General features: G+C 41.3%; 3 protein-coding genes across 3 annotated transcripts; 1 reads left to right on the top strand and 2 right to left on the bottom strand.

Annotated features, from left to right (window-relative positions):
• The first annotated feature begins 30,874 nt into the window (after window positions 1-30,874).
• LOC133712726 (F-box protein FBW2-like) lies at window positions 30,875-34,417 on the top strand. Its single transcript, XM_062138827.1, has 3 exons — window positions 30,875-32,274; window positions 32,654-33,072; window positions 33,263-34,417. The coding sequence occupies exons 1-3, from the start codon at window positions 32,125-32,127 to the stop codon at window positions 33,759-33,761; spliced, it is 1,068 nt and encodes a 355-aa protein (XP_061994811.1). The 5' UTR covers window positions 30,875-32,124; the 3' UTR covers window positions 33,762-34,417.
• LOC133712725 (elongation factor 1-alpha) lies at window positions 34,174-37,121 on the bottom strand. The gene is made up of 3 exons (XM_062138826.1): window positions 36,963-37,121; window positions 35,889-36,369; window positions 34,174-35,346 (listed from the first exon to the last, which is right to left on the bottom strand). Exons 2-3 carry the CDS (start codon window positions 36,348-36,350, stop codon window positions 34,465-34,467), a joined length of 1,344 nt encoding a protein of 447 aa, XP_061994810.1. The 5' UTR covers window positions 36,351-36,369; window positions 36,963-37,121; the 3' UTR covers window positions 34,174-34,464.
• A 5,334-nt stretch (window positions 37,122-42,455) lies between these two features.
• On the bottom strand, window positions 42,456-44,036 carry LOC133712665 (lysine histidine transporter-like 5). Its single transcript, XM_062138777.1, has one exon. The coding sequence runs from the start codon at window positions 43,997-43,999 to the stop codon at window positions 42,617-42,619; it is 1,383 nt and encodes a 460-aa protein (XP_061994761.1). The 5' UTR covers window positions 44,000-44,036; the 3' UTR covers window positions 42,456-42,616.
• Window positions 44,037-72,089: the final 28,053 nt, after the last annotated feature.

Genomic DNA, 72,089 nt, shown 5'->3' on the forward strand with positions numbered 1-72,089 from the left:
ACCTATGAAAGGTGTGGTGAGATTTGGCAAGAAGGGGGAACACGCACCGAGGTATGTTGGACCTTTTGAGATTCTAGAAAGGGTCGAGACTTGGCATAGCGGCTTGCTTTACCTGTTAGCATGTCTGGCGTACACAATGTTTTCCATGTATCTATGCTCAAGAAGTACATCCGAGATGAGTCTCACTTGATTGATCATGGTACTATCGAGGTAAATACTGATGTGACCTTTGTAGTTGAACCTGTTCGTTTCTTGGATAGGTCTACGAAGAGGCTTCGAAGGAAGGAGGTGGATTTGGTCAAGGTATTGTGGAGTCACCATGATGAGGGTGATGCTTCTTGGGAGTTGGAATCTGACATGAGGGCAAGGTACCCAAAGCTGTTTGTCGATGAGAGTGTTTGAATTTCGAAACGAAATTTTTTTTAGAGGGTTAGATTGTAATAACATCAATTTTCAATCAAAGCAAAAACTTGGTGGTCCACTAGAAGTGTTGAACAAGAAGACGAAAGAATAAAGTTCGAGTGTTCAATTATGTGTGTGTGCAGCAGCATGCCGTACCAAGTGGAGAGCAAGGATTAATCAATTGCCACTTACTATAATTAAATTGTCGAATTTTTCTAGTTTTGGCACTATAGTAGTGGCGATTACTTTTAATAAAAATTGTATGGCGTGTTCCGTGTTTTGAGCGACAGTGGGAAGTAGTGCTTCTGCTTTGTTTCTTTTATATTGTATGCGAATTGGTGGAAGGTGGTAGGCAAGCACAGAAAAGTCTCTCTCTCTCTCTCTCCCTTTCGCGTGTCCGAGCCCAGAAGAAAACAAAGCAAGCTTTGTCTACCGAGATCTCCCTTCTCAGGCCACCTCACGATGTCGGACCATCTCCCTTAGCTTCACCTCGACCTTGCGCAGCTGCCAGTGGCAGCCTTGCGCCGCAACACGGCCGGCAGCGGCGGTGGAGGACCCGGCTCCATTTGAGCCGATTTCGAGTCGATCTCGATATCTCGAGCTACAGGCCACCAATTCTCTTAATCTTTGGCTCATTAGACTCGCCTCAACTTTCTGAACAAGCACCAAGAAGGACCGGACTTGGGTAGATCGATTTCACGTTCGTCGAAGCTCAACCCGTTTAGATCGAAAAACAACCTTTCGATCCGGATATCTCGAGTTACAGACCACCTTCCTTGTGATTCTAGGTCTGGTGAACTCGGCTTGAGTTTCTGAACAAGTCTCCAGAAGGGATCGAGACGAGTGGTGGAAGTTTTTACGTCGAACTGGAGCTCGCCGGTTTCTGGAAAAATTCAAGCCACCGTGACTGATTTCGGTAATTTTCGACCTCTTCTTGATGTTTTTTGATAGTATGCCTTTAGAGTTTTTGGTTAAGCTTGATGAGATGAAGAAGAGCAGCCCAGCCCCGACACCATTGGGGGTGGTCGGCGGCGGCTCTGCCACTAACTCCGGCGGCCCTTTACGGCCACCTCCGGGGGTCACAAGAGCAGTTTCTGTGCATTTTTAGATTCTATATTTCAATACGATGATTTCGATATATTATACGCAATTTTTGGATATCGTATGATTAAGTTATGAATTTTTACGTTTCGATCGATTTCGATCGTTCGATTTGTGATCTGTGAAGATAGGACCGTCCGATGGACTTGTAGTTCTGATATGATGATCGTATGACCGTCCCAGTGACTTTGTGATTCAGGAAGATCCGACCGTCGGATCTTCGTGATGATTTTTGGAGGATGATCCTAAAGGCGATCCGTGAGGATCCGACCGTTGGATCATCATTTAATTTCAATCCGACCGTTGGATTGTCGTTTGAGTATGTTTTTGAGTTATTGGCTAAGTTAAGGTCATGTTTGATTAGGTGATTGACGGTCTTACTTGGGTGAGCAAGTTCGGTTGTGAATTGTGTTAAATTGAAGACGCAGCGGGAATATCGAGGTGAGTAAATCGCACATGGTTCATTTACGAACCGAAATTCAGTGATTTATATTCAATTGTGAATTTGCAGAAATTGTTTTTAAGGAAATAAATATTTGTTTTAAATTATATGGACTTGTTCAACTACGGTCCATAGGTAAGTAAAATGCATTTAAACTATAAAATGAATTTCTTGATTTTTGTTGTTGTGAACTATAGTTGGTATTAGTGGTCATTCCTGTGAGGGTGACTACATATATATATATTTACGTGGAAAATATATTGGATGGTGTGGCATTTGGGAAGTGTGGAATTGATTTGATTGATTTACTGTTCCAAGCATTACTCTTTCAAAAATATAAATTATAGTATATATTGTTGAGTTGATTTTGATGAAGAGTAATTGAGTAAAGTGTGATAATTGAGTCGTGTGGATTGATTAAATGATAGAGTCGAGTACTCTTATCACATTGATGATTGAGGTAGTTATTATCGTAAGATTGAACCTTGGCCGAGGTGACAGGTTACGATTCAGTTAGAGCTCTAGTCTGTCTGCCATTATACTTCTTGGGGGATAACTGCGAGTTATCGCGCCCTTGGGTGCAACGTACTGCTTGGGGGATGACTTTGTGTTATTGCGCCCTTGAGTACAATATACCTCTTGGGGGATACATAGTATTATTGCACCCATGGTATATTTTTAGTGTAAAAGAAAGTGCGGGGTTGTTCTTTCTTAGTCGTTCAGTGGAACTTGAATTGATAAGAAAAGTTTTGTTGTTTTTCTTAGTGATCATTGTGAGATGTGAGTTGATTGATGCTTGAAGTGACGTTGTGCACTTCAATTACTTATGCTAAGAAATACTTGAGTTGAAATTGTTAACTTAATTTGTGCAATTCTTAAATTTACTCATACGGGCTTTTAAAAAGCTTACCGGGTTTTGTGTTGTTGCAATCCCGGTATACTATTCAAACGGTGTAGCGGATAATCCTACAGGTTAGGAGAACCAGGGCGGTGATCGTGCAGTTTAGAGTATTAGTATTTGATTTACAGCACTTGTATTTGTGAGGTGAGTTATGCTCTTTTGAGCCTTACAATTTGATTTGGTGAGAGTGTGCTGTAATAAATAACTTGAGAATTTGGTTTATGTAATATTGAGTGGTGTGAGGTATGTTTGTTTCTGAGAAAAAAATTCAGAACGTTATTTGTAATTGTTATTATTCATGTTTCGGATTTTGAATTGGTTATTCAAAATTCAGGGCGTACTGACAGCATCAGTATGTACTTGGTTTAAAAAAAGAAAAAGTTTACCAAGTATTTTGTATTGATGGTTGAACCTTCACGCATGTATAATTATGGGATTATATTCGATTTTTAATTTTGTTTAAAAATCGGGACGTGACATTAATAGAAGAGCTGTAAATTAATAAAAGCAAATCAAAGAACTCAAATAAATTGAAATACATAACCAATTAGATGAATATAGCAAGGATTTTGAAAAAGAAGGAACTTATATTGCAGCAAACGTAATTTACATACAATACAAAACTTTCTTGATACTTCCTTATTCTCATTGAAGTAAAACAAAAGGTTGAAACTATTATTTCAAAAGTAACGATACATACTAGCAGCATTTCATCTTACTAAAAATAAAATTAAAAATAAAAACAAACAAACAAACTTTGAAAGCCACATACTTCCTTCACATCATTCACAAAGCTCTTCAAAAATGAAAGTTAAACTTCATGTTCAATACCTGCAATATTTGAGTAGAGGTGAGCAACAATAGCTTAGTAGAAGGCTAAGCCTCTTTAAACAACGCAAACTAGTAATAATAATGCATGTATGCAATGATAGTTTCACCTATATACTTGTTAACTTACATGCTAAAACGCAAAGAGTCTACATGTCCCATACCATTAATTTACCCTTTTGAGGTGATTTTAGATGAAATAACATATGAACTAACCTCATAACCAATCCATGATTTCCTTTTTGCTAGTCATCTTGCTTAATCTCGATCCCCAAAATCGTACAATCCAATTAGCCCATCTGAAATTTGGTCCTTATGGATTAAGCTCAACTACAGAAAAGAATACTCCCATAGATTTCATTCCTAATTCTATCAAAACCACCCCTCCTTATTTTATGAGAATTTATGAACATGATGATTAACTAAGATAATGAATACAAATAACACTCATTCACTAATTCACTAATCAAGTTACATAATGAAAATCACGTATAGCAAAACAGAAGCCTAGAACACAATAAAATTATATAGAGATTCCCCTAGATCCCCCTACCTCATTTTAGAAGCTAGCTTATACTTCTCAGGTTTCAGCTGTTTTCCTTGACTTCTAGATTACTAGCTCACTCCTTTTATGTCAAAACAAATGTAGAGAATTCAAAGAACAAAGTAGAACAAACCTAGAAATTTATAATGTCAGGTGAAGAGGTCAAAAGTCGATTTTGTATAAACACATGAGAGTAAAATTGAATACCAAAATTGCTAGCTTCCTCCATGCTTAGGTATGGACTCATATATCTTGATTCTAGGTTTTCACCACATGCTTCTAATGATCCACTTCATGCTACTAGCTTTGATGAATCACAAATTGGATATCTTGGCTCTCCAAGGCTCTTAAACAGTTTCGACATCTCCAGCTTCTAAGATTGTTCTCATCAAGTTGTATATAGCAATGGGTCAGCTTAATTGGAGTGGTAGTTGCAAAGAGAATCAGAAAGGGGAGGAAGACGATGAAGGAAAACAAACTATTGTTGCTCACAAGGTCTTTTATTAAGGTTGTAGCGGGACTTAAGATGGGGGGTTTAAGAAATGAAAGGAAAAGAAATCACAAATTCTAGGCCTCTTAGTAAGTAATTCTCTTGTTGAGTTCCTTTTTCTTTAATATTCTAGGTGCTTTGTAAAACCTTCTTTTCTTTTCACAAACCCAAAAACTAAAGGACTAATAAAAACTTTTAATCCCCTTTCTTTTTGTTTGTGTGTGTGTATAAAATTGACTAATTCTATTTGGACCTCCAAATTTGCTCACTTGAAAACTCACTTTTACCCTTCTCAAAAAGTGGGGCAAAAAAATCCCACATGACCTCAACCAATTGATTCAATCTTTCCGCATTCCCTCTTGAGTGCAGCGATATTCATTCTTCTTTTCCCCTTTCCTCCATCTCAGGCTTGAGAATGCATAATCCAACATAGAACAAGTTGTCTTGGCATATTTTTGGGTAAATTATGATGGTGAAAAGAAGATATATAACATTCTCCCTCCCTCTCTCTCTCAACACTCACACTATTTTTGCATAATGCTTTTCTATTTTTCCTATTTTATTTTCTTTGGTGAACCTAGTCCATATTGACTTTTGAATAATTCTTTTGATATTCTAAACATTTTTCTAGGGTTACCCTTTTTCTTTTCTTGGCTACATACACACACAAATATTCTACCCCACCACCCTTTGGTTTTGCGCTGTTGGTTGAGGCGCATAATTTTTTGCTAGAGACCTATGTTCGAAACTTGGTAGTTTCCATTTGATTGGGTTCCTCTGTTCTCTCCAGTTTTACTTCTTCTTATTTACTTTTAACTGTTGGGCTTTATAGTATTGATATACTCAAATATCAAGTATGGAGAAAACAACCCTAATCTCTCTCGCAACGCTTATTCTTGCACTCCCTCTAACGCCGCCACCTGTCGGCGATGCATACACAGCGGTTTCGACCGACTCCGAAGCCCAAATTTTTTGGGTCCGATCTCTGTTACCTTTGCGGGTGATAGGAATAATCCTTCTTGGAAGAGCATATTTCTGCTCGAGGAAAGCCTGAAGTGGTGGTCTGATCTCCCGGGCTATGGTAGGGGCGGCAGCGATGCAGTCTGGCTGCTAAAGACCTCCCAATCTCTCTCTATGTCTTCAATGGTGTTATCATCGTTGCTTGAGACGCAGATGACAAAGGGTGATGAGCGAAGGTGCAACGCAGAGGTTACAGATCTGGAATGGATGTTGAATGGAGCTTGGGCGCCGCTGCAGACGTGGTCAAAATTGCCGGTGACTTGCCGCTGGATATGGGTGTCCAAATCAATAGGGCAAGACTGTTTTTTGGCTCATACTCGAGCCCAGTTCTCGGTGATTCTGATGATGATTGCCCGGTGGTGTTCTCTAAAAGCTACGTTGGTCTCGAGCAGTGGTCCAGGTGGCTGGGTGACTCCCTGCGACGGAGATGGTGGTGGCTGTAGCAGAGAGGCTACTGCCTTCGTGAGATTGGGTTTGGGCCCAAATGGGCTAGGGCACACTGTTGGGCCCGTGCTTAAGGCTGCTGCTGCGGGCCAGAAAAGGAAGATGCAAGAAGAGGGTGATGGGCTCGGGCTATTCCTTAACAAATCCATTCGGATCTTTAAGAGTTTGGGCAGCTGTGGGGCCCACTTCACCGTGCTGTTAGGCCCAATCTCTCTATGGATCGGACAACTTTCGTGTTCGACAAAATCTCCTAGCCCTACCTTGAAGGGCAAGGAAAAAATATAGATCGGTGTGGTAGGGGCCTATTTACTATGTCTTACTATTCTCCATAGTTTATAGGCTCACTTTAAATAAGTGAGCGGTTAGTTCGAATATAGGTGGTCTGTTTCTATGTATCACAGTAGTTCTCTTACTACAACTTCCTGATCTGTCTAGTCGAAGGCAGCAGAAGGATATGTAATGGCCATCTTGGCATGCGTTAATGAAAAAAAAAAAAATATATATATATATATATATTCTACCCCACCTCACATTTATTATTTTGTAATATCCTCAAACTCATTTACAAGCACCAAACTAATAATAAGACTCACATTGCTTACCACTTGGCTTAGAAAGAGTAGGAAAAGTGTTTAAGTTCAAAATGGTAGACATTTGTGGCGGTAAAGAAATAAAAAGGTTAACACATATTTACATAGGCTCAAATTGGCTTACTAATGGATTTTTATTTTAAGGATAAAAGCTATTTGGTCATGGTGGATTCCTAATGCCTTGGTCTTCCCCAATACAACTCATGCTTTAGATATAAAATTTTGAAAGATTTAGAGCAAGTTCTAGATCACATGCACAATGAATTGATCACTCATTGAAAGAACTAGTGCATTTGACTATGTATGCACTCTATTTAGGCTCAAAAGCTCATAAAATTGGGCATATATAGTTTTAACAAATTTAGTCCTCATCTTTTCCACATGAATGCATCTAAAAAGACATAAGCAATATGACTTTAAGTATATGTGAGCACAAAACGTCAAAGTCATTTATTAAATAAGCATTGATCTTCAATCGTTAAACATGCTCAAAATCAATCAAACCAATTAGACATAAGTTCGGCCTCATCATCGGGAGTTGTTTCATTTCTGGAACCACAAGCAAGCCAGCATCTTTTTGGATGTTTTAAAAATTCTAAATTTTTATGGATTTTTTTCATTAAGGAAAAGAAAATAAATGACAGGATAAAGAATAAAATGACTTAGCCTTACACCTCACACTTAAATCACACATCCTTGATGTGGCATTATGAACAATTGTGAAACAAATGCAAAGCATAAGACCAAATAAAAACTTCCACATGCTAGTCAGCACAACTTATTAACAACCAACAAATCTATAAAAAAAAAAAAAAAAAAAAAAAAAAAAAAACTATAGGATTAAAGGCTTCTTTTTGGAGAAGGGTAGTTATTTGGAAGAAGTCTTCTTTTTGTTTCGACAACCATGGTTATAGGCTTAAAGGCGAAGAACCACATCGGTCCTACTATTCAGATTGATTAGATGATCTGCTTTTATCTTTTGTTTTGTTGTGTTTGGGATCTACTTCTTTTCTTTGTTCACTTACTAGGGTAAATTCTTTCATATAAAACAAAGCAATTCCAATGTTCTCTTGAAATTAATTCTCTTTTCTCATTTGTTCTGACTGCTTTTTACAGAGGCAATTTGATTTTGAGCTTCGACAAATCCATGGTACTCATTTGCTTTAGGAGATGCAATTTTGATTAATTTTTGAAATCCAATGACCAATTAACCACCACCCCAATTAACACAATGTGAAAATTCAGCACCACATAGGGTTATATTCGTCAAATTTTTCAGTTTTGAAGAGCAAGCTCTCTTCTCTTAATAATAGTATAGATATGTATGTGTGTGTTATATATATATATATATAGTATTTTATACTATTTTATAATTCACATTATATTATTATATTTTTTATATATATATATATATATATATAACATTCTAAGAACTAAAAAAGTTATATTATTAGTTCTGCTTCTACTATTGCTGTTGTGGACATCTATCCACTTCTCAACGTACTCCAAAGATTTGTGTGTTGTTCCAAGAAAAATCTAGTCATATGAGCATTGTGGGAACTTAGCCGAGTACCAAAACGGAGTTTCTTCTGAGTTGTGTAGCTGATGGTTGTTAGGATAATCAGTGCAATTTGAAAATATGATGGGACTTTTGACTGTGAGAGTTTTTTCCATCACCGAGAATTTGAGGACCTCCCGACCGGTTTTGTTGGTGAAAGCTTTGGGAAGACTGGTTGACTTGTCATAGTACATTTTGAAGGATAACCAATAACAGTGCTCGATTACCGCTGGTCAGGCCCGGACCTGAGGCGAGGCCTAAGAGGCGGCCGCTTCAGGCCCAAATTTTTTTACAGGTTATATATATACTTAAAATGAAAGCCCAGTCTTTATTGTTATATATATATTTTTTTGAAAGCTTAGAAACTTAAGGAGTCCAAAACTTTTTTTTATACCCTATTAGGTTGTTTTATGTGTGCGTGTCTATATATATATATATATATATATATATATATATATATATATATATATATATATATATATATATATATATAAAATGGAAGCCCAATTATTATATATACACTTTTCAATATCTTTTTTTTCGGTTAGGGTTTTTACACCCTCACTTACTAGGGTAAATTCTTTCATATAAAACAAAGCAATTCCAATGTTCTCTTGAAATTAATTCTCTTTTCTCATTTGTTCTGACTGCTTTTTACTGAGGCAATTTGATTTTGAGCTTCGACAAATCCATGGTACTCATTTGCTTTAGGAGATGCAATTTTGATTAATTTTTGAAATCCAATGACCAATTAACCACCACCCCAATTAACACAATGTGAAAATTCAGCACCACATAGGGTTATATTCGTCAAATTTTTCAGTTTTGAAGAGCAAGCTCTCTTCTCTTAATAATAGTATAGATATGTATGTGTGTGTTATATATATATATATATATATATATATATATATATATATATAGTATTTTATACTGTTTTATAATTCACATTTTATTATTATATTATATATATATATATAAAACATTCTAAGAACTAAAAAAGTTATATTATTAGTTCTGCTTCTGCTATTGCTGTTGTGGACATCTATCCACTTCTCAACGTACTCCAAAGATTTGTGTGTTGTGCCAAGAAAAATCTAGCCATATGAGCATTGTGGGAACTTAGCCGAGTACCAAAACGGAGTTTCTTCTGAGTTGTGTAGCTAATGGTTGTTAGGCTAATCAGTGCAATTTGAAAATATGATGGGACTTTTGACTGTGAGAGTTTTTTCCATCACCGAGAATTTGAGGACCTCCAGACCGGTTTTGTTGGTGAAAGCTCTGGGAAGACTGGTTGACTTGTCATAGTATATTTTGAAGGATAACCAATAACAGTGCTCGATTACCGCTGGTCAGTCCCGGACCTGAGGCGAGGCCTAAGAGGCGGCTGCTTCAGGCCCAAATTTTTTTACAGGTTATATATATACTTAAAATGAAAGCCCAGTCTTTATTGTTATATATTTTTTTTGAAAGCTTAGAAACTTAAGGAGTCCAAAACTTTTTTTTATACCCTATTAGGTTGTTTTATGTGTGCGTGTCTATATATATATATATATATATGTATATATATATATATATATATATATATATATATATATATAATGGAAGCCCAATTATTATATATACACTTTTCAATATCTTTTTTTTCGGTTAGGATGAAGAAACCCAATCACCATTAGAAGTAAGATTTATTATATTTATAGGATGAAGAAAGGTATATATATGTTATATGCAACAATACAAATGGTGGTATCCATGTGGCAAGCAGAATGGCAGGTAGGAATTGGAGATAGATAAGGACCATTCTGAAAGATCTTCAAATTATCGCGATATTTCGAAGAGTTCTGGATAATTTCAAAAATTTCAGAATAAAACTAATGGGTATGCCCCAAAAAATATTGCAACCAGTGAAAGTTTCAATGTTTTAGTCTTTGAATACAATTACTCCAAGGTCAAAGAAAAGTAAATCTCTCATTTTTGTCGACCATTCCAGCTTTATTAATTTAACTTTTGATGTAGAACATCAAAATCCTCAACAACATAAGCTATATATTAAGTTTTTTAAAAAAAAAAACTAAAAACATGAAATATGGCTATACGTTTAACAACTTTTCTCTAGTAATACTAGTTATTTAATTTATCAAATAAAAAAAACTAGTATTAGAAAGGGTGTTTCTAAATGTATCCAGCATAAATATATCTACACCCAGCAACCTATTTATATTAAAAAGATATAAATAAATTTTACTCATTTTCCCATTAAGCCCCCATCACTAAACATTTACCCAGAAATTTTTCTTCCAAAATAATCTTATACCCTGTTTGAACCCAAAATGAGCATTTTGACCTGGCAAGGCGTGTCTTGGAGAAATTGAGCCAATGTCTGTGGCTCAAGCTATATATTATCGATAAGTTCGAAATATATTATTTAGAGGCTAAATAAAGCCTACCTGCAGAATTATGGAAGATTATGCAAGCTGCAAGAAAAGGCACGCCCATGCGAATATTCACACTCCATTCAATTAAGGAATATGGCATGCACGTGGGGAAGCATTCAACTACATTTCATGGTGGCCAATAGGGAAAACCTATCATGATTTCATGGTGGCCAATAGGGAAAACCTAGGGAAAACCTATCATGATTCCATTAGTGGTCAATAGGGAAAACCTATCATGATTCCATTAGTGCTTAATTGGAAAACCTATCATGATTCCATTAGTGTTGAAGTGTTTAAACCACCATGATTCCATTAGTGTTTAAGTGTTTAAACCATCATGATTCCATTAGTGCCTAAGTGCTTAACCCATCATGATTTGTTTAAGGCCAACCACTATGGCTTGGTAGCTTATATATAGAGGCTACGACGAAGTAACAAGACACAATTCATCAACTAATCTCTACCACTACTCAAGTCTACCCAGAGCAACCCTTCTCCTTCTCTTACCGGTGATCACACTCTAGTCTCAGAATCCTCAGGAGCCGACTGTCAGTGCCACCAAACCCTCTATCAATGTGCTTCGGTCCTACTCTCCTCGGGAGCCAACTGTAGTACCGCGACCACAACGGTTACGGAACCATCCAAGCAAGGGTAACGCCCTCGCAAACCAGCCAAGCTAAAGCCATGCTTTAGTAAGTTCTCCTCACTTCCCAGTGATTTTCGCTCTACTCAATCTACGACGTCGAGTATCGATTGTGTGATTTTGAAGAAGCTTAGCAAAAGTCCTCACCACGAGGCACAAAGAATCCTGCGACGAGGTTAGTGCTCTCCTCGTCCACAATTGCTCGAAAGAAGTCAGGTCAAGGGACACCCCCGACGACCGCACCCGAACGGTGCTGGCACGCCTGCACAGAAAAGAGACTGTTGACCAGCTGCAACAAAACTGGAGCCAAACATTTTGGCACGCCCAGTGGGACATAATGCATAGCATTTCTTCGCGATCGCAACCATTGGGAAGTCAAGCGCAAACCCTTATCAAAAGGTTTACGTTAACTGCCCGAAATGCAAGACCTCCTGTTACAGACCGCACTTGCGTGCAGATTGTCGTGGTCTTTCTGAAGAACTGGTAATCTAGAGATTTTCCCTCAATCCGCCATCGACCGAGATGATAACCGAGCAAGGAGGAAATCAACAGCCTACTACTGAAGGCGAGAAAGCTCCCGCCGCCCAGCCTAATGAGGCTGGCGATGCGTCTAGCATCACCCAGGTAGCCGCGAGCGCGGTTGCAACTATTGACTTTGTGCCTATTCCCGTTTCAGAGAATGTGACCATAGAAGAGCTGCTTAATATCCTTCAGCAGAATTCTGCCGCATACCTTGAGAAGATGGAAAAAGCTCTTACGGAGGACCGCCGACGGCTTGATAAGTTCACGATCTCGGTCAAGAGGCTTGAGCTAGGGGCATAACAAACACAAGGGCAATTGGATGACATGAACCAAAAAATGCAGAAGAACCACGAAGAGCTGTTGGCCGCAAGAAAACACATCGCCACAGACGTCGCGGCTATCAAAAATGAGGGATCCAATTTCGCGACCCAGGTTGCCATGCAGAGAGCTGACTTAGACCAGGCTAAAGAGGTTTTGAATAAAGCTCTGGGAGATCCTAGCGCCATTCTGGGCTCTCTAGGTCAGTCCCCCAAATCTGGCAAGTATGTACCGCCAAATGCTCGAGACAAAGTCATCGGTAGCGGCACGGCAACCCACATTCCGGCTACAACCACCACGTCGGCCAGGAGTAAGGTAAATACTCTGACGATCGATGAAAAAGTCGATAAGGCACCAACGGTCATGCAGAAAAGCGGGACTTTAAATAGCGCCAGGGGAATCGACCTTGAGCCTGTCATAGTTGCCCAATACGACAGCGATGGATACGAATGCGTATTCGAAGAATCTCTAGGGGTTGACCATGCTGGAAGTTCAACGAAGGTCACCGTGACCGCGAAGAGTCAAACAGCAGCAGGACTTACGTTGCAGACGTCAGCCCAACCCAAGACGGCTCGTGGAGGCTGCATATCGTGGATTGGTCAAACATCACAGGAGCCACCCTTGATCCGGCCAGTCGGTGAAACAATATTTCACGTCCCTCCTCCGCCCCCGGATCCCGGGTACATAAGGAGAGAAGAGGTAGAGGAGATGATTAGGGCCGCGAACCAGAGGCCCAACTTGGAAGAGACCTATCAAGGTCCCTTCCCACCACATATCTTGCAAACTCCTTACCCCAGAGGGTACAAGACTATCACGTTCTCTACCTTCTCAGGAGAAAATGCCAAAAGCGCCGCGGCGCATCTGATAAGGTTTCGGGTACAGTGTGGCCAACACCAGAACGATGACATCTTGAAGTGTAAGATATTTGCGACTTCTTTGTCAGGGACCGCTTTCACCTGGTACACCAGATTGCAGCCAGGGTCTATCACGGACTGGCCAGCGATGGAGAAGCTGTTCAGAGAAACTTTCGGGACCATCGAACCCGAGGTAGATCTAACTTCGCTTACTCAGATGGCTCAGCAGCCGACTGATTCCACCGTCGCATATCTCCAACGCTTCCAGATCCAAAAAGGGAAGCTGAACATGGTTTTGCCAGAAAGCGAGTTGGTGAAACTGGCAATCAAGGGCTTAGAACCTCGCCAGCGTAAAAAAAAGCAACATGGTTGTACGTTCAAGTCTATGGGATAATTAATCACAGAGGTGGGAAGCTTTGAGCATCTTCTCAGGGAAATGGACGCCATGAGGAACTCCTCCAAAGGAACATACATGCCTGGGAAGCGTAGGACAGTGGTGGCGTTGAACCAACACTCAAGCTTTTATGACCCTTAATTTAGGGGCGGGGAACCTGGCGCGGCAGAAGCTGACGAGTCTGAAGAAGACGAGATACCTGCGCTGGAACTCATCGGGAAAAAGGCTTCAACGCTAAAGCAACTGAAGTTGTGTAAAGAGCCGGTGAAGCTCAAGTGGGTGGTTTTCACCAAACCAGAGTTCGCGAGTTATACTTACGACGCGAACAAAGCCCATGAAATCTTGGTTGAAATGATCGCTACGAAGATGGTGAAAACCGACTTCGGCCCATTTCCCAAACCATAGAAACTAAGGGGGAAGAAATACTGCAAACTCCATAATATGTGGAATCATAATACAGCCGATTGTGTTAAACTGAATGATCAGATCCAAATCTGGTTAAATAACGGTAGTTTGCAAGTAGAGGCGCCGACAACAGCAGCATCGTTGGTGGACCTAGATCCCTTCCTAGATACCGGCATCAACATGGTGGACGTGGCATGGGGTGCAAAAGATCAACAGAATCAAAATCCAGACCACGCGGCTAAGGATTAGAAAAGGGCTGGAGACAAAGCTGCGAAGCGGGAATCCAAGACTCGTTTACCCATCGTCCTATGCTCGCGATGCAAGGAAGAATGTGACACTCAAGCGCTGCATGAGGAAACATCCCAGACTGTCCGTTTTGGATCTCTGCTGCCAATAAGGTTAGTATCATCTTCTAGAAACTTTCAACCATGCAGCCCAAGAGTGCACAGTGGTTCAGAAACTCCTTCTCCAAGGGACTCAAACTTGTTCAAAAAGTTGAAAGCCGCGAGGGAAGAAGGGCAGGCGGATAAGTGGCAAGGGGTTATAACCAGACCTTACATTCCGCCGATGTCGACGTCCTCCATCAAAGAAGGGAGATGGTATACATAGAAGAAGGGCAAGGCAGTGGAGATGAGCTCTTCAAGGAAGAGAAAACTCTAGCGGAGGTTTGGAGAAGCAAAGCGAACCTTGGAAGCACTAGATCAAGGACTGATCAAACCATCGCAATTACTGAAATCTCCAGAAGAGTATCAGAGACAATTGGAGGCACTGGCCTCCAAGAAATTGGTTTCCCCGCGAGTTCAGAAACAGTAGCCCAAAGTATCGTGCGAAGAGCGAAAGCCACGTACCCCCAAGACCAGCGTTCAGGAGAAGTCCCTAGTTCCAGCGAGGCGAGAACCGCCGCCAGCTCGTAAAGTCAATGTTTGGTAGAGAATATCTCGCGAAGGAAGAAATAGCGAGCCTTCAATGTTTAACAGGATGGGGGGGCAAAGACAATCAATCCGCGACAATGGCATGAGACACTTTATGAGACTCTTTGGGCCTACCGCACATCTAAGTGGAATCCCACCGCGACAACACCTTATGCTTTGATGTTTGGCCATGATGCAGTCCTGCCTTTGGAAGTCAACGTCCAATCATTACGAGTTCAAGAGCAACATCATCTCATTGGAGAAGACTACGTTCAGGCTATGTGGCAGGAACATGAAGACCTTAGCGAAAAGCGCTTGGAGGCTTTAAATAGTTTGGTCATGGAAAAGCAACGAGTCGCTCGCGCCTATGACAAGCGGACACGGGGAAGGAGTTACAGCGAAGGAGAGTTGGTTTGGAAAGCAGTTCTCCCGCTTGGCGAAAAGTTAGATGGTCGCGGCAAATGGATTCCAAGATGGGAAGGCTCGTACATCATCTATAAAATCTTAGCGAAAGGAGCTTTTCATCTCAAGGACCTGGATGGAGATGTCCATCATAACCTTATTAATGGCAGATACCAAGAAATACTTTCCCAATGTCTGGGACTCGGAGGAGTCGTAGACAGTTTCTTCGCATAAGACATAGGGGGAAATTCTAGTGTTCCTACACTCACGAAGCCCATTCATGAAGACCTGTTTTTGAGGCCCATAATCGTTTCTTCGCTACGCCTAGCAACACTAGGGGGCAACACTACACTATACTAAGCCGAGTCAGCAGCACCAAATTTTTTTTTTTTTTTAGCTTTGTCTCTTCTCTAGCAGAGAAAACACCTTCGCGGGAAAATAGGGTTGAGGTGTGGATTTTCTCAAAACCTTCGCCGCGAGGCTCTTTTTGACGCGGAGCATATTTTAAAGTTCATATTATTTTCAAAGCTCCTGAATATACAACTATAGGGGCCTATATTTGGGGCCTTGTGAGACACAATTATTGGCTCCTCACGGATATTTTAATATCAGGATAAGAAAATATTATTGTATTCATAAAGTGGCTTTGCGGCCAAAAGCAGTACATTCATTACAAAGCCAAAAGTGGCTAAAATACAAAACAAGAATCTTCGGATATCTTCTGAATCTTTCTTCAAATGGAAGCAGTTGAGGAACCAAACATCGGTTTGAGCCACGCCATTATCCCAAGGAGGGGCAGACTTCAGGGAAGGAAAAAGAAGAGGAACGGAGCCCCCGCGCCCCCTTCAAATGGAAGCGGCAAAGGAATCCAACGTCGGCTTGGTCAACGCCATTATCCATGAGAAGGGGAGACTCCAGTGAAAGAAAATGGAGCCTCCAAGCCCCCTCACTTGGAAGCATCTATGGAATCCAACGTCGGGTTGAGCCGCGCCATTATCTCCGAGAGGGGCAGAGAGTGAAGGAACCGAATAACGGCTTGAGTCTCTGCACCCCCTTTAGCCTTGGTAACCACCATTAGTTGGACGTCAAGTATGGGAACAACCATTCTGTAGCTTGAACCCATTCCTTCAAAGAGTCCATCCCTTCTCATCCCTCCAAGATTCTGTCAAGAAGAGAGAGGGGGAGAAGGAGGTGATAACCAAAGCCCCTTCCATCTGGAGGGCACAACACAGGCCGGGTCCAGAAGGAAGGAAACAGAGGAGGAAAGACGAACCACAGAGTGGCCTTCCTCCTTTTTCCCGTTTCGCTCCGCGTGTGGGATTCTAACAAAGATGATCTCACATGACCGGAGATCCCACACTTGGAGCCCCCTCGCGTTTCTAAACCAATCTGAAGCCTGGCATTTTCCATCCAGACTTCCAGAAGGCCGAAACAAGGGGTTGCCTGAGATTACGCCATAAGGCCTAACCCAGGCTTGAGATTACGCCATAAAGCCTAAAATTTAGAGGCTAAGGGCCATTTCCTGAGGGGAAGATTTGTGAAGAAGGAGAAAGAGAAGCAAAGATTGAAAGGCCATTGTTGAGGATCTGAAACTCAGAGGAAGGTTTTTGGCGAGAACGTTCCCATCCCCAGAATGAACCAATTTATAGGAACAGGGCATGCAAATCTCCACCCTCGGATGGACAGTCGAAGAGTCAAACTAAGTGTCAGTAAATCTTGATTAAATTGCCCTAAATCTCGAAAAAGAAGGGATTATTGGCGCGTGGGGGAACCGAACGGTTTTCGAGGAGGTAACTGTTCCATTTTCAATATTATCTTCTCACGGTGGAGTTTTCAACAGTTAGTTAATGCGAAGACCGAACGGTTTTCAAGGAGGTAACTGTTCCATTTATAATATTATCTTCTCACGGTGGAGTTTTCAACAGTTAGTTAATGCGAAGTTAAAGACTCATTAAGAAGATAAAACCAAGAGTTTTGAGTTGGGGCCAGCAAGTGGATCCAAAAGATAAATATTAGTTAAGAAATAAAGATGTCGTCGGTACTACAAGAAGAATATATATGTATATATATATATATATATATATATATATATTTTGTACTACAATTGGGCCTAAGGAAATCACTACTATAAGTCATAAGAGGCCTAAAGTGGCCAGCTCGCAAAATCAAGCTTCACATAAAGCACCTCAACCTGGAGGCCTGTAGCAAGGGCCCCGTTTTCAATCAACAAGGCCCGTTCTTCAGCTTGGGGCAAGCGGCGAGTCAATTCTTCGGAGGCAGCCTAGGGAGCGTCTAGTTGGGCTTCCTCCGCACAGGGCTCGTTGTTCACATGGGCCAAACGAGCTTGGAGATGTCTGATCTGGGCTTCTAAGTCTAACCTCTGGAGCCTTATCTCCCCCATGCGAGTGGCCCGATCATTCAAGGTGCCGCGAAGAGTCTCCATCTAACTAGCAAGGTTATTCCGTACCACGCGGGCCGCACGAGCTCGAGCCTCCGCAGCAGATTGGCAAGCGCGGGCCATATCAAGGTCTTTCAACAGCTTCTCTATAGTGTCGAGCTGAGTTGGATTAACTGCACGCTCTCGGCGAAGGAACACAATGGCTTCCCAGATCCTGGAGAGTTCTTCAGGCCCCAGCCGCCGCTGTCTCAAAAGGTTTTGAAGCTCTGTCCTCGTTAGTTCAGCGGCGGTGAAGAGATGACATTGCACCTTTCCCTACAACTGCAGGGCCAGCGTAGTGGCCTGATGTTTTTTTTTAAAACATGATTAAAACCCATGCGGAGATGCTAAAGTTGCAGCAAGTATGGTGGTTTCCTTGGTCACATGTCATGATGTCGATAGCCATGATTCAATCATCCTCTTCTGTTAATGTTTGGATCCGTGGGGATCTAATTAAAGATAAGTAAAGAGAGATAGGGAGAGAGAAAGAGTTGACACGAGATGTATAGTGGTTCGCCTCCGCATGAGCGGGAGACTACGTCCACTTGAATGTTGTACTAGTGTGTTGAGCCTTGCGGCCTAACAAGATTACAAGAGATGCAATGGGATGGTGTTTAAGTGAGAGGACTCAGAGGAGGCATTCCTTTTATAGGTGAAGGAATGCTCTTCCTTTACATTCTCTTCGATGTGGGATGAGATTATCACTATTCTAGTCTAGAAATGCCTATTATGGAGGCAACTTGGCAAGGGCGGGAAGGTGGCTTCCCGGTGGCGGATTTGCGACTTCCGGATACCGTAGCGTAGCTTGAACATAGGGCTACAAGATGCAAGTAGCGGTTGGGCCTCACCATGTCTTGTGGGTGTCCCAAAGAGGATTAAATGGCTTGTTGGAGGTATGTACATCTTCAGCATAAGATTCGCAAAGGATTAAATGGCAGCAAACAGTTTGCTATTCAGCATCTTATTTCGCCAAGTACAGTAGGCCTTGATCAAACTTGATCTATCCAGCGAAGCGGTGCCAACTCCTACATTTGAGAAAATCAACAGAGAGCCAGCGAACAAGGCAGATACTTGCTGCTATACACATGGCGAAGCTACCACCAAGGAATAGAAGGATCCTCATTCGCGATCAAAAGTAGTCTCCTTCGCATGGGGGCACGCTAAAGTTCTGATCTGCTACAACCTACCCAAGTTTCGCCAATTCACTGCATACCAGACATCAGATACATGGGGGGCAATAAAGTTGGCAAAGAAAGCGTCAGTTCATGACAAAGGCAATTCAGATTGTGGCATTCAAGCTTTATGGCCTATTTAGAGGCCTATATGGAATCAATCAAGTAATTTCAGTCAAGCCAATACAAGTGGCTTTGGAGCAACGACATTATAAGAGCAGTGCTGATTCAAGACATCTTCAGTCAAGACGAAGACCTTTGACTTCGAGGTCTGGGGGCAATGTTTGAACCCAAAATGAGCATTTTGACCTGACAAGGCGTGTCTTGGAGAAATTGAGCCAATGTCTGTGGCTCAAGCTATATATTATCGATAAGTTCGAAATATATTATTTAGAGGCTAAATAAAGCCTACCTGCAGAATTATGGAAGATTATGCAAGCTGCAAGAAAAGGCACGCCTATGCGAATATTCATACTCCATTCAATTAAGGAATATGGCATGCACGTGGGGAAGCATTCAACTACATTTCATGGTGGCCAATAGGGAAAACCTATCATGATTTCATGGTGGCCAATAGGGAAAACCTATCATGATTCCATTAGTGGCCAATAGGGAAAACCTATCATGATTCCATTAGTGCTTAAGTGTTTAAACCACCATGATTCCATTAGTGGCCAATAGGGAAAACCTATCATGATTCCATTAGTGCTTAAGTGTTTAAACCACCATGATTCCATTAGTGTTTAAGTGTTTAAACCACCATGATTCCATTAGTATTTAAGTGTTTAAACCACCATGATTCCATTAATGTTTAAGTGTTTAAACCACCATGATTCCATTAGTGCTTAAGTGCTTAACTCATCATGATTTGTTTAAGGCCAACCACTATGGCTTGGTAGCCTATATAAAGAGGCTACGATGAAGTAATAAGACACAGTTCATCAACTAATCTCTACGACTACTCAAGTCTTCCCAGAGCAACCTTTCTCCTTCTTTTACCGGTGACCACACTCCAGTCCCAGAATCCTCAGGAGCCGACTGTTAGTGCCACCAAACCCTCTGTCAATGTGCTTCGGTCCTAGTCTCCTCGGGAGCCGACTGTAGTACCGCGACCACAACGGTTACGAAACCAGCCAAGCAAGGGTAACGCCCTCGCAAACCAGCCAAGCTAAAGTCACGCTTTAGTAAGTTCTCCCCACTTCCCAATGATTTTCGCTCTGCTCGATCTACGACATCGAGTATCGATTGTGTGATTTTGAATAAGCTTAGCAAAGTCCTCACTACGAGGCACAAAGAATCCCACGACGAGGTTGGTACTCTCCTCGTCCACAATCGCTCGAAAGAAGTCAGGTCAAGGGACACTCCCGACGACCGCACCCGAACGGTGCAGGCATGCCCGCACAGAAAAGTGACTGTTGACCAGCTGCAACAAAAATGGAGCCAAACATACCCATCACAACGAAACCGCAGAGGCTCTGAATCACATCGGCCTCGTCCTGGCATGCCACCGACACCAAGCACTCAAAAATTATGCAGTTCAGGTGCCGGCAACCCAATTCATTCGCAGCTTCTGACAACAACGTTTTAGTTTGTCTTCTGCTACCTTTTCTTCTCTTTCTTGTTTCACCCAATTCCCGATGGTCGGAGTTTCGTCTCGGACTTGGAAACGATGCACGATGAGATTTTACTACGTCACCTAATATTCATTGAATAATAGTTCTTGATTTGATTTGTACTATAGATACAACAAATAAATTCCATGAGATGAAGGGTTATTATGAGTGAAACAAGTGCAGTGCATATTGATTCGCACCTTTCTTCCCTTGAAAGAAGTTTTTTTGCCTTAATTGAATTTAATTGAGAATTAGTTGAACCAAAACTCAAGTATGTTTACAATCGAAGCAATTAGCACCCTAGAATTTCTCCAGTTACCCATTCCTACCGAAACATGTATCTCGAAACTTTGAGTTTCTAACTGATGAGAAGAGAAAGGGAAGATGTTGCTGGGTGTGTTTTTTGGGACATTGTTTTGTAGGATGAGGGTATTTTAGAGAATTTAGCTGGGTTTAACTAAATATTATTTGATATAAATAATTTGCTGAGTATATTTAGAAATTTGCTGGATATATTTAGAAAGACCCTTTAGAAAAACCTAGATCTACGGGATAGGTTTTTTTTGCATGTCTAGCTTCAATCTTGATGGCGGAGGACATGGCCTCGAGGTTGGCGGAAGCTCTGGCATTTACGGAAGATGCAACGGTTGATTTTGGTGAGGTTGGTGCGGCGGCTATCGCGAAGGAGCACCACTACTTGGTTGGACATCTGGTCCAAACGAAAGGAGGAGATGAGCGTGGCATGGCACCCTAGCTGCTATTTGGGGTCTCGGTGATCGTCTTGCCATCTCGGCAGTGGATGAAGGCGGGTTTCTATTTCGGTTCCGGCATCGAGAGGAAGGAAACAAGATTGTTCATTGTGGCACGTGGTTTTTCAATGGGAAAATGCTGCTCCTGAGTGAATAAGACGAACTCTCGGCACATGATTGAGTGTCGATGCACACTTTGGACATGTGGGTCACCATCCGGGGTCTGCCGCCGCGTCTTCGGACGGAAGAGTCGCTCATTTTAATTGGATCGTCGATGGCCCGCTTTCTGAGAGTGAACAAATTCAGTCTGCAACAATCGGCACCGAAGCAAAGATTATGAGTCATGTTGGATCTCTGATGACGATCGTGGACTGCTCGCTCATTCTAGTTCTCTTCCGGCAATGAGGCGGCAGTTGACATGCACTATGAGAAGATCAAGGGATTATGTAATGGTTGTGGGTAGTTGTTTCACAGCGCTTATGTCTGTGACCAATTTCTGGTGACACAGGTGGCCAAGGCGAAGGAGGTGGCGGTGGCTAGGGGTTCGAAATCACTGGCTTCGATCGGACCTGGGCTGGCCCAGTTTCGGGGATCGGGGTTGGGTTCTCTCTTGCGCAGCCCTAGGGTTTCGTCGGTGCTTGCAAGGAGTGCTACGAGCCCAACAACGGCCATGGTGGTGACGCCGTAGGTCGAGCCGGTAGTAGGTCCCTCGTAGCGGAAGGCGGCTGGTAGTGGTAGTGGGAAGCATCTCAGGGTGGGCGGCGAAAAGTCACTTTTTGCTTCCCATGCAAACCCTAACCCTAGTGGGGTTTTTGCTCCAAATTTCTTGGGTAATGGCACCTCTCCTGCTCTGACCTCTTTGTTCAAGAACATGGGGTTCTCTCTTTCTGACCTGCCTTGGGATGCTTCGTTAATTTCTGGCCAGAGCTTGGTATCCCACAAGTACGTACAAAAGAGATACTTCCTCTCATATCTAATTAATTAACCTCATTATGTCTCGAATAAAAATAAAAATTTAAAAATCTTACACTAGTTGGTATGCCTGAGAAGCTTGCAAACATGGCTCTTTGGCAATTAATCTCCACTTCACTAGCCAACATCATCCTCTCTTTGAACACAAGTTTGTTGAATAAACCACAAAAGTAGTAAGAGAGCTCATATATTGCCACCACAAACACACAAAGTGGTAGCTTGAAACTCCATTTAAACAAATGACCTGAGCGCTTCACAGTTAAGCTAGTAGCCCATATTTGTTGTTCACAATTCTTTCGGCTTGCTCGAGCAGACACAAACACAAACCACTTCTCTGCTTCACCACAGAAACAATTAACAAGTGTGCACCATTGGAATCAACTTACTTGGACATAAACTGTGATGACTTTCACTTGCCAAGTGTGCTTTGAATGGGATCCATGACTGAGGGGACTATATCAAGGATTTTCTCCAAGAAAAGTTCCATATTATGAGTATCCTGATAGCATCCGAAAGCCATTGTAGCAGCCAAAGAATTAACAAGCACTAGTATTGCACCCTGACATTTCATCAAAGGGTATATTAAATATATGAGCTCCACCATTGAGGTCACAACTTATAAGGCTAGCGGACACATATATGTCACCATGTTGATCAAATTTCTCCCCAGCTAAAAGCACCATGTCGTCAATGCCCATGTCCTGCAAGCTGTCGAGACCAACACAAGTTATTAAGCATACCCCCTGACTTGTGTTCATGATTGATATATCAGCACTATGGCACAACGATGCAATATACAGTCATACACAATCCTATAATACCACCCTGAACATGTAATTAAGTTACATGATAGCTTTGCCATTGAAATTTCTCCCTCCTCTTTCTGATTCTCTTTGTCACAAACAAAGTTTGGAGTTGGTTTGTGTTACGTCCCGAACCCAAATTCACCGGTTTACTAGTCATTTGGGCAGTAAACGACAATTTGTTTTACTTTTACTCTTTTTCGGTAACTTTAGTGGCCCTAAAAGTCGACTTTTTGTTTGGATCAGAATTTGAGAAAGTTTTCTTCACGGAAGTTGTAGAGGACGTTAAACCGAGCGCATGCACGTGTGGATCATAAAAATCGGAGTTCGTATGCAAAAGTTATAAGCGAAAATGTGAACGTTACTGTTCATGGTAACTTTCTATATATATAGAAAGTTACTGTGATAGATTTCCATTTCCAGAAATCTACCTTCTCTCTCCTCTCTCCCCCGAACTCTCTTCTTTCCCTTTCGGGTCCTTCTTCCTCCCTTCGATTCTGCGCATTCCGGCCACCAACCGGCGTTCAGCCGGCCACCACAGGAGCGCCTCCCTCCCCTCTGCACCCTAGTAGCCTTAGGTTGTGGCGATTTGGCCGAGAAACCTTGAATCGAAGCAAGGTTCCTCATAGGTGCAGTTTGGCTTTTTCTGGCAAATCTTCCATTTCCGGCCGTTTCCGACCACCAAATTGGGACCGTAGGAGCGCCTCAAGCCGGTGATCATTTCCCCTAAGGTCATTCATTTCAATTTGCAGTGTGGAGGATGAATTGAAGGAAATTTCAAACCTAGGGTTTGAAATTTCTGGGTTTTTCTTCACCGGCCGGTTTCTAATATTTCAAGGTAAAATTTGGATGTGTTGTAGTTGAGAAAAAGGATCAGTGTGTCGAGTTGTTGTTGTACATGGAATTTGGCAGCCGGTTGTGGAGGTTGGTACCGGCGCGTGGACGCCACGTGCCGCCACTGTGGGTGGCGCGTGGAGGCGTGTAGGGCAGTGTTTTAATTCCAGTTTTTAGCCCATTAAATTGTATAATTGTTGTAGAGCTTGTATGTGAGGTTTGGTGAATTTTGGAGGAGTTTGGAATTGTTTGTGATTTTCCGAAGTTAGGAGTTTTGTGATTGAATTGTGGGAAATTCGGTCGTCCGATTTCCCTCGTTTCCGACTATGGAGTATGTAAATTGAGGGATTGGTGTTATGGGGGAGATTTGGGTTGAATCCGAGAAGTTATGAAGATGAGATTTCGTTTTAGGCTCGTAAGTATTTTATCGGATTGTCGTTTACGGAAATATAATTGTGTACAGGATGATGTCGTGAGCTACGGCTAGATGAAGGAACTCGTTTGCATGGTCGCCCAATAGTACTGTGAGTGGACTTTTGATTTTAAATTGATGCATGCAAATTAATTTCCGCAAATTTTGATTTATCAACTAAATTATAGAGCGTTTTATTTTGGTTTGGATTATTGATTGATTTATTGGTTTGAACTTTTGAATTAAGATTCATTATGCTCGATTTGAGGATTTTGATTTATGTAATAGTTACCATATTTTTATTCTGTGGAATTTCCGGAAATTTTTATTATAATTAATTATCAATTCTTGAGATTTCAAGAGAGATTCGGAATTGGTTTTGGAATATATGATTATTATTTTGGAAATATGATTTACGTGATTTTTCGACGATTTATTTTACCAAGATGATTCTGGATTACATATTATAGTTAGTGGCCAATTTTGAGATATTATGGAATATTTTTGGAAATCGGATTTTCCGAAGGAATTTGTGCTCGTATTAATTTCCAGGTTTGGTTATAGATTTGAGAATATTTTGGCGTGCGGGGCCACGTCATTGGAATGGTTATTTTTTTCTCGTGAGAGATTGGGGAAGTCTTTTGAATTTTCGGGATTTTTGAATGTTTTCTTCACCATACCGGGGTCCAATTATTAGTGTCTCCTCCTCACTTACTTTGTGTTTGTGGGTGGCAGTTGAGGTAGATTATTCTCCTCCTCACGTGAGTGGCAGTCGAGGTTATTAGTTCTCCTCCTCACACAATCTATGTGTGGGTGGCAGTCGAGGTTAGGGGTTCCTTTACCCGTATGGTGACATCTCTTCCCCATATCCTTTTATTTGTTACTTGACTAGCGGGGCTAGTCCCATTTTCTTAACCAGCGGGGACTGGTATGTTTTCACGAGACTCCGAGTTTTAACGACTTACGTTTTATAAACGTTGCATGCATCGAAGTTTTATGAATTTAAATCCGTGGGAACACTACTAGAAAAATAGGTCATTTCACACGGATGATGTTGTCACAGAACTTCACACGGACAATTATCCGTGTATAAAGTGTTATAGTACACACGGAAATCCGTGTGTATACATTTTTCACACAGACTATTGTGGCCACATAAGGTTCAAACTGGGACCCAATATTTTTCAAGTCAATTTACACACGGAGTCCGTGTGAAATAAAGTAAAATTCAGAGAATCTTGTAAATTTGTTGGAGGTAAATTAAAAATTCACACGGTTTTCCGTGTGAAATATTTCTTCTCACGGATATCTGTGTAAAAATTATGAATAATAAGATTCTAGTAAACATAATTATATATGAATAGTGTTAATATTTATGTAACCAAAAAAAAACAAATGTTAATATTTAGAACTGACACGGCCATCTGTGTGAGTTTTATATCAAAATAAACTGAAAGAAAAAATTTAAGTACATAATTTTAGTAGTGTAATTTTATTTGGCTCACTATTTCCAGGTTTCACACAGATATCCGTGTGAAATCTTTTCAATAGCTTTCTGCAAAATTCCAACAGGGTCGTCTAAGTCATTCTAATCTCTTCATTCAAGTTTTTCAGGTCTCTCAAGTCAGAAGTCAGAACCACCCACCTCTCTCTCTCTCTCTCTCTCTCTCTCTCTCTCTCTCTCTCTCTCCAGATCTATCTATAAAGTACTAAGCTTTACATCTGGTTTTCGGTTATTTCTCTCTACCATTGTCTTTGTTATTCTATGTAATTTTCTTGCTATTTTTGTGATTCTTTATTGTAGATCTATTATTTGTGGATCTGAGAATTTTTTTGATGGGGTTGGCCTGACGAGAAATTTGTTTTGTGGACCGAAACTTGTGGATCTGAGGTGAGATTTCGCCCTGACGTGAAGAATCTCAAGACCGCCTTCTCTTCCTTGGCAAGGTTTCTGATTTTTGGGTAAATTTGTATATTTTTTTGGGTAATTTCGTTATATGATTCTGATATAATTGGGGGTTAGGGTTTCAGATTGCGTATTTTTTATGCAGAGGAAATTTGAAAGTCAGACAGCATTGCACAGTGGGTAAAATTCAAGATGCCAAATCTGTAAATCCTCTGCAGGTAAGGTATGGATTTCAATTTCCTCTCTTTGTTATTCTTTGTAATTTTCTTCCTTTTTTCTGTTTCTTTATTGTATATCTATGGGAGTAAGAACTATTATTTGTGGATCTGAGAACTTTTTTTGATGGAGTTGCTGGTTTGGATTTTATGTTGTTGATAGGTTCCAGAGGAGTCTGAAGCTCAAGCCCATGGCTTTGATCAAGAAGTTGCGCAAGCTTTGTTGAGTTTCCTATTTCATAGAACCTGTTGAGACAATTTGAAAGACTGCAGATCCGGAATCACCATGAAGGACAATAGAGGAAATGGACGAACCAAAAAAAAAAATCTAAAATATTTGAATAATTCATTAAAATTCAATAAATATATAAATATAGACTGCTGAAGCTTAAGTGGGGACCGCACAAATCTCATACATGGACAACCTTTTCTGTGTGAAAGAGCATTAGCAACGCTCGCAACACATACAAATTTTAAATCCGTGAGTGTACTGTGTGAAAAGACGAATACACACGGAAATCCGTGTAAATTTATACTTATTTACACAGATTTCATCCGTGTGAAAATGTCTGTTTTTCTAGTAGTGGAAAGTAATACAACTTCTTTTCTTTTAAATTATTTATTTAGTTGTATATTTTTGTCCACTCACGCTGACGTGTTTTTCAATTACTTTCCCCTGGGCCCTTCGGTTTCAAATGCCCAGTTTGCAGAAGAAATTAGTTGAGGTCGGGCGTACACGGAGTTGAGGCATAGTCAACAGCATGGCTTCCGCGTTTTCCTTTGAATTAGGTTTCCTTATTTACCCTTTTTATTAGAATTGCTCTGATTACCTGTGGGATTAATGTTATTCAAGTTGCGTTTTGTATTTTGTGAATTGGGGAATGTTGTGATTTGAGGAGCAGGGTGGCTCCAGAAGAATAAGGATGGATGATTTAGAAGTGTAAATGTTTTCCTACAGGTTTTTGGTAGCCTACTTTTAGGGGAAGTTTCGCGAAATTTTTGGTATAATTTCTTCTACGGTGGGCCCCGTATGACCACTTCGGATTTTGGGATGAAATCTGGGGTGGGTCCTGTTAGTTTGTCATTCAGACGACATCTAAAGATGTATAAGTTGACTGGTCTTGGGTTTTCTTTTTGGTTTCGGTTTTAAAGATACAAACTGATGGGTTGATGGGTTGATGGGTTGGTCTCTAAATTAATATAGAGATATGTAGACAAATAACTACACCAATACGTTTTAGTGTGTGTGTGTCATCAGGATATATATGAAAGATGTTCAATTAAACCCACGTCAAGATTTAATAGAATAATTGAAGAAAAAGCTAAAAACTGCACAGTCAGTGTGTACGCATGGTCACAAAAATTGTAAAGGCACAAATAATTAAAAGTGAAAACTTTATCTTTTAATTATTTATTATTAAATTTTTCAATCATCTGAATTACCAAAAGATAATTAATAATATAACTAAAAGTTATCTATTATTGAATGTAAAAGTAAATTATACATACGTTTTTAATATAATATTTGTTTGGTTAAGATTTTGTGGTTTCTCACTCATCTTTTTGTAAACCACACTCCCTTTACTTTTTTCTTCAAAAATACCGCTTATTAGTTTTTCACCTTTCTTTCTAGGTTGTATCTTTAGAGCAAGTTCACTCGTTGAGGTCACTGGATCAGATATTATTAACTGCTTTTTGCCTTTCATTTTCACTATCTAGGCCACTGGGTCAGATACTGTTCACTCTGAGTCAGATAATGTCAGTTTGTAGGTCATGAAATTGACCGAGAAAGTGACCCATAGTGAACAATATCTGATCCAATAACCTACATGGTAGAAATGAAGGGCAAAAAGCAGTGAATAGTATCTGACCCAGTGACCTCAACGGGTGAACTTGCTCTTATGGAGCTTGAATAGAAAGCCTCTATTTTGTGGCAAAGATCATGTGCATCAGATGCGCCTATTGACAGAGGTAAGATGAATAATTGACAGGCAAAAGTAAAAGTTGAATTTGATATGACCTGACTTTTGATTTGGGATTGCAAGAATCATAGTTTAGAAGAAATGAAATGCCATTATAATTCTCATCCTACAAGATCTGTAATATGGTTTTGGGATTTTGTGCTTGAATTAAAAGGTTTTTGGCAAATGCACCAGAACAATTTCCCTTTCTCCTAGCTGAGAAATTCGTGCGTGGAAATTCTGAGGTTCACGCGCTGCAATCTCTGATTGCCGGCTGACATGTCCACCGTGAACCTCTCCTCGCTGAGGACCGTTTTTCTCGAACGAATTGATATGATGGACCAGGTGGTTAGGGATTTCATTTTGGGGTGTCAAACTCTAAAGGACCTAGAGTTTCACAACTATGGAGGGATGGAGAATTTGAAGATACGAAGCAAAAAGCATAAGAGGTTTACGCTTGGGTATTTTTACTATTGTGATTCCAGGAAACACGGTTGAGATTGATTGCCCAAACCTTTGGTTTTTGAAGTTTGATTGCTATAGTTTTACCCAGTTTTGGCTTAAGAATGCGTCATGCATCTTTGGATTGAGTAGATGAGGCAGTGACAGAAGCTATTAGAGATTTGGCCAGTTCCCGGGAGTTAAGAAGATGAGTAACAAGGAAATATAAGAAAATGGTAGGGGTAATTTGGTAAATTCAATGAATAAAAGAGAAAATTAGAGTGGGTTTATAAAAGGGGAAGAGTGGATTTCACTCCCCTTTCTAAATAATTGAATTACAAAAACATTTGTCCATGTTGGTCTGTTCAGTTAAGAGTCCTATAGAGGTTTTAGTGCCAAAGCAATGGAACTATATGCTACAGCTCTTGGGCTTCAAATTATCTCTCAAGCTGGCTTCCAAAATTCACATATTATCTTGGAGATGGATGCATTATTGGCTGTTAATAATCTCAAAGTAAAGGAACCAAACTGGTCAATTAAAGGTGCTTTAATTGAGGAGGTGAAGGCTATGTTTCACCTCTTCTCTTTAGTAATATGTACATATTGCCTTAGGAAATGTAATCAAGCAGCGCATTCTTTAGCTAGGCACACGCTTTTGTTTCCTGCATTTCATTTATGGGTAGAGGATGGACCACAATTAGTTACCCGACGTACTCATTGCTGATTCGCTATCTAATTACTTAATATATGCGATGTTTCCCCTTTCCCCAAAAAAACAAAAAAAAAAAAAAAATTTGAGAGTCCTATATAGGATGCGTCCAACTACAGTCATTTCAGCCCGTTACTGTTAGACTTTGAACATGTGGGTCATGCTTAAGCCAAATTTGGACCCCTTGTATCGTTGCCAATGGATACTAGTCTAAGGGTGTGTTTGATATGGCTGTGCTTTTAAAAAAAAACTGGCTTCTGCTTATTTCTGAGAATAAGTGGCTGAAAAGCAAAGCAGCTAAGTGTTTGGTAAACTGGCTTTTTTTAAGTGATGTCAGTGGCAGAAGTAGTGACAAAGTGTTTGGTAAACTCAAAACTGGCTTGTGCTTTTGTTTGTGGAATGACTAATTTGAACAAGAAATATTATTTTGCCTCGATTGTTTGATAATACAATGTTGTTCAAATGCTCTTGTCATCATTTTAATCTTTATTATGTCCTTATAAATTTTTGGTAACTTCCAATTTTTATAAATCATGGTGACCATATGATTAATATTGGATAATTTTAAAAAATAACTTATACAAATATATTAGTAACATTAATAACAATTGATTTCTGATTGACATCAAGTAACCACAAAATATCATAACAAATTAAAATGTCCACGCTATTACGCACATTCATCAAACTGAGTAATGTTATTTCTTATTGTTTCCATTTCTTGTGCACCATGACCATGATATTCTTTTTCTACATCATCATCCATCTTTAATTTTGGCCAACCGAATTCTAGTTTTTTAGTTCATTTTACCTAATGCACAATAATAATCAATTGGAAAGCAAATTGAATGCAAACCAATATCAATATTTGTACCAAAAGCATTGTGATACATCAATATATCAAATACTGAATTTAAGGAACATTGTTATCGCATTCATACATTTCAAGTTTCCTAGCTAAGTTTTACATGATGAAAGATAATATAACTTGCTGCATTGCTTGGTATTCCGCTTGATCTCCTAATGACTTTGAATTAATACCAGCTGCAGCAACATATATATCAAGTGCATTGGCTGTAAGAAGATTGGTATCTAACTAGCAAACAATAAGAAGATTGCAGCAATAACAAGATTGCAACAAAAAGCTTGGCAGTAATCTTTCCAGCACTTGCTTGGTTTGTGGTATGACAGAAAAGATAAGGATATAAGTGCATTGCATAGTCACAGAAGCCTAACATTCTTGATTAATTCTATTAAAAAAGATTTGAACCAATGATGGATACCAAGGCAATGACACATGATGATTTCATTAATGTTAGTGGCTGGTGATCGAAATAGACAATATGTTTAGTTAGTACCATCTGCAATATGTTTAATAACAATAATTCCTGATACTCCTGCATACGAATCAGTCCCAACAAATAATTGAATGTATGGTATTGTGTATTTTAAACATTTCAAGCTTTCAATTAACAGCTTTCACATTGTTTCCTCTGTTCCATCCCATCAATCATAAAAACAAGGTCTGCAGGTAACTGGCCAGGCTGTTCATTACCTTTATCTAATACAGTAAAGACTGGCCAGGCTGTTCATTATCTTTTCTAAGGATCAAGATTTAGGAATCTTAATAATCCCTTATGCTAGTTTATTGGCTACAACCACAGAATTGAACATGCTTACTATAGCTGATTCTTCAAGTTTTTAGGGAAAACTCAGACCATGATAACCAAAGATATTGAATACCATCAGTTTACAGAAGGAATACAGGTCCATTTTACAAAAGGAATACAGGTAACGAATCAGAACACCAAATTTCAAACAAATGGACCCATCCTCAACAAATTATCAATAACCATACTTAAAACGACCAGTGCTCACAGACATTTCTCAAACTTGATTTTAATAGACAAAATCACATTACACAACAAACCCCAAAGTTTGAATTCGATAAAAAGAACCAAACCGAACAAAAAGCAAACTTATTTTCAATCAAACTGAGCTGAATTACACAAAACATAGAAAGAAAGAAACAACAGAGCCGAAGTAATACGAGAAGTCCAGCTTTAAGAACCAAAACCCATATCCCTTGATTGCCTAGCTCCCAACACTCTATCAACCCCAGAACACCTTAAAAATCAAAACTTTAGCTGAAGGCGAGATTAAGGACAAATCTCGCTGAAGACGAGATCAAGGACAAACCTCAGAGGCGAGATAGTCGAGACGAGTCGGCGTACTTGCCTGATTTGAGGAAGAGAGCGATACAGCCAACATGAAATTGGAGGCCGGCATTGGAGGACCTTGGGCCTGCCTCTGCCTCCCTTGAAACTAGGAGAACTCGTATGGGTGATTGGGAGAGATCACTGCAGCAAGGGTAGTTTTAGGTATTTTGAAAGTTTCATTAAACTGTTCACTACAGTGTACCCCGGCTACAGTGCTCGCTTCTGCTTCCAAAAGCACGGGTTGGCCGGCTTCTGCTTTTGCTCTGAAAAAGCCCGTGCTTTAAAGCAAAGCACGTCATTTCATCCTTACCAAACACTTAATGGTGCTTTGCTTATAAGCACAGGACCTAAAAAGCCCCTCCCCCCAAACGCAGCCTAAATCCCCTCTTGAAATTTGGGGTTTCTCACTTCCATGGCTCCAGAAACCGAAATTAGAAGTTGACAGACTGAATCCTTGTTTAGCATAAAGAGAGCAATATGCCAAAGGAATTAGCAAAAGAAACGCAGGCAATGAATCCAAAGCCAAATACCAAGCATCCCCAAGTGGAATCTGCAAAGCACAGGAGCAACACTGAACCACTGAGGAAGAAGGAGAAGGAGAAGAAGAAGAAGGGTCAGCCGAGCATTGTAATCACCCCTCTGTTCTTGTTATATTTCATGTTCTTTGTATATTGGGGTCTCTATCATATGTGGATTGTTATGATATTAGTAGCATTGTTTTAGATGAATAGTTTCAACTTCCAACCATTGATTCTACATATTGTTTTAGATTTGTACAATTTTCTGTTTAGATTAGTTGTTACTGATCATACAGATTACTTTTTCTTTCTCAGATCAATGTCTAGGACCTCGCTCTGAATAAGAGCGTTATGGTGGTTGACTGGTTGTTGTTATTCATCTATTTTCTGTATAGAAGGGGCCCTTTTTAGTTATTCCAAACTTAACCTAAAGTTCAGGCCTGGTTCTATATGTTCATCCATTTATAGCTGCATTTTGTTTCTTTTAGATGGGTAAAGTAAGACGAAGATGGGAGGACTTAGAAAGGGACTGCTTGGTGAATGTTTTCAGAAGAGTGGGTATGGAGTCACTGCTATTCGATGTGCCTTTCGTGTGCAAGTCATGGTTTACAGCAACCCTTGATCCTTCATGCTGGCAATATCTCATTTTTCCAGATATTCCATCTGATCTTGCTGACCGTTTGGACAATATATTTTCTTTTATTTATCCTAGTGATTCCATTGAGCTCTATCCTGATCACTTTGATCCCTTAATAAGAAGATATATAGGAGCATATCGATTTGGATCAAGCCACGTATCTATTACTGCTTTTGTTGAGTTTGTCCTTCGTCGGAGCAATGGAAATGTCGTGTTTCTGAAGGTACCTCGCCACTGTCCAAAAGCTGCTCTAAAGTCTGTAGCACATGCGTAAGTGTTAGTATTGTAACTTTCAATGCGTTTCATAGTACTATTTTTTTCAAATCCAAAAGCTGGTGTCTTACTTGATCTTGGTACTCTTAAATCTGATTTGGAATTTTCCCAAATGATCTTTTCTTGTCTAGCGAACTTGTTTACATGTACAAGTTACTTAATGAAGAAACTCATTTGTGTTTTCTAGGTGTCCTGACCTGAAGGCTTTGGCTTTGCCGAGAGACGCGTTGAATTCAGATGTAGTTCCTGAATTGGTTGGCAGCTTGACAAGTTTGAGGTCATTGTTGTTATTGGGAAGCTGCAATTATATTGAGAGATTTTTATTACCAATCAGCAAGTACTGCAAGAAATTTCGTGGTTTATGTTTTTATGAGGCTTATATTACTGAAGAGGCTGCATCTGCGATTGTTAACTCATTGCCGAATATCAAGTACTTGATTCTGAGGAGCACTTTGATTAGACCAGATGGTTTGATCACATTGCTGCGCGGCTGCAAACAGCTTGTGCTTTTGCATCTCAGTGAGTGTCCCTGTTTTCGGGTCAACGATGAGATACTGAATCTGGCATCTCGTATTAGCGACTTCAGATTTTCCAATCATTTTGGAGGTTTTCAAGGTTATTATGTGGACGATGAGCTAGGCTATATTAATTTTGATGAAGGCACCAGTGACGACGACTATGATTAACAAGATGCTTCTTCATAGTGTTATACTGATCAGAATTTGTGTGAAACTCTCTCTTTCCTTATCCTCGAGTCCTGATTAGCTTGATGTATGATAAATTTTACTGTACTTTTCTTTAAGCGTCCTGGCTTGATTTCATAGTATGAGCCTAGCTATAACAACAGCAAATTATAGCAAAACTACACCGATTCTTAAATTTTGGCGAAGTACATCATATTCGTTACATAACATGACTACGAAGTACATCATATTCGTTACATAACATGTTAGTCATGTTAGCTCTAATTATGATGCCCGATTGAGCGATGGCTGAAAGTTCACTATTGTGCTTCTCACACTTCGCAATAGCAAGTGAGATTTAGGAAAATCCACAAGTTTCGTATGGAGGACATTGCCAAGAGATAAGCAGAGTATATAACAACAAACTATAAAGGACAATATATAGCCAAACAAAAATCATCCATTTAGCAACAAAAGCTTCAAAAGTAAATAGTCTCAAACTCTGACAAATTGAAAAGACGACACAACTAGAACATTTGGGTCACCACCGCCTGTCAAGCACCCAATTCTGAGTGCAAGGACTGGACAAGCAGAAACACAGAGAACTAGAAGCGAGAAAACTAAAAGCTAGAATAACCAAACGGTTCAAAAACACACAACTTAAATATAAGATGTCTTCAGCTGGTAAAATTGCATTGTGATCCATTCACTTCTTCTTGGCAGCAGATTTGGTGACCTTAGCACCACTTGGGTCCTTCTTCTCCACGCTCTTGATAACACCAACAGCAACAGTCTGTCTCATGTCACGGACAGCAAAACGTCCCAAGGGTGGGTACTCAGAGAAGGTCTCAACAACCATAGGCTTGGTGGGAAGCATCTTAACCATACCAGAATCTCCATTCTTCAAAAACTTGGGCTCCTTCTCAAGTTCCTTACCAGACCTCCTGTCAATCTTGGTGAGGATTTCACCGAACTTCACAGCAATGTGAGAAGTGTGGCAATCAAGAACTGGGGCATAACCATTACCAATCTGTCCAGGGTGGTTCATGATGATGACCTGGGATGTGAAGTTGGCAGCCTCCTTTGCAGGATCATCCTTGGAGTTGGATGCAACAAAACCACGCTTGAGATCCTTCACAGCAACATTCTTAACATTGAACCCGACATTGTCACCAGGGAGAGCCTCCTGAAGAGCCTCGTGATGCATCTCAACAGACTTAACTTCAGTGGTCAGACCAGTTGGACCAAAAGTGACAACCATACCAGGCTTGATAAGTCCAGTCTCAACACGACCCACTGGCACAGTTCCAATACCACCAATCTTGTAGACATCCTGCAGTGGGAGACGGAGGGGCTTGTCTGAGGGCCTCTTTGGCTCGTTGATCTGGTCGAGTGCTTCAAGAAGGGTAGGACCCTTGTACCAGTCAAGGTTGGTGGACCTCTCAATCATGTTGTCACCCTCAAATCCAGAGATGGGAACGAAGGCAATTTTGTCAGGGTTGTAACCAACCTTCTTCAGATAGGATGAGACTTCCTTCACAATTTCATCGTACCTTGCCTTTGAGTACTTGGGAGTAGTAGCATCCATCTACAAGGGAGCAACAAACAAACAAAACACCATGAGGAATACATATCCAACACATTGTATAACAAAAATAATAAGTGGCACAAAATAAGAGAACAAACAATAAAATGGTGCCACTAAGCTTTTATCAAATACAGAACAAACAAAAAATGTCAACAAAAATAAAAAAAACAGTAAAGTTTCTTAACAAAAAACAGTAAGATGTAATAGCAAAAATATCCTGAAAAGACATGCTTAGCAATAATAGCCATCAACCAGATATATTTCACAAAATAGAAGAGTCAACATAACACTTGGGAGAGAGAGGGAATTGAACCCTCAATAGTTCATTCAGAACTATACCACTAGGCAATCTCTCCAAAATTTAAATCCAAGCTTCTCCTAATAAAGTGGATACTGCACATAGTGTGGGACAAAGTAAATGCCCTCAAATGCCAACCATAAGAACCAACAACGCATTTGCACCATGAGAGCATCCCTCTATCAGATAGAATAATCAATATAATACAACAAAATATCATTGATATAAAGTGAGTTGTTATTACCTTGTTACAGCAGCAAATCATTTGCCTCACACCAAGGGTGAAAGCAAGAAGAGCATGCTCACGGGTCTGCCCATCCTTAGAAATACCAGCCTCAAAACCACCAGTGGTGGAATCAATGATGAGAACAGCACAGTCAGCCTGTGAAGTTCCAGTAATCATGTTCTTAATAAAGTCACGATGCCCTGGAGCATCAATGACAGTGCAGTAGTACTTTGTGGTCTCAAACTTCCACAAAGCAATATCAATGGTAATACCACGCTCACGCTCAGCCTTAAGCTTGTCGAGCACCCAGGCATACTTGAATGACCTTTTGTTCATCTCAGCAGCTTCCTTCTCAAACCTCTCAATCACACGCTTGTCAATACCTCCAAGCTTGTAGATAAGATGACCAGTGGTGGTCGATTTCCCAGAGTCGACATGGCCAATGACCACAATGTTGATGTGAAACTTCTCCTTACCCATGATGATATGCTAAGTTCAACTGCACCAATAAAAAAATAAAGAACAAACTGTTAGATTCTAGCAAACATGAATCCCAATATATGAACAGATAGAATTAAATACAAGTAGATCAACAATACAACAATACTAATTAAAAATTCAGTATGAACAGGTGATTCAGACAACCTTTTGATATCGGAAATTCATAACATCCCAAAAAGTTTGCAAACTACACATATTCAGTTCGTCATACTATTTCAAATTTCTAACAAGATTATCTAATTAACCAGTAATTGAGTAAAGAAAACATGCATCAATAACATAAGAACCATCCATGACTTAAAATCATCTATCCAATCCATATATTTCATCTGCTAAACTAGAACGAATCAACAAATCCGAGAAAGAAAGAAAGCTTCAAAAACATGATTAGATAACAATCGATCTAGCTCATAGCAAGCTAAGCAAAAACACAATCAAATCCTTCAAATCAATTTTCAAAAACACACTAAATTTTGCTGCACCAGCACGAACTCAAACAAAGCCAATCAAAAACTCAGATTCAAAAGCATCGATTAAGAACTACATAAATCTGAGATCTAAAAAAAGAGAAGAGCAAGAAGAAGCATATACCAGAGATCTAAGAGCCTTGAGTTGAAGCAGCGCAGCAGCAAGAGGCAAAGGAGTAGAAGAGTGTGAGAGGTTTGGGAGCGATAGGGGTGTATTTATAGGGAGAGAGAGGGGGGCAAAAAATCTAGGGTTTCTTGGGAGACCTCGATACCGTCGCTGTGTGTGTTTACGTTTCTAACCTTGAGGGGTTCTTACAATCACGAAATACCGGCTGTCCTTGATGCCCAAGTAAAGGTCAACGCTAGAATAGGATTTTGTTCCTAAAATAATTATTTATTTCCTTAAACAGCCGTATTAGGAGGAATTTTTAAGAATTTCGGTGAATCTCTCTTTGTTTATTGCATCGTGATTCACAAGTATTTAGCACTTTCTCACTATTTGCGGTTTAAATTAAATTCTCATTTACCAAACATAAAATTATAATTTTAAATTGTAAATTAAAAAAATTTATACCTGGAATTCGTCGATGCCCCCTATGTGATCGGCAAGGGCGGAACTAGGATTCGTAACGTGGGGAGGTCGGAACATAAACATAATATAGAGAGTTTAAAAGTCTTGTTATTTTTACTTTAAACAATCTATCAAATGATTTGACTAGTCATTGGTTGACGTGTTTCTTTTGAAAAGAACCGAAAGAAGGAGGGTTCGAATGGCGGCCTGTTTGGAATTTTTTATCTTCTCCAAAATGGGGTTCCACCTTATTCACTCCATGTGTTCCTTATTTGCACCGAGCTTCCCTTCATCACTAGACTATGTATTTTTCACGTTTATCACTTCCTTAGAAGGTCTTGGGGACTTGCTCTTAGAGGCTAATTTGGTTGCTTTGGCATTGGGCTCTACAAACTTATGGATGACCATCTTTTGGGTGCCCACAGCATTATGGGTGCTACGTGAAAGAAGTCATTTTATGGGATCTGTCATTCAAGTGTGAGATCCAGGTGGGAAACACTGACTTTTTGCCGTTTTGGAGTATTTTGTTTTTTGAAGATCTTTTGGAATATGTTAATTTACCATTACATTGCTCAAATATTGTTGTTTTACTATGAAATATTTTATGTATTTAGTGTTATTTTAACAAATATGAAAAAAAAAAAAAAAAAACAACAACAACAACAAAAAAAAAAGAAAAAAGAACATGTTCTATCGAGTAAGAATGCAAATGAACTGAGCGGAATACTAAGGTGATTAAATTCTGCCGCCGTATATTTTTTTTAAGAGTTAAATACTGTTTACTCCCTGAACTTTTACCCAAAAAACACTTCAGTCTTTGTCCTTCTAATTTCACACGTTTATTCCTTGTACTCTCAATTTTGGACCAATAGATCCATTTCGTTACTCTCCGTCCAAAAACTCTGTCAAATTGCTGACGTGGCAATCATTTAGCATCAAAATGTCCATTTTACCCTCACTTATTCTTTATTTATTTATTTTTTCTATTTTTTTTTTAATTTTTATCTGTTTTCTCTTCTTCTTCCAATTGCTCTCTTTTTTTCTTCTGCTTATCGCCCCTAACCAAAGCCAAACCAACCCACATTGGTCACTCACACCTCTACCAAAACCCACCTAGCCCCAAAGCACCAAAAACCGGATTCCATGCCCAAATCTTCTTCAATTCATTTACCAAAACCTCCACAGTAGTCTTCTTCTGCCTCGACATCGACCTGCTTCAGAAGCAAACCCGGCACCTCGAAGACCGTTCGGAGGCCCATGAAATGGTTCATATGCTCATCAGAAGCTTCAGCGACATAGAGCCCCTGATGATTCAATTCTTCTTCTTTTTTAGCTTCGAAATTGATTCGGGTGGATCTTTGTAGGTGAGGTCGGCGGTCTCGGCGTCAGAAAGGGTGAGGCAGAGTGGTCGAAGGTGGGGATGGAGGCGGTGGAGGTGGAGCTACTTCCTCTCGGTGGTCAACAAGTGTTTTCTAGCGATTAATCGGCCGGTGGGCTTGGGGCTATTTTCCGATGGCGGCTGAGCAAAGACGACACTGGGATTCGACCCTGAGATCCGGTTCCTCCATGTCCCACATCGATCGAGATGCATATCGATCTTCTTGATCAAAGAGCTCTGAAATAAATTAAATCGGAGAAGCTCCGGAGGTCTAACCTGCTACGGCGACCTTCCTCGAGACTTTGGTGCTTTGGGGCTAGGTGGGTTTTGAGCAGTGTGGGCTGGTTTGGTTTTGGTTAGGGGCGATAAGCAGAAGAAAAAGAGAGAGCAACTGGAAGAAGAAGAGAAAACAGAAAAAGAAAAAAAAAATAGAAAAAAAAAATAAATAAAGAATAAGTGATGGTAAAATGGACATTTTGACGCTAAATGATTGTCACGTCAGCAAATTGACAGAGTTTTTGGACGGAGAGTAATGGAATAGACCTATTGGTCCAAAATTGAGAGTACAAGGAGTAAACGTGTGAAATTAGAAGGACAGAGACTGAAGTGTTTTTTGGGTAAAAGTTCATGGAGTAAACAGTATTTAACCCTTTTTGAAACAAGCTTGAACTCGACTCAAAATTGAATTTATTTTTTTTAATCTCAAGCTCAACTTAATTTGATTGATTTTTTCCAATCTCAAACGTGGCTCAGCGCAACTTAGCTTAATGGTAGAACAAGCTCGGCTTATTTTGATCTTAAGTACAAAAGATGTTGAAAAATAATACAAACAGTCATGAAAAAACAATAGTTTGTATATTCCATAGCCAAAACAGTAACACATAAGTATCTAAAGTTAAAATTTATTTTTCCTTCTTTTTTTCTTTTTTAAAAGGAGTGGGTGTCAATCCATTAAAATGTATGTAACATTACATCACGACTCACCATCGCGGGCTACGTAAATATTGAGCCATGTCTAGGCTACCCTAAAGCAACCCAAAATAATATCACCATAAAATGAAGCATTAAGTAACCAGTAACTTGACAATATTAGGGATTAGAGAAGACAATATCAAGCAAGAACCCCTATTAATTCGTAACCTGAACCAAAAGTCAAGGTCCCAAAACATCAGAACCTAGATTTCTTGTGTAATCCTCATAGATTCAAAATACATATCCAATAATGTATGGGGCGATGTACCACAACCCGCATAAGCCCACCAAGAGCACAGGTACAACCGTACAGGCCCAGCTTTCGAACCCGCCTTCACTGTCACAGATAATGCGACTGACTCGAAAACAAACTAGAATGGTGCTGCAAATCAAGATTTGTAGCAAGGATTGGCTTGGAATCTAGACATAACTCGAAGCCCAACAATCGATGCAATGCGAGCGCCAACCAAAAACTCAGCTAGGGGAACAACAACGCCACCACCATGAACTAGACAAAGCACCTTTGAGATAGACTACCTGCACGCGCAGTCAGGAGGATAAGAGGTTAGAACTGGGATCCCAAATTCTAACACAGCCTCCCAAACCAGCAAGCCACCACTGTCGATCATCCTCACTGAGAACTACATGAACCCGATTTGATCTACGTCAAACAAGGTGAGAGATGGGTGCAACACCTATCTTTGAGTACTGAGGATTCGACGGCCAAATACCACGAAAACCAACAATGCGGACCAATAAGATTGGCGTATCAAACCCTAAGGTTTACTACCGTGGGGGGGGGGGGAGAGATCTCATTCTAGACTTTCATTTTCCCTTGATATTTACATTATAAATTACTTGTGCCCTTTATTTAAATTATCCATAGGAAAGCTGTATTTTATTAGTCAAGTTTCTTTAATATATCAACTGTTCGAGTAAATTCAGCTATTATCGACCAATTTTATTTACTTGTGTCCTCTTTTATGTACTCAAGCAACTTCTCCCTTGGCCAACGTTGCCCAACCTAAGTAGTGCCTGCAGCTTGACTAACAAATTAAGCTGTATTTTATTAGTCAAGTTTCTTTAATATATCAACTGTTCGAGTAAATTCAACTATTATCGACTAATTTTATGTACTTGTGCCCTCTTTTATGTACTCAAGCAACTTCTCCCTTGGCCAATGTTGCCCAACCTAAGTAGTGCCTGCAGCTGGACTTGATGGCTCAAGCTCTCGAATCATAACCTTCCAACGTGGTTTAAGAACATAAAAGGTATAACTTTCTAACGACGCTAAAGCCAATTAAGGAGATGTAAAAAGAGGAATGTGGGCTTTGAAAACTGTTTCTGTTGGTATCAGGATTCCTCCATTTAGAGAATCATGGGATGAGTACCTTCCACTGTGGGACATGTCAAGATAAAGAGGGGTCAGGGGTAGACCAGGGTTGGCGGCCTATAACTCTCAGATGTCTAAATCAGTATTAATGTGAGATAAAGATAGAGTAACAGTACGGAGAAGGTACAGTTTTGACATACTTGATTTGAAAGTATCTACCTGTATGTATAGTTAATGTTAGGCATTGTGCCCTTGAGGCTTCAATGTGGGAGGGTGTGCTCCTTTCCACATGATGAGCAAGTCTTGAAGCCGACCTGGGGGCTGTTCTGCATCCATGTTTTGCTGCCCACTGGAGGTGGTTCTTGTCAACATGAATGCGGGCAACTTGTCCTACTCAGCTGTGGGGGCTTCGGCGTGTCTCTAGCAGCCTAGAGGTGGTTTCTGGTGGGCTATTTGGCTTTGTGCTCTATATGCATGTGGTATGAACAAAAACAATGTTTGGTTCAGAGAAAGAAACTACTTTGATAACAATCTTTGAAGCTAATGAAGGAGGTATAACCTACTATAATTATTACATAAATTCATATATTGTCCATGATTGAGAAGATGAAAATAAATTTTAAAGTAATAGGAACATAATTAGGACAATTTAGATTAGAAAATGTATATAAAATAACACATGAAGTGTGTTAACAAGAACAAATTAAGACATTTAGAGGTATAAATATCAAAGTTTATTTATTGACCTAAGTATAAGGTAATTGGAACAAGACATTCATCACATAGTACTTTTATCTAGATGGTGTTGATGCAATACGACCAATCTAACTAGGAAGACATCAAAGTTTATTTATTGACCTAAGTATGAGGTAATTGGAACAAGACATTCATCATATAGTACTTTTATCTAGATGGTGTTGATGCAATACGACCAATCTAACTAGGAAGACATCATCATAAGATAAATTAGATTGACATTAAAATACTAAAGGTTATACATAGTGCCCAACATTGTCATATTGCAGTTGATTTCAGACATAAGAAGCATGTGTAAGTGAAAGTGCCAATGATGATTGGGGTTTAGATGTATTGAAAAAAAAATTGGTTTAATGTGTCTAACAAGATATCCTACCATGCACTACCCTTTTTTTTTTTTGAATGCGCTACCAACCTTTTTAGGTGTAATCTAAACGTATCAGCGTTATGTCCCAAGTGTAAAAAATCGGAAGAAACATGAGATCATGCTTTAGTTGAGGGAGATTTTGCACAACAAATGCAAAGTTTAAGTCTTTTTATATTATTTTTGTTTTTTTTTTAAGATTAACTCAATTCAATAACTAATCATTGTTCTTCAACAAATAGCTCGAACAAAGAATGAGTTTTCTTTTTTATTAAAAATAACTAAAAACAAACTACATAAATCTCAAAAAGAGAAGTACATGGAAATTTTATACTTAAACGCACTCTTACAGAGTATCTACTCTGTTCTAAGAAAACAATAACAAAAATCAGTTTGTAAGTGTACTAAGAAAAGAAACGGTAAGTTTTGGCTTGCATGTAAATTGTACGTGCCCCTCCTATTGGTGAAAGAACTGCCAGCAGGACGCCCATAACAATGCATACCCATGAAGTAAGCCAATGAAAGCTAAATGTTTTTGGTTTTTGGGTGATAAGCCACATAACACAAGGCATATAAAACGATATAGAGGAGAATACCAAGCCTCCAAATAATCCTAATAAGCCTCCAAAAAATGGAATGCACATTGCAACAAACCCTGCTGCGGCTACATATAAACTACGAGCAATGATCCGCAAAGGTCGTCCAGGGGTAAAACCCCGATTTTCTACCAAATATTGCTCGATCTGGTCAAACACGGGCATACTGAAAACTTGGTAGCTTCCAATAACATGAAGAAACACCATAAAGTTAGCCGCTGCAATTAGCCATGCAGGCTTATCTAGTGATATGAGAACATCATCCTCTACAAGACGGCCATAAGCCCAGTAACCAGACACTGCAACCGGGATATAGCAAAATGCTACAATAACATAAGCTACCACAACACCTTTCCACATAGCATATTTTGATGGTTTCTCTGGAGTTGAAGGAATTGTAGCTTGAATTTCTAGAGATACACTATGTCCTGCAAAAGCAAATGCTATTGTTCCACACCCATTCAAGATATCAAAGACTTGACCAGCAGTTGTAGAAGATCGAACTCCATAGCTCATATTCTCATGATGTTTCGTACCTTGGATTGTTGATGCCACAAATGCTATTAAAGAATAACCACAAGACATGACCGCAGCCAACAGAGAAACTCCCTTTAAAGAATTGAAATTTGGAGATTGAGATATCACAAATTGCAAGCAAATAAAGAAAAGGATGAAGTAAGTTGTTCTAATATCACCCCATGCCGGAATGAGAAGTTCAAAGACTTTCTTCAATGATTTGCCACCGGTGACGCAATACACAATGCCTGAAGCCACTTGGACAGTAGTTTGTTGTGGCATGATAATCCAATACCCCAGTTTGGGTCCGAAACAATGCTGCCCTAGTTCTGGGTAACGATCGAATCGCTTTCCGGGCACACTCTCATGCAATTCCACAAGTTGCCAGAACGAGTAGAAGGTGATCAACCAAGAAAGAGCAATAGCTGTGATTCCTGGAATCCAACCAAGTTGTGACATTGCATATGGTAACCCTAGAATTCCGGCACCAACAGTCGCCGTAACATTGTGGAAAGCCGAATAATACCATTTTGCATTCCTATCAGCAGTTATCGGGAGCCAGTTTGATGCATCAATTTGTTGCTGGCTTATAGTTTTATCACCAGCTTGTTCATTTCCCCTTTCATCTTGGTTGTTTTGCTGAGGAAGGGTAGTCGACTGAGTTAGGTTGCTCATACTGTCACTTGATGAACTGAGAGGTACTGAGTGTTTATCTTATGAGAAATGCAACCAATGGAAGAGTTTATACATAAAAAAAGAAGAAGATTCAATTCCAAATAAGATAAAGTACTTAGAGATCCTTAATTGGTGGGTGTTGAATGAATCAGTCGTGGAAGATCTAAATTTAAAGGTTAAACAGAAAAACAAAGAAAAAAAAATCAAATAAGCTATATCGATTCTTTTGACTCGGAAAAGGGCCATGCTTTAAGGAAGTTATAGATCATGTTAGTTAGTTGACTATTTAAGAAGGAAATTAACCATTTTTTTAATCATTAAATGTGAAATGTATTATTCAAATGAGCCTAACTGATTGTGCAAAGTCTATATGGTGTCAAATTTAAATAGAAGACAACTACAGTCCACAAGGAATATAATAAAGGGCTTAGACTCTAGAAGACCAAATCATAAAAGAAGAACAAAAATGCAAACTGATATGTGCACCAATTCATTGTTCTCATCCAGATCTTTGTGCTATCATCATATAAAGGTGAAACTCCGCCGAATATCTACGATAGAATTTTGGATGTACATTTATTTATCTTAGAATGAAATATATATGAGTTCTCGCAAAAGGGATCCCAACCTTCACCTTGTCACATGGCTTAATCGCTATAGATGCCATGACACTACTAATTTAATTCAAAAATAACTACTATCACTAATGGAAAAAAGTTGCAGTTCGTGAGTGCTCTTAAGTGAAAGAGAGCGCTGAGATGGATGGTGGTTTCATAAGAAAGAGCATAGATTAGGTTGGAAAAACTTGAACTAGCTAGACAAAAAAAAAAGTGCTAGTATATGAGGCTGGATAAAGTAACATCCCCCCTCCCCTTGAAACCGTCAATCGAGATTGTGCTCCAAGAAAAGGGCAATTAAAAAGGGTTGTTGTGATATTTTTTTATTATTATATCAGAGAGAATTCAAATTCTCTAGAAAAACACACGTTTACAAGTTCATGTTGAATTAATTGTTTATTTTCACTTGGAAAATCTGATATGACCAAAATTTGAAGGTGCATAAAAAAGAAAAAAGAAAAAATTAATGTCCATGCCTCTTATGCAAACTGCTATGTTCATATATGATGAATGTATAGAGTTGACTGAGTTAATTTATGGGAAAATAAGTGAAGGAATGATAGAAGCATTAACACCCTCCTTCATTAGGAGAGTTTAAATTGAATATTGATGGATCGCTGATAAAAGAGAAGGAGATGCTAGTAATTATTTGTGATGAAAAGAAGATAGTTGTTTATGGTTCCATTGGATTACAATTTTACTAGAGCTAAATTATAATCACATCATTTTGGAGTCCAGGGCCGGTCCAGAGTCTTTCAAGGCCTTGGGCCAGAATTATTTTTAGGCCCCATATTTGTATATTGATAAACTCAAATATAAGTCCTTTTTTTTCTTCAAAATTTGTCAAGAGAGCAACAAAGTCTATATATATTCTAATTTCAGAATTTTTTGAAGATTAACACAACTACACAAAAGAAATGATGTTTCTTTCTTAACTGAAATGAAATTACAAAAAAAAAAAAAAACATCTTTCAGAGTGTGTTTGGATTAGGAAAAAAATGATGGAATTTAATTGAAAGTGAGGATTTCATAATTCCTAAAAGTCAATTCTCTCGTTTGGCATTATCAGATTGGAAGTTTTAAATTTCTCTGTGGAAAAAAACGAAGGAATTCGTTATTTAAATTCCTCACTTCAATTTCCACCAAAATATGTGTCATTTATGAATTCCTTTGCAGTATTCAATTTTTATTTCCAAAACAAGACTTTTTTCTATTTTATCTTTTTATTTGTTTTAAAATTTCTTAATTTATTACACATTTCAAATCCTAAATAGATGCAACCAAACAATAGAAATTGCAATTAATGAAATTTTAGATTGATGAAGTTAAAGATTCCATCATTTATAAATTCCTACGAATTTTATAATTTTCTCATCCAAATGCACCGAAAATGAAAATGTCAAAATTCCAACAACCAATAAAAACCCCTACTGCAAAACTCAGCAAAATCATAAACAAAACATGCATTAGTATTGAAGGTTAACCGAACTTATTAAAAAAAAATGCATGATCTCTTTCTCATTCTCTATTGGAGTCTAGAAAAGTAGAAGACATACATTTTTTTATTATTTAAAAAACCCTAATTTTTACAGATGAAACAATAAAGAAAAGGAAGAAAAAAAACACAGAAGAGAACCATAGGGAAGAAATATGCGGCAATGACTCGATGTGCTTGTGAGAGAAGATGGATTGAGAGAGATGTGGAGGGAAAGTTGAGAAAAGAGAAATTGTCTTCTTGTTATATGGAAGAGAGAAAGACATTGGTCATGTTGCAAAGAAAGAGAAAAATTATCTGGGAGAGAGATCCTAACTTTAATTCTAATTAATTACAACCTCCTTGATTTTTTTAGTTTTTCATATCATTTTTTTCCCTTTATCATTCCAAAAATGACCTCATAGCGAACACATTTATACACTAATATGTACATTGGGCTTTTATAATTGGTGCCCCATTTCATTTGCGGCCCTGGGCTGTCGCCTTGGTTGCCCAGCACTAAGGGCGGGCCTGTTGGAGTCGAATGCATAAGTAGTTTTGAATTTGATTCTTTAAACTCATAAGACCATAATTGTAGATGGCCATACGTAGGATGGATTAAAAATGCTTTTAAGACATTTTCTCCTATTTTACTCGTTTGTGTCTCGCTATTGCAATAGAAATTGTGCATGAATTAACTCAATTTGCAGCTAAGAATAACATCCTTTACACTTGAAATGTGAATTTTGCTTATAGATGCCAACGAGTAATAAAGACTGCATTTTTAGACAAACAATTATATTCCAGTCACAACTAATACACAAATTTACTTAGCATCCACATTGACATAAATGAACCCAATCCTTGCTTAAAGAAGCGGTAGTAAGTTTCTTTCACATGCGTCTAGTAGTGAGTCCCCAACGTTGAGTCTAATGGGCAAGGGTGAACATGATCCTGTGGGGGTTTGTCTCCAAAGATCGAGTTTGGTCTGGATATGAATGGAAGGTCTACATTTACTGTTGGACGACGGGTTTTGTGGGGCTTTATAGGCAAAGCTATTTTCCTTGCCGTGCCTCTTTGATTGTACAGTTTTTGAATTGTCAACACCTCTCTTCTCGTTGGTGGCATTGTCCTTCTTAATTGCGAAGTCTTCGTGGTAATGTTGTGTGGTGCTACGATCTTGATTGGGTAGCAATGAAACTCTTGGGCGATGACTTTACTGCTCGCAGAGCCTGTTCGACTCATGGGCTAGTGATGGTTCCAGTCGTTAAAGGTCGTATGGAAGTGGTGATACAGCTTGAATGCAGGGAAGATAAAGTTGTTATGGGCCGAGTCTTTATTCCTTCGTGAACCAGGTTAGTTCTATCTTGTTTGACTCAAATTAATTAGGTGGTAGGGAGCAAGGATTTGGGCTTGATGGTAGGGACTACCGTTTTAATTCCTCATCTCTTGCTATTTTCTTTAGAGCATCCCTTGAACTATTTCATGGTGTATTTGTGGTAGACTTATTTCATTGACTAGTATTGATGTTGTACATACATGTACATTTGCAAGCATAATTAGCTATAATGGGCCACGCTCATTGTACCGCCAAAGGTACTAATTCCAACCAAAGGAATGACATACAGGTACACCGCCAGGCGGGCTACAACCTCAGCGTCGGATCACCCCCAGATCACCGCCGATGCGCCGTGCCAAGATAGCATCAGAAGCTCCTGAAGCTGGGAACTGAAGCACATCAGTCCCACATCGAAAACAAGGAGGAGGTCAGCCTCCTTACCTATAAAAGGTTCTCTCCTCTCTCCTCATTAATTACGCATTCAATACTTACCTACTGTTACTTTGTCAACATAAATACATTGACTAACTTAGGCATCGGAGAGTTGAAGACCGCCCAGCGCGGTCTCCCTCTGACGCCCTTTGTATTTTATTTGACAGGTAGCGGAAGCTTTGAGAGCATCACAAGTATCGATCCGCCCACCGGATCAACGTTAACAAAGATTCAGCTACCGCCGAACTTGTAGACATTAACATTGGCGTCGTCTGTGGGAATCCTTGAACAAAAGATCATCCCACCACAATCACCATGACTAACGGTAGCGGGGGAAACGCTGAAGAGCAGGCATACTATTCCGCCATTCCCCAACCCTCCGACCCAGCGGTAGGCGTTAACCGCGCACTATTCACAACCCCGGCCAACCCCGGCATTGAGGCAAATCCAAGCAGCAGCCGCCCGCCGGGCCAAGATCTCATCACTATGTACGAGCTAGCACTGGCGGATCTTCATAAGGCAAACAGAGAACGTGAGGAGGAGCGCAAGGAGAAGGCTGAGGCTCAAAGACAGTTGACTACGCTTGTTTGGCTCCAATTTTGCTGCAGCTGGTCAACAGTCTCTTTTCTTGCGCAGGCGTGCCAGCACCGTTCGGGTGCGGTCGTCGGGGGTGTCCCTTGACCTGACTTCTTTCAAGCAATTGTGGACGAGGAGAGCACCAACCTCGTCGTGGGATTCTTTGTGCCTCGTGGCGAGGACTTTTGCTGAGCTTTCTTCTTGTTAACACAATCGATACTCAATATTGTAGATCGAGCAGAGCGACATCACCGGGAAATGTTGAGATCTTGCTAAAGCGTGACTTTAGCTTGGCTGGGTTGCTAGGGCGTTACCCTTGCTTGGCTGGTTCTGTAACCGTTGTGGTCGCGGCACTACCGTCGGCTCCCGAGGAGACTAGGACCGAAGCACGTTGACAGAGGGTTTGGTGGCACTGAAAGTCGGCTTCTGAAAAGACTAGGACTAGGAGTGTGATCACCGCTAAGAGAAAGAGAAGGAGAGGAGTTGCTCTTAGAGAGGTTTGCTCTAGAGAGAACTTAGATCATCTTAGAGATGTTGTTGTTGTGTTGTGAATGTGTCTTTTAGAATGAGAAGAGAAGGTGTTTATATAGGGAAGAAAAAGAAGAGTGAAATGATGAGTGGAAGAAAAATAATGAAAGTGGAATATGAAAGTGATTTGTAAAATATGGAAAAGATAGAGAAATGATGAAATGAAAGCAAGGCATGAAGGTGCAACAACATGGAAGTGATGATGATCTATTAAAGAGATTGTCTTGAAAAATATATCCAAGGAAAAGAAGAAAAGCATCTAGCTTTCTTCATGTGGGTAGGAAACATGAACATGTGAATATTGAGCTGGTTTTAGGTCAGTTTCTGCCCCTTTATTCCTTCAATTATTTCTCCAACAAGACTTCATTATATTCCTTCGACTTCTTCATATGAAATGTTCCACTATGAGTGTAGATCACCCTGGTAAAATTTCAGATTTTTATTCCATGTGGTTGGGCCGAAAATGCTGCTGGACCTCTTACAGGTCCAGTTTTCCAGTTTTGCTTCTGTAGAAAATTGGGCTGATTGTTTGAAGGCCTTCCACTCAACAAAAGTTCTTGCACTCTTCATAAGAAATGATCCTTGGGCTGTCTAGAATGGATCTGGAAAGTTTCAGCACATTTCGATTTCATTTGGTTAGTCTGCCACCCCTCCTTCCTTGTCTAGCTCGGTTTTTCCTAGCCGAAGTAGGAAAATATGCTAAAGTTGACTTGTCATACTTCCATAGTAGGCTTTATTTAGCCTCTAAATATATATTTCGAGCTTGTCGACAATATATAGCTTGAGCCACTGATATTGGCTCAATTTCTCCAAGACGTGCCTTGTCAGGCCAAAATGTTCATTTTGGGTCCAAACATTGCCCCCCAGACCTCGAAGTCAAAGGTCCTCGTCTTGACTGAAGAGGTCTTGAATCAGCACTCCTCTTATAATGTCGTTGCTCCAAAGCCACTTGTATTGGCTTGACTGTTTCCATATAGGCCTCTAAATAGGCCATAAAGCTTGAATGCCACTATTGAATTGCCTTTGTCATGAACTGACGCTTCCTTTGCCAACTTTATTGCCCCCCATGGATCTAGCGAAACTTGGGCAGGTTGTAGGCAATCAAAACTTTTGCGTGCCCCCCATGCGAAGGAGACTGCTTTTGATCGCGAATGAGGATCCTTCTCTTCCTTGGTGGTAGCTTCGCCATGTGTATAGCAACAAGTATCTGCCTTGTTTGCTGGCTCTCTGTTGATTTTTTCAAATGTAGGTGTTGGAGCCGCTTTCCTGGCTAGATCAAGGCCTATAGTACTTGGCGAAATAAGATGCAAAATAGCAAACTGTTTGCTTTCATTTAATCCTTCGCGAGTCTTATGCCAAAGAGGAAGATTGGATCATGGTTATCGTCATCATGACGTGTGATCAATTGAAACCACCATATTTTGCTGCAACTTTAGCATCTAAAACCGCATCGGTTTTAATCATGTTTTAAAAAACATCAGGCCACTATGCTGGCCCTGCGGTGATAGGAAAAGGTGGAATATCTTCACTGTCGCCTTAGATGCGATTCTCAAGATGGAATAATGACTCATTAATTATCAACTAGGGCCACTCACTGGCCCAGCTAATAAATTAATCTCCAAACATATTTGAGCAATAAATCAAAGCGTATTGGAGAAGTATCTTCACTGTCGCCTTAGATGCGATTCTCAAGATGGAATAATGACTCATTAATTATCAACTAGGGCCACTCACTGGCCCAGCTAATAAATTAATCTCCAAACATATTTGAGCTATAAATCAAAGCGTATTGGAGAAGTATCTTCACTGTCGCCTTAGATGCGATTCTCAAGATGGAATAATGACTCATTAATTATCAACTAGGGCCACTCACTGGCCCAGCTAATAAATTAATCTCCAAACATATTTGAGCTATAAATCAAAGCGTATTGGAGAAGTATTCCTTGCGACCTAGAAATGGCATCCAAGAAACCATTCGTTATCGATCAGGCAGATGAAATCACTGAGAAAGCCGCATTCGCCTGGCGAACTAACATGAGTGTTCGATGTAGAAGTCAGAACGGAGAGGAGAGAAGTCGACTGATGGGCTTTGGTGGCGGTGATAGTCAAGCGAGTCTGGGTCCCACACCTCGTGATCGTTTGCCAGATGATGCTATGGCCTATTATGGGCTTCCCATCCGCCGTCCCATAGCGGCTCTTCGGCAGGTGCCTGGTGATTTTAGCAGTTGGGGACCAAGGAGGAAAGTGGGCTACTGGCCTACCGTCGCTCCCGAGGAAAATATTTGGTATCAGGAGAACCGAGCGAGAGATTTGGCCCGATGGGATGCGGTGGGTATCACCCAAACCATCGATCTATGCTTCTGTCTTCCCAATAATACTAGCCCTGCACCGCTAGCTGCCGCTCTTTGCTTCTGGAACACCTCCAGCAATACATTCGATTTCCGGTTTGGGCAGATGAGCATAACTCTGCTGGATGTTCTTACCATCACGGGGTTGCCCATTGACTTTGACCCCTATGTGCATGGTCAGTTTGATGGCACTCAATTTTCTTTGAGAATGGATATGGCTGGTCGAGGGCATCACAGCAGATCCTACCCATCCTGGCGCGAATATTACTGCACCCGGCGTGACCATACAGGAGGTATCGCATTCCTGGAATTCTGGCTTTGCAAATTTATCTTTTGCACTTCTTCCAACAAACCTACTGGACCTTGGAATTCTCTGGCCACTGCTCTCTACAATGGTATTTGCGTTGGCCTTGGGCAACCTGTATTGGGTGCGTTATATCGCTCCCTTTATAGAGCCGTAATGCGCCCATTTGATACCGAAATTAGTGGCCCCTTCTGGATCCTTGCCTTTTGGCTGCAGATTTATTTCCCTCTCTTCCGTCGCGGTGATATTCCAAAGGAACCTCCAGTTGATTCCCTTTTGGGGAACTGGCTTTGCCGCAACGTAAGGTATCGAGCTCCACCCTACTCCGAGTGTTTTATTTACTTGTACTTGCTGGGAGAGATGCCGGACCCAAAAATAGTCCTTTCTAGGCGATTCCCTCCTCCCCTTGATGATGGCTTTCTGCCCAGTGGACGGGATCATAGCGAAAGAGCCTTCCTGGCCTTTCGTCGCGCCATCTCCTGCTTGGATATTCGTCTTGCCACTGAACGCGTAAGTTATGAGCTCTATGCCCCTAACCATTTTGCTCGCCAATTTGGGTTGGCCCAGTTGGTACCCTGGCCTCTGGTTGATTCTGCCAATTACTACACCTCTTGGCGGAGATTAGCCCCACTTGGGTCTGCCCCCTTTCAGAGTCAGTTTACTTTGATAGTGATTCCCCCTTGGGTCAGAGCGCTGTACCCCCTCAACGATGTCGACGATGATTATGTTGATTGGTGGAAAGAAGTGTCCGTGAACTGTTGGGACCTGCCACATGACGAACTCTTCGTCCTGATCTTTCGTGGCATGAGTAGTCCTGGTCCGGAGGACAGCAAGATTCTTGAGTGCTTCTCCAACCCTGCAGCACAACCCCCGCGACCTATTCTACCTTCTCGCTTATTGCGTCCAGGGATACAAATCCACGAGCCTAGGGCAACAGTAAGTTTTTGTCTTTCTTCACCATTCTTTTTCCTTGTGTTGATTTTCCCGCTCTTATTCCTGAGTGTGTTTTGCAGCAAACTACCTGGAGCAGGATAGCCTCTGTTCAGGCGGGGAAACAAAAGGCAATAGCAGAGGAGACTTCTGAGGGAGAGTCTTCGCATGATGAAGATCCCGCTGAGGTAATTTAGTTAAGAATGATCCCAAACTTGTATATTTGGTGCTTCCCCCCTTTTTGAGTTATGAATCTTTTCTCGTACAGGCCACTGCTGTCTTTGCTTGCAAACGCGATCGAGCTCAATTCGTCGAAGAGAGTTTTGAAGATGACGAACCTCTGGGAATGCGATTGGTAAACTCCGACCCCGTCTTATCCTTTTTAAATTTTAGAATCTGGGCAGGATCTTCACTATGTATCTTTTGACAGGTCCGTCAAAGGACCACTAATCCCTCTCGCCTGAGCGAGGCTGGACCCTCAGCCACTGCAGAAAAGCCAACTCTCTCGCTAGTTCAAGCATCAACTAACCCCGTGGCGCCTCTTCCGTCTCCCACATCTACAGAGCATCTGCAAGGTCCTACCATTCTAATAACGATCTCCGATGACGACTCCTCGGAGCATGAAAGTGTGGAAAGCCACTCTGAGGATTCTGCCGCTTATGAGGAACTGATGACGACAGAGATTCTCGCGGCACTAAAGGTCCAAGAGGTGAATGAAGTGAGGCCTCTTCCTCTTGGTGACCACGTACCAGATATTGACCCGACAACTCGAGAGGTAAGCCACTGTTGGCCAATGCTTTCCATTTCCCTTTTGATCCAACCCCACTCTCTGACATTTCTGAATCTAACCAGGATTCTGTTTGTACCGAGGAGGTGGCTACAAACGCTGAGGGTCCTATCGGTAGGACAGTCGCCCAAGAGATGAAAAATGATACTGACGGTGGTGGTGCCCCCCAAGTCTTGCGAATAAATGAGACAACCGTCGAAGCCGAGGGCCCTGTGCTTGAATCTGCTCCACTTGCCCATGGTGAGCCGCGAGTTGAGTTTCCAGATTCTCCCGCGGCTGAAGGGACAGACCAACCTATTGAAGATGAAGAAACTGAGGAAGTTGTCCACCCTTTTGCATTGGTGGTTCGTGATCCTGTGGCGCCTCCGCCGCCTCCTACCAGATTCGAGAGATTGATGAGGGTGTTAGAGGTAACTCCTCATTTTGCTGTGGATGAGGCTAAGATGGTGCTTCACGAACATCTGGGTCCTCAGGTATTGGAGACTGACATCCTCTCGCGAGTCTTGGAAGCCCTAAGGTATCTTTGCCAGGAGAAGGCATTGACCCTGCAGCAATTTAGTGCCATTGACGATCTGCTGAATGAACTTGGTGAGGCCCGCCAACGTCAACCGGCCGCGAACGCCCAGGCTCACGACACTCGAAAGGCTTTGAATAGCCTCTCTCGAGAAATGGACATCTCTCGCGGTATTTTAAATGAGCGAACCAACCGCCTGCGGGAACTACAAATCCAAAGGTCCGACTTCAAACTTCGGATCGAGGACCTCCATACCGGTTTAGCCTTTGTTGAAAACGCGATTGCTACAGAAGAAGCCCAACTTGATGAACCTCTGGCTGCTTCTGAAGAAATGGGCCGCAACTTGGCCCATCTCAGAGAACAGGCCACTCAGGCCGAAGCTAGTGCTATTGCGGCGAATCTCCGCGTGGAGGAACTTTGCTTGAAATTGAGCTTCGCGGGCCAATCTCTGTAGGCCCCCTCGAAAACTGTTCGGTCTCCTTACACGTCAATAATCCCTTCTTTTCCGAGATTTAAGGCATTAATCACTCGTTGAAAAACAACGGTCGTGAAAAAATAATCTCGTGAATAGAACAGTTACCTCCTCGAAAACCGCTCCTCACATGCTGCTAGTCCCTTTTTTCCCGAGATTTGGAATCACTAATCTCGATTTATTGACATCGGTTTTGAAATAGAACTTCATTCAAGGGTCGGGATTTGCCTGAATTCCCTATAAATAGTTGTATTTCGGGAAGGGAATACTCACAACAATTTTTTTTGAAATATTCAAGAAATGGCCTTTCAGTCCTTGCTTCTTTTTCTCCTTCTTCACAAATCTTCCCCTCATGAAATGACCTTTAGCATCTAAATTTTAGGCTTTATGGAGTAATCTTAAGCCTGGGTTAGGCCTCATGGCGTAATCTTAGGTAAACCCTTGTTTCGTCCTTCTGGGAGTCTGTAACAACAATGCCAGGCTTCAAATTGGTTTAGAAACGCGAGGGGGCTCCGAGTGTGGGATCTCCAGTCATGTAAGATCATTTTTTGAGAAAATCCCATACGCGGAGCGAAACGGGGAGAGGAGGGAAGCCAAATTGAGGTTCATCTTTCCTCCTCTGTTTCCTTTCTTCTGGACCTGGCCCGTGTTGTGCCCTCCAGATGGAAGGAGATTTGGTTCTCACCTCCTTCTCCCCCTTTCTCTTCTTGATAGAATCTTGGAGGGATGAGAAGGGATGGACTCTTTGAAGGAATGGGTTCAAGCTACAGAATGGCTGTTCCTGTACTTCACGTCCAGCTAATGGTGGTTACCAAGGCTAGAGGGGGAGCAGAGACTCAAGCTGATATTTGGTTCCTTCACTCTCTGCCCCTCCTTGGGATAATGGCGCGGCTCAACCCGGCGTTGGATTCCATAGCTGCTTCCACTTGAGAAAAGATTTAGAAGATAATCCGAAGATTCTTGTTTTGTATTCTAGCCACTTTTGGCTTTGTAATGAATGTATTGCTTTTGGCCGCAAAGCCACTTTATGAATACAATAATATTTTCTTATCCTGATATTCAAATATCCGTGAGAAGCTGTGTCAACGTGTCTCGCAAGGCCCCAAATATAGGCCCCCATAGTTGTATATTGAAAATAATATGAACTTTTAAAATATGTTCCGCGTCAAAAAGAGCCTCGTGGCGAGGTTTTTGAGGACATATGTATCTTTTGGATCCACTTGCTGGCTCCCAACTCAAAACTCTTAGAGACAATAACTTCTTCTTTTCCGAGATTTAAGGCACTAATCACTCTGTTTGGCTCCAATTTCGCTGCAGCTGGTCAACAGTCTCTTTTCTTGCGCGGGCGTGCCAGCACCGTTCGGGTGCGGTCGTCGGGGATGTCCCTTGACCTGACTTCTTTTCAAGCGATTGTAGACGAGGAGAGCACCAACCTCGTCGTGGGATTCTTTGTGCCTCGTGGTGAGGACTTTGCTGAAGTTTCTTCTTGTTCACAAGTCGATACTCAATATTGCAGATTGAGCAGAGCGAAATCACCGGGAAGTATTGAGATCTTGCTAAAGCGTGACTTTAGCTTGGCTGGGTTGCTAGGGCGTTACCCTTGCTTGGCTGGTTCTGTAACCGTTGTGGTCGCGGCACTACCGTCGGCTCCCGAGGAGACTAGGACCGAAGCACGTTGACAGAGGGTTTGGTGGCACTGAAAGTCGGCTTCTGAGAAGACTAGGACTAGGAGTGAGATCACCGCTAAGAGAAAGAAAAGGAGAGGAAGAAGAGTTGCTCTTAGAGAGGTTTGCTCTAGAGAGAACTTAGATCATCTTAGAGATGTTGTTGTTGTGTTGTGAATGTGTGATTTAGAATGAGAAGAGAAGGTGTTTATATAGGGAAGAAAAAGAAGAGTGAAATGATGAGTGGAAGAAAAATAATGAAAGTGATTTGTAAAATATGGAAAAGATAGAGAAATGATGAAATGAAAGCAAGGCATGAAGGTGCAACAACATGGAAGTGATGATGATCTATTAAAGAGATTGTCTTGAAAAATATATCCAAGGAAAAGAAGAAAAGCATCTAGCTTTCTTCATGTGGGTAGGAAACATGAACATGTGAATATTGAGCTGGTTTTAGGTCAGTTTCTGCCCCTTTATTCCTTCAATTATTTCTCCAACAAGCATTCCTAATTTCACTATGACCTCTTCATAAAAAATGTTCCATTATGAGTGTAGATCACCCTGGCAAAATTTCAGAATTTTTGGTATAGTGGTTGGGCCGAAAACGCTGCTGGACCTCTTACAGGTCCAGTTTTCCAGTTTTGCTTCTGCAAAAGATTGGACTGATTGTTTGAAGGCCTTCCACTCAAAAACATCTCTGGCACTCTTCATAAGAAATGATTCTTGGGCTGTCTAGAATGGATCTGGAAAGTTTCAGCACATTTCGATTTCATTTGGTTAGTCTGCCACCCCTCCTTCCTTGTCTAGCTCGGTTTTTTCCTAGCCGAAGTAGGAAAATATGCTAAAGTTGACTTGTCATACTTCCATAGTAGGCTTTATTTAGCCTCTAAATATATATTTCGAGCTTGTCGACAATATATAGCTTGAGCCACTGACATTGGCTCAATTTCTCCAAGACACGCCTTGTCAGGCCAAAATGTTCATTTTGGGTCCAAACATTGCCCCCCAGACCTCGAAGTCAAAGGGTCTTCGTCTTGACTGAAGAGGTCTTGAATCAGCACTGCTCTTATAATGTCGTTGCTCCAGAGCCACTTGTATTGGCTTGACTAAAATTACTTGAACAGTAGCCTCTCTCCCTCTTAATTATACATAGTGAGCATACATATATTAATCGCCAGTCTTTCTTCGCGAACCATCCTTTGCGAGGTCATGTAATTAAAACCACTTCGCTGCCAACAATTCGCAACCCAGCTTTCGCCACAATTATTGGCAAAAATATTGATTTGACCTCCTCCACTGCTAATACCATACTAGGCATATTAAATGCCTCTTGTATATGTGCCCAGACCAATACCAATGGCCTCTTAAGTATATTAGCAAGTTCCAGCCACTATTAGGCAAGAACACAATTTTTTGCATCCTCCGCGACGCACAAATTTGAAACTCTTTTTGTATTTTTGTATTATTATTATTATTATTATTATTATTTTTTTTTTTTAATAAGACATTGTGAATCAAGGTTTAGACATGCGGCCCAAGTATAGTCGTCTAGACACAAATTTTCTTTCAAATCCTTTGGGCAACCTTACTGAAATGGCCAGGTGGGGGAGGGCGAACAAGAGAGGCAGAATCCATTTTGGCATGAGCTACTCCCACATAGTGGTTTAGGCCCATTTGCACGCACTTCTGGATTCAAGAACCTGTCATGAACGTTGTCCCCTTTCTAGACACCATTTCACATAGGCTATACTTACTAAGATGAGAAAGGTCATAAGTGTGAAGACAGTTCAACAAGTGTTAATAAAAGCCGCCCTTAACCTTAAGGGACCTGAACTAGGCACCAATAAGGAGTTTAGGCCAATATTAACAAAAGAGACTTCACCTATTCCGTTATGATTCACAAATGACGAAAATAAAAATGAAAACTGAAAATTGACAGGAAATTTAAAAACAAAGAAAGAAGTTAGCAGCACTATATTTGGCTAACCTCCAGAAGGCCACGGGGGAGGCCATCTATGCTTCATTCCAAGCTCTGATGTATCAAAATTTGTAGGGTAAAAATCCCTCCTGTGAGAGCTTGTAGGAAAAGAACAAAGATACTTCTCGTCGAAGAATTGGAAGCAATTTGGCTCGTAGGAGGAGTAATCTTGCCCCCCAAGTATCTTTGTTGGCATAGAATTAGCCACAGATTGGCCATTATAGACGACCACTTGTTGGTTTGAATTCTCATGATCAAGAGCCTCAAAAACAACAATTAGGTCGCCTAGATCATATTTAATCACCGCTTGGCTATTAGAATTTTTAAGAAATTCCTTTTGGTGATCAACAGAATGAACATGGGCTCCATCTTGCCCCCATGCATCTGATCAGTAGCCACGTATTTGGCTTGATCCGTGGAGAAGTCAGATATTTGTTCAGCGACAATTGTATTGTCAGAAGAACAATCTTGTTGATGACCTTTTCCATGCACAACCTCTGTGTAAGGCTGTGACTCACCAGTGAGACCCTTAGGTTGATTGCCACCTATAGGCAACTTAGTCTCAGAAACGACTTCTTCGCGAGCAGGTTCTTGACGTTCCAATTCGCCTTGTGTTTGTTGTGAATTAGCCAAGCTGGAACCTTCCTCGCGTAAGGTTGTGAACTCAGATGTGGTCTGTTTGTGCTGGGTCGCAACGACATTCATCGACTGCTGGTGGTTTTCTTGGGCTGGTTGGGTCACGTCGGCCAGCTGCTCCCAAGTCTGCCACGAATCTTGTTGGGCTGATTGGAAAAGTTCATCCCTCCTCTTCTGCTGCGCCGCCAGGACCTTTTTCAAATTTGCATAATACGAAGCAGTGTTCTGTTGAAAGATAGCAAGTCGCTCCTCTATGCTCGCATTCTCCTGAATGGGAATGGGCACATAGCCTTCTATCGTCGCCATGACTTCAGGAATTTCTTTTGGTAAAGATTTTCCTCTGGCATCCCAATGATGGTGAACACAAAAAGACTCTGGTGTAGTCCCACTGGGCGTGCCAAAATGTTTGTTTTGAAGCCCGGTGGTTGAATGTCTTCAAGAGAAAAAAAATTCTAACCTTGTCCCACTGGGCGTGCCAAAATGTTTGTTTTGAAGCCCGGTGGTTGAATGTGCTTCAGGAAAAAAAAAATTCTAACCTTGTCCCACCGGGTGTGCCAAAATGTTTGGCTCCAATTTCGCTGCAGCTGGTCAACAGTCTCTTTTCTTGCGCGGGCGTGCCAGCACCGTTCGGGTGCGGTCGTCGGGGATGTCCCTTGACCTGACTTCTTTTCAAGCGATTGTAGACGAGGAGAGCACCAACCTCGTCGTGGGATTCTTTGTGCCTCGTGGTGAGGACTTTGCTGAAGTTTCTTCTTGTTCACAAGTCGATACTCAATATTGCAGATTGAGCAGAGCGAAATCACCGGGAAGTATTGAGATCTTGCTAAAGCGTGACTTTAGCTTGGCTGGGTTGCTAGGGCGTTACCCTTGCTTGGCTGGTTCTGTAACCGTTGTGGTCGCGGCACTACCGTCGGCTCCCGAGGAGACTAGGACCGAAGCACGTTGACAGAGGGTTTGGTGGCACTGAAAGTCGGCTTCTGAGAAGACTAGGACTAGGAGTGAGATCACCGCTAAGAGAAAGAAAAGGAGAGGAAGAAGAGTTGCTCTTAGAGAGGTTTGCTCTAGAGAGAACTTAGATCATCTTAGAGATGTTGTTGTTGTGTTGTGAATGTGTGATTTAGAATGAGAAGAGAAGGTGTTTATATAGGGAAGAAAAAGAAGAGTGAAATGATGAGTGGAAGAAAAATAATGAAAGTGATTTGTAAAATATGGAAAAGATAGAGAAATGATGAAATGAAAGCAAGGCATGAAGGTGCAACAACATGGAAGTGATGATGATCTATTAAAGAGATTGTCTTGAAAAATATATCCAAGGAAAAGAAGAAAAGCATCTAGCTTTCTTCATGTGGGTAGGAAACATGAACATGTGAATATTGAGCTGGTTTTAGGTCAGTTTCTGCCCCTTTATTCCTTCAATTATTTCTCCAACAAGCATTCCTAATTTCACTATGACCTCTTCATAAAAAATGTTCCATTATGAGTGTAGATCACCCTGGCAAAATTTCAGAATTTTTGGTATAGTGGTTGGGCCGAAAACGCTGCTGGACCTCTTACAGGTCCAGTTTTCCAGTTTTGCTTCTGCAAAAGATTGGACTGATTGTTTGAAGGCCTTCCACTCAAAAACATCTCTGGCACTCTTCATAAGAAATGATTCTTGGGCTGTCTAGAATGGATCTGGAAAGTTTCAGCACATTTCGATTTCATTTGGTTAGTCTGCCACCCCTCCTTCCTTGTCTAGCTCGGTTTTTTCCTAGCCGAAGTAGGAAAATATGCTAAAGTTGACTTGTCATACTTCCATAGTAGGCTTTATTTAGCCTCTAAATATATATTTCGAGCTTGTCGACAATATATAGCTTGAGCCACTGACATTGGCTCAATTTCTCCAAGACACGCCTTGTCAGGCCAAAATGTTCATTTTGGGTCCAAACATTGCCCCCCAGACCTCGAAGTCAAAGGGTCTTCGTCTTGACTGAAGAGGTCTTGAATCAGCACTGCTCTTATAATGTCGTTGCTCCAGAGCCACTTGTATTGGCTTGACTAAAATTACTTGAACAGTAGCCTCTCTCCCTCTTAATTATACATAGTGAGCATACATATATTAATCGCCAGTCTTTCTTCGCGAACCATCCTTTGCGAGGTCATGTAATTAAAACCACTTCGCTGCCAACAATTCGCAACCCAGCTTTCGCCACAATTATTGGCAAAAATATTGATTTGACCTCCTCCACTGCTAATACCATACTAGGCATATTAAATGCCTCTTGTATATGTGCCCAGACCAATACCAATGGCCTCTTAAGTATATTAGCAAGTTCCAGCCACTATTAGGCAAGAACACAATTTTTTGCATCCTCCGCGACGCACAAATTTGAAACTCTTTTTGTATTTTTGTATTATTATTATTATTATTATTATTATTTTTTTTTTTAATAAGACATTGTGAATCAAGGTTTAGACATGCGGCCCAAGTATAGTCGTCTAGACACAAATTTTCTTTCAAATCCTTTGGGCAACCTTACTGAAATGGCCAGGTGGGGGAGGGCGAACAAGAGAGGCAGAATCCATTTTGGCATGAGCTACTCCCACATAGTGGTTTAGGCCCATTTGCACGCACTTCTGGATTCAAGAACCTGTCATGAACGTTGTCCCCTTTCTAGACACCATTTCACATAGGCTATACTTACTAAGATGAGAAAGGTCATAAGTGTGAAGACAGTTCAACAAGTGTTAATAAAAGCCGCCCTTAACCTTAAGGGACCTGAACTAGGCACCAATAAGGAGTTTAGGCCAATATTAACAAAAGAGACTTCACCTATTCCGTTATGATTCACAAATGACGAAAATAAAAATGAAAACTGAAAATTGACAGGAAATTTAAAAACAAAGAAAGAAGTTAGCAGCACTATATTTGGCTAACCTCCAGAAGGCCACGGGGGAGGCCATCTATGCTTCATTCCAAGCTCTGATGTATCAAAATTTGTAGGGTAAAAATCCCTCCTGTGAGAGCTTGTAGGAAAAGAACAAAGATACTTCTCGTCGAAGAATTGGAAGCAATTTGGCTCGTAGGAGGAGTAATCTTGCCCCCCAAGTATCTTTGTTGGCATAGAATTAGCCACAGATTGGCCATTATAGACGACCACTTGTTGGTTTGAATTCTCATGATCAAGAGCCTCAAAAACAACAATTAGGTCGCCTAGATCATATTTAATCACCGCTTGGCTATTAGAATTTTTAAGAAATTCCTTTTGGTGATCAACAGAATGAACATGGGCTCCATCTTGCCCCCCATGCATCTGATCAGTAGCCACGTATTTGGCTTGATCAGTGGAGAAGTCAGATATTTGTTCAGCGACAATTGTATTGTCAGAAGAACAATCTTGTTGATGACCTTTTCCATGCACAACCTCTGTGTAAGGCTGTGACTCACCAGTGAGACCCTTAGGTTGATTGCCACCTATAGGCAACTTAGTCTCAGAAACGACTTCTTCGCGAGCAGGTTCTTGACGTTCCAATTCGCCTTGTGTTTGTTGTGAATTAGCCAAGCTGGAACCTTCCTCGCGTAAGGTTGTGAACTCAGATGTGGTCTGTTTGTGCTGGGTCGCAACGACATTCATCGACTGCTGGTGGTTTTCTTGGGCTGGTTGGGTCACGTCGGCCAGCTGCTCCCAAGTCTGCCACGAATCTTGTTGGGCTGATTGGAAAAGTTCATCCCTCCTCTTCTGCTGCGCCGCCAGGACCTTTTTCAAATTTGCATAATACGAAGCAGTGTTCTGTTGAAAGATAGCAAGTCGCTCCTCTATGCTCGCATTCTCCTGAATGGGAATGGGCACATAGCCTTCTATCGTCGCCATGACTTCAGGAATTTCTTTTGGTAAAGATTTTCCTCTGGCATCCCAATGATGGTGAACACAAAAAGACTCTGGTGTAGTCCCACTGGGCGTGCCAAAATGTTTGTTTTGAAGCCCGGTGGTTGAATGTCTTCAAGAGAAAAAAGATTCTAACCTTGTCCCACTGGGCGTGCCAAAATGTTTGTTTTGAAGCCCGGTGGTTGAATGTGCTTCAGGAAAAAAAAAAATTCTAACCTTGTCCCACCGGGTGTGCCAAAATGTTTGGCTCCAATTTCGCTGCAGCTGGTCAACAGTCTCTTTTCTTGCGCGGGCGTGCCAGCACCGTTCGGGTGCGGTCGTCGGGGATGTCCCTTGACCTGACTTCTTTTCAAGCGATTGTAGACGAGGAGAGCACCAATCTCGTCGTGGGATTCTTTGTGCCTCGTGGTGAGGACTTTGCTGAAGTTTCTTCTTGTTCACAAGTCGATACTCAATATTGCAGATTGAGCAGAGCGAAATCACCGGGAAGTATTGAGATCTTGCTAAAGCGTGACTTTAGCTTGGCTGGGTTGCTAGGGCGTTACCCTTGCTTGGCTGGTTCTGTAACCGTTGTGGTCGCGGCACTACCGTCGGCTCCCGAGGAGACTAGGACCGAAGCACGTTGACAGAGGGTTTGGTGGCACTGAAAGTCGGCTTCTGAGAAGACTAGGACTAGGAGTGAGATCACCGCTAAGAGAAAGAAAAGGAGAGGAAGAAGAGTTGCTCTTAGAGATGTTTGCTCTAGAGAGAACTTAGATCATCTTAGAGATGTTGTTGTTGTGTTGTGAATGTGTGATTTAGAATGAGAAGAGAAGGTGTTTATATAGGGAAGAAAAAGAAGAGTGAAATGATGAGTGGAAGAAAAATAATGAAAGTGGAATATGAAAGTGATTTGTAAAATATGGAAAAGATAGAGAAATGATGAAATGAAAGCAAGGCATGAAGGTGCAACAACATGGAAGTGATGATGATCTATTAAAGAGATTGTCTTGAAAAATATATCCAAGGAAAAGAAGAAAAGCATCTAGCTTTCTTCATGTGGGTAGGAAACATGAACATGTGAATATTGAGCTGGTTTTAGGTCAGTTTCTGCCCCTTTATTCCTTCAATTATTTCTCCAACAAGCATTCCTAATTTCACTATGACCTCTTCATAAAAAATGTTCCATTATGAGTGTAGATCACCCTGGCAAAATTTCAGAATTTTTGGTATAGTGGTTGGGCCAAAAACGCTGCTGGACCTCTTACAGGTCCAGTTTTCCAGTTTTGCTTCTGCAAAAGATTGGACTGATTGTTTGAAGGCCTTCCACTCAAAAACATCTCTGGCACTCTTCATAAGAAATGATCCTTGGGCTGTCTAGAATGGATCTGGAAAGTTTCAGCACATTTCGATTTCATTTGGTTAGTCTGCCACCCCTCCTTCCTTGTCTAGCTCGGTTTTTTCCTAGCCGAAGTAGGAAAATATGCTAAAGTTGACTTGTCATACTTCCATAGTAGGCTTTATTTAGCCTCTAAATATATATTTCGAGCTTGTCGACAATATATAGCTTGAGCCACTGACATTGGCTCAATTTCTCCAAGACACGCCTTGTCAGGCCAAAATGTTCATTTTGGGTCCAAACACACTCGTTGAAAAACAACAGTCATGAAAAATAATATCGTGAAAAGAACAGTTACCTCCTCGAAAACCGTTCGGTTCTCTCGTGCCAATAATCCATTCTTTTCCGAGATTTAGGGCAACTTTAATCACGCTTTACTGACATACGTTTGACTCTTTAACCATCCAGCAGGTGGAAATGTTTTTCCGAGACTGTCGGCCAAGGGTGGATATTTGCATGCCTATATCTTCCTCCACATTATAAACCCAAATTTCCAATCCCAAAATCATATCATCAACTCGAATATTTCTAACAGCAATTACTCATCATCATCACTCTTCAATTCTCGCATTCTCTCAATCCATCACCAATGGAACCACAAACCCAGCAACCAACCGAGGATGGAGGAAGCAACAAAGCAGCCGGGAGTAGTGCTAACATGCTGCGGGGGCGGAACAGGTGGAATCCCACTACAGATCAGATAAGAATCCTCAAGGAGCTTTTCTACAATAAGGGAGTTAGGTCCCCAACTATAGAGCAGATTCAGAGGATCTGTCTCCAGCTGAAATGGTACGGCAAGATCGAGTTCAAGAACGTCTATTTTTGGTTCGTGAACCAAAGGGCTCGGGAGAAGCGGAAGAAGAAGTCCACTTCGGATGTTCATGTGCCCATGCAAAGATCAGGGATTGTTGGTGATGACAATGGTACCAATTGGAAACTTGAGGATCAGTATATTAACTTCGGATCTTCTGCATCTGCTTCTGCTTCTTCAGCTGGTGTGATTGCTTTTAACGGGCAGATGGGGAACTATGGTGGTTATGGATCTATGAACATGGAGATTGAAACCCTTCCTCTGTTCCCCATGCATGGTGAGGACATCTTTGGTAACATGAAGACTACCTCCGATGGAGGTGGCGGTCACGGTGGTGGCTCTCACATTTCGCTTGAGCTCAGCCTTTCCTGCGAGGGCAAAGCTGAAAAAAGTTTCCGGAGCCGCTGACTCGGCTTAGTAGCTTCGCGAGTGTAGGAACACTTAGAATTGCCCCTTAAGAGTTGTATTAATGATTTTTTTTTTTTTTTTTTTTTTTGGTTAGGCTAAATGGGCTTAGTATTGTATAGTGTTGCCCCCCTAGTGTTGATAGGCAAAGCGAAGAAACGATTATGGGCCTCAAAAACAGGCCTTCATGAATGGGCTTCGCGAGTGTAGGAACACTAGAATTTCCCACGAAGGCTTATGCATGCGAAGAGACTGGCTAATAAATTAATCCCTCAGTGTTTTGACTCCTCAGTAATTTTTGGATCGCACTATATATATATATATATATTTTTTATTTTTTTATTTTTTTTTATAAGTAGTTGAATTCAATAAAACAATGTGAATCAAGGTTTAGACATGCGGCCCAAGTATAGTCGCCTAGACACAAATTTTCTTTCAAATCCTTTGGGCAACCTTACTGAAATGGCCAGGTGGGGGAGGGCGAACAAGAGAGGCAGAATCCATTTTGGCATGAGCTACTCCCACATAGTGGTTTAGGCCCATTTGCACGCACTTCTGGATTCAAGAACCTGTCATGAACGTTGTCCCCTTTCTAGACACCATTTCACATAGGCTATACTTACTAAGATGAGAAAGGTCATAAGTGTGAAGACAGTTCAACAAGTGTTAATAAAAGCCGCCCTTAACCTTAAGGGACCTGAACTAGGCACCAATAAGGAGTTTAGGCCAATATTAACAAAAGAGACTTCACCTATTCCGTTATGATTCATAACCCCTTTACCAAATTCAACTTTTTTTTTTTTTTTTTTTTAATGAAAAGAAAAATAGAAACGAAAAATTAACAAAAAATTAAAAGCAAAGAAAGAAAGAAGCTAGCAACACTATGTTTGGCTAACCTCTAGAAGACCACGGGGGAGGCCATCTATGCTTCATTCCAAGCTCCGATGTATCAAAATTTGTAGGGTAAAAATCCCTCCTGTGAGAGCTCATAGGAAAAGAACAAAGACACTTCTCGTTGAAGAATTTGGAAGAAGTTGGCTCGTGAGAGGGGTAATCTTGCCCCCCAAGTATCTTTGTTGGTTGACGAAGCATGATTTTCAATTGCACTTTTGGAGATGAAGATGTTTCAAGATCGGCTTTGTCGCCAACTACCATGTCATAGAACATGGTGTCTTCAGGATTAGCCACAGATTGGCCATTATAGACGACCACTTGCTGGTCTGAATTCTCCACATCAAGAGCTTCACTTGCTGGATAATTGTAAACAAGAGTTAACTTGTATTGATGATACTCAAATTTACAGTTGCGAAGGACAACTTGGCCACTAGAATAATTGTTCTGGCCATTCATGCAACGTGGGTTGTAGATGTGCCCTCCACATATATCAAAGCCACCGCTTGGCCTTGAAGAATATATGAAGAACTTCAAGTTGAATTGATTAATAAAGCCACAGATTGGCTTCTGTAGGCCACAACTTAATTGATAATTAAGTTGGCCTTCTCCATGCACAGCCTCTGTGTAAGGCTGTGACTCACCAGTGAGACCCTTAGGTTGATTGCCACCTATAGGCAAGTTAGTCTCAGAAATGACCTCTTCGCGAGCAGCTTCTTGATGTTCCAATTTGTCTTGATGCGAACTGACTTGAGTAGCCAAGCTGGAACCTTCTTTGCACAAGGTCGCGAACTCCGATGAGGTCTGTTTGTGCTGGGTCGCAACGACATTCATCGACTGCTGGTGGTTTTCTTCGGCTGGTTGGGTCACGTCAGCCAGCTGCTCCCAAGTCTGCCACGGATCTTGTTGGGCTGATTGGAAAAGTTCATCCATCCTCTTCTGCTGCGCCGCCAGGACCTTTTTCAAATTCGCATAATACGAAGCAGTGTTCTGTTGAAAGATAGCAAGTCGCTCCTCTATGCTCGCATTCTCCGGAATGGGAATGGGCATATAGCCTTCTATCGTCGCCATGACTTCAGGAATTTCTTTTGGTAAAGATTTTCCTCTGGCATCCCAATGATGGTGAACTCAAAAAGACTCTGATGTAGTCCCACTGGGCGTGCCAAAATGTTTGTTTTGAAGCCCGGTGGTTGAATGTCTTCAAGAAAAGGAAAAAAAATCTAACCTTGTCCCACTGGGCGTGCCAAAATGTTTGTTTTGAAGCCCGGTGGTTGAATGTCTTCAAGAAAAGGAAAAAAATCTAACCTTGTCCCACTGGGCGTGCCAAAATGTTTGGCTCCAATTTTGCTGCAGCTGGTCAACAGTCTCTTTTCTTGCGCGGGCGTGCCAGCACCGTTCGGGTGCGGTCGTCGGGGGTGTCCCTTGACCTGACTTCTTTCAAGCAATTGTGGACGAGGAGAGCACCAACCTCGTCGTGGGATTCTTTGTGCCTCGTGGCGAGGACTTTTGCTGAGCTTTCTTCTTGTTAACACAATCGATACTCAATATTGTAGATCGAGCAGAGCGACATCACCGGGAAATGTTGAGATCTTGCTAAAGCGTGACTTTAGCTTGGCTGGGTTGCTAGGGCGTTACCCTTGCTTGGCTGGTTCTGTAACCGTTGTGGTCGCGGCACTACCGTCGGCTCCCAAGGAGACTAGGACCGAAGCACGTTGACAGAGGGTTTGGTGGCACTGAAAGTCGGCTTCTAAAAAGACTAGGACTAGGAGTGTGATCACCGCTAAGAGAAAGAGAAGGAGAGGAGTTGCTCTTAGAGAGGTTTGCTCTAGAGAGAACTTAGATCATCTTAGAGATGTTGTTGTTGTGTTGTGAATGTGTCTTTTAGAATGAGAAGAGAAGGTGTTTATATAGGGAAGAAAAAGAAGAGTGAAATGATGAGTGGAAGAAAAATAATGAAAGTGGAATATGAAAGTGATTTGTAAAATATGGAAAAGATAGAGAAATGATGAAATGAAAGCAAGGCATGAAGGTGCAACAACATGGAAGTGATGATGATCTATTAAAGAGATTGTCTTGAAAAATATATCCAAGGAAAAGAAGAAAAGCATCTAGCTTTCTTCATGTGGGTAGGAAACATGAACATGTGAATATTGAGCTGGTTTTAGGTCAGTTTCTGCCCCTTTATTCCTTCAATTATTTCTCCAACAAGACTTCATTATATTCCTTCGACTTATTCATATGAAATGTTCCACTATGAGTGTAGATCACCCTGGTAAAATTTCAGATTTTTATTCCATGTGGTTGGGCCGAAAATGCTGCTGGACCTCTTACAGGTCCAGTTTTCCAGTTTTCCAGTTTTACTTCTGTAGAAAATTGGGCTGATTGTTTGAAGGCCTTCCACTCAACAAAAGTTCTTGCACTCTTCATAAGAAATGATCCTTGGGCTGTCTAGAATGGATCTGGAAAGTTTCAGCACATTTCGATTTCATTTGGTTAGTCTGCCACCCCTCCTTCCTTGTCTAGCTCGGTTTTTCCTAGCCGAAGTAGGAAAATATGCTAAAGTTGACTTGTCATACTTCCATAGTAGGCTTTATTTAGCCTCTAAATATATATTTCGAGCTTGTCGACAATATATAGCTTGAGCCACTGATATTGGCTCAATTTCTCCAAGACGTGCCTTGTCAGGCCAAAATGTTCATTTTGGGTCCAAACAACGCTGATGTCACGTTTTGATGAACTGAAGAGGACGCTGGAAGCCACCGCCAATCCAGCGCAAAGCGAACAGTCACGTAGCACCAGGCGTAGTCGACCCGGCACTGGCACATTGGTACCGGGGCCAGTCATACAGATGCAGGTACCGCTGGACCCACCTGAACTTTTGGGGATGGGACCACCGCCCATCCCCTAACTAATGTTAGAGCAGGAGGCGGAATCACTGCCGCGTACCAACCGCTCGGAAGCTAGGGCGAGGACCGAGGGCAATCCACCTGCGCCAAGGCGCAGACAGGTCCAGCGGAATATCCAAGTTGGTTCCGCCGGCGATGCAACCGCCCAGATATTGGAAAGGATGCAACAGCTAGAGCAGAGATTAATCCGGGCAGAGTCGGGCGCCCCAGCGCCAACTCAGAATCCACTTTTCGCCTCCAGGCCTGGGCCCTTCACCGCTGCGATTCTGCAAGCTATCAGGCCGGCGTACGCAAAAACCCCAAAGATGTCGCATTACGGCGGAATGTCTGATCCCTTCGTCCACATGGACACCTTCAAGAAAGTCACCAACAACAAGGGATTTGACGATGCCACCCTGTGCCACTTGTTCAGCGAAACATTGGACGGTGAGGCAATGAGCTGGTTTTTCGAGTGTCCGCCAGGGTCCATTGACTCATTCCATACACTATCACACGCCTTCCTCTCTCGGTTCATCTATTGTCCGCCGGACATCACAACACAAGTCAGCTGTTCGGCGTCAAGCAAGGGGCGGATGAATCACTGAAGGCATTCGTCACAAGGTGGCGGGCGGCAGCGTCTCAGTGCCGTGACCTAGATAAAACAATGGCATCGGCGGCCTTCAAGCAGGGACTCCTCAAAGGGCCATTCCTCTATCACCTCAACTACAATCATCCTAATGCGGCATATGACCACGTCATGAGTGAGGCGGTCATCCACGCCCAGGCGGAATTCCTCACATATGGAGAAACCCCACCGCCACCACCAGCAACTCCAACAAAGTCAACACAGCCATCCTCCAGTCATCAGGAAACCGCTAACAAGACCCCTTCAGCACCGCCAACTGACAAGAAGAGGGAGTGGCAGCAGGGCCACCACCAGAACAAGCGGCAGAGGGACCAGCATTACAACAAGGGCAACCGCCTAACCCATGGGGATAACCCCAACAAGCAGGCGGAGTCCTCTCAGCGGTATGCAGTGTTTACTGTAACGCCCCAAGCTGCACCTCACCAGCTTAAGCACGTCACAGTGCCGCGAGTCTCTAAAACATAAACCGAACTCTCGATTTACATCCTAGAGAACCGCTAGGCATTTTGTTTGAAAAACTTTTTGTATAAACACAGCGGAAGAGAATTCAACTAAATGATTATCTCGAACCTTCTATTTCTCGAACTTTGTGTTCTGGAACCTGTGGTTATCTAGTCTCGTGTCATCATTTAGTTGAATTCTCTTCTATTTCACTTGAAGAGAATTCAACTAAATGATGACACGAGACTAGATAACCACAAGTTCCAGAACACAAAGTTCGAGAAATAGAATTTAGAATAAGGTTCACACGGTAATTTACCGAACTTGTTCTGCACACCCAGCTCCATCCGCTATTGTCTCGTCACCAGTGCACAGTACCTGCATTCATACTGTTGTAGGGGTGAGCTTTCGTCCTCGCTGCTCAACAGGAACTCTAACTCGACTAGGTTTGAAAATCAACAGATAAATGTTTGGAGCTCCAGTATGAAAACTTGCTTAAACCAAGTATTTAAAAGAACGACAAACTTTAAAAACCCGATGCATGATTAGAAAACTACGTGCGCTTTACCTGATGGCCTGGTTCCGTAGAACCAACATCTGACCTTACCAGTCACAGAGCGCCAAACTTACACACTAGCTACACACACGGAACCGTGTCATCATTGCGATTACGCACCATCCGACCGGTGTAGCTAACCCTCCGGAGGTTTAGGGGTGGCTAATTCCCAAGGAAGTCATTGACCACCTTTCCGCTCTCACACACCGCCATCAAAATCTTATACGCACGTTAACTTGAAAACATATTAAATTTGAACTAACATATACTTTCATCATGCATCACGTAGATCAGAAAATATATAAGAAAATCACCAACCGAGGAGAGTCCTTAATCCCTACCTGGATTCCAATGCTTTCTCTCACGTACTCCGAGAGTCGCGAACCTTCCGTTCCTCGGGTAACTGGAGTCCTAGATTCCGACATTTCGATAGTTAATATCTTTTGAACAATTATAGGAAATCTCGACGATTAATATATCGTCCAAACCAACTTTTCCTGGTTTGACCAGGAGTTGACCAAGGGTTGACCACTTTGACCCTTTTACCATGGTTGACCAATCGAGGTAGATTCGTTAATTACCTAAATTATCGAACATTTACTTGAAGTTACGTTATCGACCAAACATATATTGAGTGCACCCGATTTACTAAGGCCACCCAATACATGTATACACATTAATTTCTTTTCCTTACTTATTATCAAACCGTAAAATACGCAAACAAACCAATAACGATTTTTCCAACGAACGATCCCACATTTACTTAACAGCTTTTATCGCATAGTAATTCGACAGAATTTACTATGGACACCCAATTCTTTCCATTTTCATTCAAGGTGTGCCCAAAACTACTATGGACACCCAAACTTGACCATTTCCAAATATTTCACAATCAATACACAATTTCTTTACAACAGCCACAATTTCAAACAAGCAACACCATACCCAATCAACCATGCAACTATTTTCTGCACTCGTAAGCAAAACAAGGAGCATCTAGTCCAGAACCCGAGTTTACCTTTGCTAGTACAACTCGTAGACGAAACTTCGGCTTCGATTCGACCAACTACGATCCGTGTTCCACCTCCTAATTTCTGAGATTAAATACAACTGAGGTTCAGTTCCAAGATTCAAGCCTAACTCAAAATGGTAGTCTCACAAGGAGTTCTAAAACGGTCGTCACGCACAGCAACGCCGGCGGTGATCGACTGAACCCAGAATGCCAAAGCTTGAAACTTTAACTAGATTGGAGAAACCACTTACCTAGACGCGTAGAGCTCGAATACCTGATCGTCTTTCGTGTAGCAAGCACACCCAGAAGGACCGGAAGAGTCGCCGGCGTTGAGGAACCATTTGCAGCTTAATCGGTGGCCGAAATCTGCAGAAACCGCCGGCGAAAGCTTGGACCTTCACCGTCGGCTCTTCTTCCTTGTCAGGTGCATGGACGATCAGAGGCAACCTGCGTGACGGCGACGACGAGACGTATCTACCTCTGGTGGTCCGCCGCTGTGTCGTGGCCGGAGGACGGCGTTCTAGCCGGGTTTTCTTCCTCGGGTCGGTGGCGTCCGGGTCAGAGAGCACCGAGCTCTCTCTCTCTCTCTCGAATGTTCCT

Source organism: Rosa rugosa, chromosome 5 (assembly GCF_958449725.1).
Source record: "Rosa rugosa chromosome 5, drRosRugo1.1, whole genome shotgun sequence".
Taxonomy (NCBI): domain Eukaryota; kingdom Viridiplantae; phylum Streptophyta; class Magnoliopsida; order Rosales; family Rosaceae; genus Rosa; species Rosa rugosa.

What these genes read in the sequence shown, in the direction of transcription:
- LOC133712726 (XM_062138827.1), top strand. Translation starts at nt 32,125, where the DNA reads ATGCCAAAGGAATTAGCAAAAGAAACGCAGGCAATGAATCCAAAGCCA. An exon ending in AGAAGGGTCAGCCGAGCATT is followed by an intron (nt 32,275 to 32,653) that starts GTAATCACCCCT and finishes TGTTTCTTTTAG; the next exon opens with ATGGGTAAAGTAAGACGAAG. An exon ending in CTAAAGTCTGTAGCACATGC is followed by an intron (nt 33,073 to 33,262) that starts GTAAGTGTTAGT and finishes TGTGTTTTCTAG; the next exon opens with GTGTCCTGACCTGAAGGCTT.
- LOC133712725 (XM_062138826.1), bottom strand. Translation starts at nt 36,350, where the DNA reads ATGGGTAAGGAGAAGTTTCACATCAACATTGTGGTCATTGGCCATGTC. An exon ending in TGATTTGCTGCTGTAACAAG is followed by an intron (nt 35,347 to 35,888) that starts GTAATAACAACT and finishes GCTCCCTTGTAG; the next exon opens with ATGGATGCTACTACTCCCAA.
- LOC133712665 (XM_062138777.1), bottom strand. Translation starts at nt 43,999, where the DNA reads ATGAGCAACCTAACTCAGTCGACTACCCTTCCTCAGCAAAACAACCAA.